Below are 57,500 nucleotides of genomic sequence, written 5' to 3'. Positions count from 1 at the left end.
GAAATAATTACACTACCTACTAACTAAAAAAATCTCAGATGAATTTTCTCATGTCTGAGAGAGAGAGAGAGAGAGAGAGAGAGAATGCCTGTCTATCAGTATATATGTACATTTGAAAAATAAATTAGTAAATAATCACAGTGTGTTTTAACTACTCTTTCCCTCATACACATGAAGGGGGTAATCTGGATGGTTGAACTGGGTGAAGGGGGGAAATGACAGAAAAAAAATTGGGAACCACTGATCTAGCAAGTTGAATACGTTCCTGTTAATTTTCATCCTAGGTAGTAGTCTCCAATCGGACTAGGGTTGCCTGGTTGGTTCTACCAAAAAAAAAAAAAAAAAAGCCAATTGTCGCCAAAAATATGCCAAATTATGTTACAATTACTTCCTGAATGCAGAAATAATCACTACTCTATTAGTCTATTAGTGACGAATTTCAGTCACAAGGGCTTAGCAGCACTGATTCTGATCATGAAATACACAAGAAAGTCGATGATATTGAACTTGGTAGCAGATGCGAGTCCATGCTTATTAATGAACCTCTACGAGAATTTGAAAAAATATTTCGTCTTGGCTGCCTGAAGTTTTTAATGGAACTTTGTGCTCAAATCCGAAAGAAATTTGCTTTTGAGGGAGACAGTATTCTGGCTATGCTGCGAGCTGTTGACCCCAAAGAAGTACCCTATGATGAGAGAAGCTTACACTCTATTGTGATATTGGCGGTCAAGTTTCGTACACTGATTAAAGAAGAAGACTTAGGCGACCACAGGATGAATGGAAATATTTGTTGCATTTCAGCCCCCCAACTGAAATGAGCAAATTGAAAATTTAAAACACTCATTAAAATAATTTTATTAAGTGGAATTTTTAATAGTAAGTTCTAAAAATTTGTCAGCCATCAGCGCTAGCCCTACCATTAACCCCCTCCCCATCTGAAATGAGGACAATATATGTGTATTATTGCGGCGTTATGCAAGTTCAACTGCTTTTATTATATATGACCCACGCCTCAAATCACCTGTAACCCGTTGTAGAAAGGTCACACATTATAAATGGCCTATCTGTAATGTGTGACATATATATGTATAGCCTATCTGAGATAGACTATGCAACGAATCAGGGCGTGGCCAGGTAACAATGGTATTCCCAAAGTATATAGACCAGGGGTTCTCAAAGTAGTCGATATCGAGACCGCAGGGGTCGATCGGAACACCCAAGGGGTCAATGAATAGCCAAGGGGTCGAAAGGGGGTCGATGAATAATCAGGGGGCCGGTGAATGTTTACTGTTGGAGTAGAAGAGACCAATTAAAAATAATTTCAAACTACAAAATTACACTGTATTAATGATTATGCTAATAAACATTTTTAGTTAATACCAATCATTGCTTTAATACCAATAATATAAAAATACTTGATAATAGGTTACAGTACATTATTGTAGTGGAATATATATACGAGTATATATATATATATATATATATATATATATATATATATATATATATTTTTATTTTTTTTTTTTTTTTTTTTTTTTTTTTTTTTCAGTATTTCACAAATGACACGTGAATATGATTTGCAGAAAAAAACCACTGGTAAATAAGAAACGTAGTCCGAACGTTTTCGTCTCTTTAAGACATCATCAAGGGAATACAGATTTTTTTTTTTTTTTTTTTTTTTTTTTTTTTAATTTTAGTCCCTGCGGAGCTAGCCGATTTCAGGACTGTCTTTAATTTCTTCTATGGCCGTAATATCTTATTTATTATTAATTTAATTTTATATTTATTTATTTACCGGAGTGCGGAATTTTGTTATATTTGACCCGGCTGGAGGGGGTCATAGTAGGCCTCCCACGGGGGAAGAGCAGATTAGGCTGGCAGCCAGGATTATTTGGGATTTTCCGGCGTCTGATGTGCTGTTTGCCCTCAATTGGTCTAGGGCGGTGGAGGGATCTCCGAAGAGATTTCTTAAAACTTTAAAATGGTCCCTGAACTGTCTGCAAACGAAAAGGCAGTGATTGAAAGAGACCTGTTCACTGCCACAGGTACAGAGAAGATTTAGAAATTTGGTTCGCCAATATTTACCCTTATTTCTGGATATCATGGCTAACATATAAGGGGGTACAGAGGGGAAGGTCGGGGGTTTTTCCTCCGTGACAGGTTTGTCGGCCATCCCCGAGCGATGGCAGTGGCGGTGAAGTCTGCCTTCCAGGTCTCCCAGATGGCTCTGTTGATCTTGTGCAGGGCGTCGCTGACCGTGAATTTGATGGAAATCATGTCCTCTTCAGGCGCCAGGGCGCCCTTCTTGGCTGCCCCATCCGCCTTTTTATTACCGTGCAACCCCACATGTGAGGGAACCCATTGATATCTTATCTGAATATCTTTGTTGGAGGCCTCAGCAGTGAGGTGCAGTATTTCTTGCAAAATGTCTGGTTGCGAGTCGCATTGACAGCTCTGAAGTGCCTTAAGGCTGGCTCTTGAATCTGAGAGCACGGTGATGCAAGCTGGCGGATGGGGAAGAGCGAGAACTATTTTAATGGCTTCCCGAATGGCGATTAATTCGGCCGAGAAGATGGAGGTGGGGGGAAGCTTCACGGAGATGGACTCTTGTGTGTTTTCCAAGAATATCCCTGCGCCTGTGCGGCCATCCTCAAGCACAGAGCCATCTGTGTAGACAAGGAAGTCCTCCTTGTACTCCGTCCTTATCATCTCCCTCACATGTGCTAGGAGAAGTCTTGGCATCTCAATCCCGGAATTTCTGAGACAACTGTTGGTGGTTTCAGTACCCAGGGGTGAAAGAGATCCACCTGACACTGGGTAACAAGTTGTCTCGCATCGGGAGGAAGCCCGGCTTTTATGCAGAGGTCCTTGACAGAGCCAGGCAGACCTTGAATGTGCGTCGTCTGTGAGGCCGGCAACCAATCCTCCCGGAGTTCCTCATCCGTAGAATTTGCAACTTTAGCACTAGTGAACAAGTATTTGCAGGCATTTTTCTTCAGTTGATACCAAAGAGGAAGAACACCTGCTTCATTATACACTTGTTCATGTGGAACTGATGCTGGCAAACCGAGACCCAGGCGGAGCGCTTGGCACTCCACTCTGGCTAATCTACACACTGCCCCCGGGGGAAGATCGTGCATGGCAGGAGATCCGAAGAGGAGCCGGGAGCGTACCAGACTCTTGACCATGGATATCAGTGTTTCCCTCCTTTGACCCCAGGGCTCTCGGCGGATGACTCGGACGAGGTTTAGGGCTCGTCTAGCGTTTATTATGACCTGATTTTTTTTTTTTTTCCGTCTCTCTGGAAGATGACCCCCAAATATCGAACTGCCTGGTATATGGAGTTCCGTCCACTGTGATGTAATTCCAGTAGTCTCCTCTGTTGTAAGACATCATCAAGGGAATACAGAAAATGAGATACAGACAGTATATATACAGAAGTAAAGACAAAATTAGGGAACACGGGAAAAAGTATCACGCAAGCCTGAGAAAATTGCCGACAGTCCTCGGGTCACAGATGGACCAAATGTCCGAGCAGGAAAACATGTAACGATTTTCTTTTAAATAAAGTTATCAAGCCTGTACATACCTAGGCTTAGGTTGATATTTTGGTCAAAAGTTTTCTTTATTTGGCTTGATTCAATTATGTTCCTTTCAATAAAGGAATTACAAGAAGTTATTATTACTAGTTATTTTACTGATTGACTGGAAGAATGCTAGTAAAATAACTTCTTGTAATTCCTTTACTGAAAGGAACATAATTGAATCAAGCCACATAAAGCAAACTTTTGACCAAAATATCAACCTAAGCCTAGGTATGTACAGGCTTGATAACTTTATTTCAAAGAAAATCGTTACATGTTTTCCTGCTCGGACATTTGGTCCATCTGTGACCCGAGGACTGTTGGCAATTTTCTCAGGCTTGCGTGATACTTTTTCCCGTGTTCCCTAATTTTGTTTTTACTTCTGTATATATACTGTCTGTATCTCATTTTCTGTATTCCCTTGATGATGTCTTAAATAGACGAAAACGTTCGGACTACGTTTCTTATTTACCAGTGGTTTTTTCTGCAAATCATATTCACGTGTCATTTGTGAAATACTGCAAAAAAAAAAATATATATATATATATATATATATATATATATATATATGTATGTATATGTATGTATGTATGTATGTATATATATAAAATCGACGCACCCAAGTTAAATCACATTTGACCTCTGTCACACTCCAAATGTCATCATAATTCTTAACTCTCCTTAAACTTTTCTTCGCATTCATTCTTATCCTCTACCCACGTTGATTTTTTCTCTGTCATATTTGAGATGGTGCCAATATGAATGGGTCGTATTTATATGGAAAACCAGATATAACTGATATTAATGACTAATGAGACTGAGTAATTTCTTAAAGACGCAATAGATGATGAAATCAATTCAAACTAATTAAATAAGATCAATTGAAGTTTCAATTTTACAGCCTTCGTTGTCCGTGCAAGTTTGGTATGTAGTGTTCATAAGCAAGATCCATATTTTAGGCGAAATTGCGTTCTTGGCATCTATAAACTTCAATCAGTTTGATTGGAAACACTTTGAGGAATTTCGTGGTTGTTATTCATGCAGTTTCAGTTTGGTTGGTTGTGGGTTTGTTTGTGATTTTGTACATGCTGAGGTTTTTCAACTTGATGTTTCACTCTTGTAAATCGTTTTCCCCACATGGAGATGATTTCACTTCATATATCTGTTTTTATATTGTGGTGCTACTATGGGCATTTGTATGCATAATTATACAAAAAACTGTATATGTACTTTCCACTGTTCTTGTTTCGTTGTGAAGCACATGCTTTTTCTTAATTTCACAGTTCCACTAATAACTATACAGGCTCTTGTTTCTTAAGGATATTTTCTATTCGTTTAGTGGTTGTTGCTCGCAGCACATTAGCGCAGGGGGACCCGCTCGGTTTCGAGTCCAATATTACCATTATTAGATTTTAAACGAATCCAACGACCCTATCAAGATGACACTGTAACTACACTATAAATGTTATTATTTGATAGTAGTGATATTGAGAACGCCAATAATGTTAATATGAATTTTGTGTTAAAAGAAAAAGAGGAAATATAGAAATGTTAGAGAAGAAATATTAATCTCTTCTTAGAGAATTAGAATCAATGTAAAAATCAATAAGCTTAACATATTCTTGCAACAAAAGTCATCAAAAGGATGGAATATTTATACAAATATTTAACCTAAGCTAACCTAACCGAACCGAACCTAATTCAGTTAAAACCTAACCTAAACTAAACCTAACTTAATCTAACGTATTTCCCAATGGTGACAATTGACGAATGAGCCACGAAGTCTATAAGTGGTCAGAATCAGCCATTGCTAGCGAGGGCCGAATGAGCCACGAAAATGAACACAATTTCTGATTGTTAGTGTGTTATGTATAGGGCCTATAGTACTTAAAGAAAAATTCGTCCCACCCCCATTTTTAATCATGTGTTCTATTTTTCTGTATAGTTCATGGATCGCTTCCTAATTCCCCACAAGTGGCAACGACTTAATGACGACGATCAAGAACCATGTACTTCTAATTCTACTGAAAGTCCAGAGTTGGAAGAGAATGTGGATGATGACAGTATCCAGAAAAACACAAGACGTCCTCCAGGGCCAAACGACATCAGCCTGCTGCCAGATAGTGGGCCTACCTGTCCTGATTTGAAGAAATATCCTTCACACATGCAAGGTAGTCTGACAAGATCATTCACTAAACGATGGCACCAACAATATTCTTGGCTTGAATATTCCGTGGTCAAAGATGCAGCTTACTGTTTTGCGTGTCGTCATTTTACAACTTCCCATCTTGGTCAAGCTGAACAATCATTCACCCACACTGGATTCAAGAATTGGAAGAAGGCAACCATGTCTCTGAAGGCTCATGATACTTCAGCTTGTCATAAATTTGCGATGCAAGCTTGGGGAGAATTAAAATTGCAGAAAGTTACAAGGGCAATAATTTATCAAGCCATTGATGCTGGGCATGCCAAGACAGTGGCGGAAAATCGGCGGTACATTAGAGCAGTTATTGATGTACTCTAAAAAGCATGTCAAAATGTTGCCCAGAGAGGGCACAGAGAAGGGGTTGAATCCGACAATCGAGGAAACTTTTTTGGAATTACTTAATGTGCTAGCCAAATGTGATCATACAGTTGCAAAAAAAAAGTTAACTGTCTGGGGAATGCAAAATATACTCACTACCATATACAGAATTAATTATTTGAAATAATGGCAGATATGATCAGAAATGAGATAAGAGATGAGGTGAAACAAGCAGAGCACTTTGCCATCATGGTGGATGAAACGAAGGATATAGCGAAGAAGGAGCAGATCTCAATTGTTGCGAGGTATCTCCATGATCAGGAGCTTCATAAAGAATTCTTGGATTCCACACCAGCTGAAGGCCTTGATGCAGAATCGTTACTCCAGAGGAAAGAAACTTTACCCAAATGTAAAATTGACCACAGTACCTGTGTCGGTCAGTGCTATGATGGAGCGGCAGTTATGTCGGTTTGCACCAATGTGGTCCAAGAAAGATTCAGAAGAGATGTTTCACAGGCTGTATACATCCACTGCTATGCTCATAGGCTAAACCTCGTTTTAGTTGACTGCGTAAACAATATAAGGTCAATCTTTGAGTTTTTCGTCACAATCCAATCACTGTACAATTTTTTCTCCTCGTCGGTGGTGTATCAGAAATTTCTAAAATTCCAAAAGGTGCTGAACCCAGAAAGACCACATATAGAACTCAAACGGTTATCGGACACCAGATGGGCATGCCAACACTCAGCCTGCCAAGCTGTTAAGAGGACCTTGCCTGCCATCGTTGCAACCCTAAAACATCTAATGGAAGGGGAAAATGTGGACAGGGCCAGTGGAGCAAGGTCACTCACTGCCCTTCTGGATCACCATTTTGTGACGAATCTGGTGTTCATGGAGAGTTTGCTGCATTTGACGAAAACCTTGTCAGATCAACTCCAGTCCCCCGATCTCCAGCTTGCCTCAGCAGTTGATTTGGTTGAAGCAGTGATGCCTAGTCTCACAGAGATGAGAAACGAAGAGAGCTGGGAGCAACTACGAAATCACGCTTAAAAATTGTGCCAGACTGTAGGGATTCGCAGACAACTTACGTGTCAGAGGCAAAGGACAGCCCCACGATACTTGGATGAGTTTGTCATAACATCCGGCATAGGACAAGATGATGATTTGTATGACTCCGATGTTACCAAGAGACTGATTTACTACTCCGTGATAGACAAGTTTCTCAGTGAGTTGCGAAGAAGGTTTTCCGGCGATGCATGTCAGGTACTTATTGGAGTATTTGCCCTCAACCCCAATCATCCAACCTTTATGAACAAGGAAAAACTATCAGGAATGGCTGCAAATTACGGGGTGGAGGACAAACATATATCCGTAGAGCTGCACCAACTAAGAAGGTTGGTTCCCAGAAAACAGGAGCAGGGAATGGAAGTGGACACACCTATTCAACTTGCCATCATGCTCCAACCGTACAAAGATGCATTCATAGATTTGTATAAGCTAGTGCATATTAGTGTTACTCTTCCAGTTAACTCAGCATCATGTGAAAGAAGCTTTTCGTGCCTAAAGCAACTGAAAACCTACTTGCGTAACAGTAGCGGTGACAAACGTACCAGTAATCTTGGAGTATTAAACATCAATTCCCAAAGAGCAAAGATGTTAGACAGAGATATGATTATCGGTGCATTTGCTGCCAACCATAGGAATAGGCGTATAATTTTAAAGTAGGTGGAACGATGTATTTCCTGAGATATATCATCGTGTTTTTCTCTTCTTTTTTTAACTTTATCTGTTTATGGTTGAAATCCATGAAATGTCAAAACATCAAGGACTTACTGGCTTTTTCATATGAAGGACACTGAATGAAGAAAGCGTGTATTTCTGTCTGTTTTTAAAACTGTTCTTAAGGAACAACTTGCAATTAAGTTTGGCAAGAGGATTACAGTTTTGTTATCGAAATATGTAGTTTCTAGGGAAGTCCTTATGTTTCAAAAGTGTTTGTTCAGCTATATATGAATTTCATTTTCATTCATATAAATGTTTTACAAACCGCAGAGCATGTAAAGGGGGTTTTGATTACAATCCTGCCCAAAGTATCGTGTAATTTTTTACAACCAAGTGGACTAGGAGCTCTGTGAAGTGATAATGATAGACCTCCAGTAATGGGTTTGGAAACTCGATATACCTCACTCGAACATATAGATAAGTAAGGTTAGAAAATCAACTTTTGTACCGGGATCAAAACAGCATGGTATGCCTCCCATGTACAGATGTTCGTGAATGATCATCATCTGAGTTTATTTTCTGAGACCACCCCTTCGTCAACATGTCAAGTCCCTCCTCAGCCCCCAACAAAAAATCCTAGCTGAGCTCCCGTAAGGGCGGTGCCCTGGCCTGGACCCCACCAAGGACCCTAGGCCGGCCCCTTTGACCCCATGCCGGACCTTGGACTACGTCTTTCGGATTGCCGCTAACGCGGAAATTACAGTACTAAAAGCCACCCCAAAAATTTGCAACCCCCCCCCCCCTTAGCCTCCCCAACTAAAAATTCCTAGCGCCGCCGCTGGTCCATCCACCTCACATTCTGACTGAGTGATGTTATAAGGCTTGAGGTATAGCTTATGTCTAGAATGCGAATATTTATTATTGATTGCGTACAAATATTAAAGTTTTTATTTTTTCATTTCATTACACTGATGATTAGGCCTATTGTATGAGGTAAGGTATGTGTTACAATGTGATTATTTGATTATTTCCAATGAAACACCGATATGTGAAAAATAATTTATTTGAATTTCTCAATATCAATAAAATTTAGAAATCATGCATAAAGTATACATTTCATTGATCTCAAAAAGTACGATAATTTGTACGATATTTCTATAACAGTACCATAATTTTGTCATGAAAACAACAATTTTGAGGTACCTGTACAATAACATTGTGTTCAGAATCTGGCAACCCTTCTCGCTTGTAAACATACGAGAAAACTTAGATGCAAGCTTTGCTATTGTTACCGTTTACCGCCAACCAAAAAATCATCAAGCAAAACAGTATAGTATAATAGTATTAAGAAATGCCCAGTATGCCGCCACCAGATTGGTTGATGTGGTCTGGTTTTGCATGGGTTCCAATCACTGCTGCCAAATTCGTAGACAGAATGAAGGCGACTTATCACGCGCTTCTTTAGTGTTTACATTTTCTCATGCAAGACATGCAATTACTTTAGACTAATTTACAAACTAGTGAACTTTTTAAGGGTATCGCATTGATGGGCTATTGGGATTTTATACATATTATTGGCTGGAATATTCAAAATAAAGGAAAACCGTGCTTTAAATAGAATTCCCTAGTCAAACCAGAAGACGTTGTTGTCACTGTTTTGTCATTCAAACTTCTGAGTGAAATTGCCACGGTGTACAATGGAAAAAGCTTTCATGCTTTTTCGTATTATCCTCGGCAATTGTAATTATTATTTCAAACTATGTGTCCTTTTCTTTATCTGCACTTCATGTATATTGATTCACTGCCAAATAAACTTACTTAATTCACTTGTAGAGGCTATTCTTATGGTGAAATATTTACTCAAAAATATAATCTCACAAGCTTGTTTTTGTAGTGGTTGATGGAGAGAAGGGGAGAGGTCAGTCTAATCTAATCCAACCCCATGAAGGTATAGGTGGTGATAGTTTAGGTTGGGTTGGTAGGGTCATTATATATCATTCAAGGGTGTCGCAAATAATTTATATTTTCATCCATAGGCTTTTGGTGCTATTTCTACCAAGATTAACTTGTGAGAGTGGCTCCTGGAAAAAAAAAACCACAAGAATTTAGCAGTAGAAATTAATATCAGATTCAAATGAATTGATCTACAAAATAATATCTGACATTCTTGATAGGAGGAAGTGTGGTGTACCTCTGCAGAAGTTTTACTAGGAAGAAGGTAGGTAATGAGCCTATACCAGGAGATGCATGGCTGTGGCCAAAACCACCACCTTTGCCATGTTTGCTGGGACTGTTGGGGCAGGTAATTAATAATTACTGCTTGGAATAGGGGAGAAGTATAGAATTTCAATTCACAACTAGATGAATGGGGCACATTCACTTCACATCTATACATCTCACACCAATTAGTGTCCGAGATATTGCCCCTTCTATAGGAAAATGCTGCTGTACATGCCTGGCCTTGAGAAACCGCCTGACCAGGTATCCACACTACATACCACCAGCCACCCCACATATTAACTTCTTAAGTATGGTAAAAATTCCGAAAATGGTAGACTGGTCATTATAATGGTGTGTGCCCCAACCCATTCATATTGTTTCATTAAGATGTAAACAAAAACAAAGTTGTTACCCTGAGATAACACTAATATCAAATGGTATCTACAAAGAGAATGAGCAACAAAATCTTACCAGTATTATTTGCTAGTATTATTGCACAAGTGTCACAACCGGTTACATTTCCTGAAAGGTGACTGGGTTTGTGTATATAATGCCTGTGTTTCAACATTGTGATCTCGCTACTTCCTCATTTTCTAGAGTTCCCTCATTGATAGCAGCTCCTGCCTAAGAACATAATTGTTAGTTCTTTTTAGTGGGCATTACTGATAGATTTGACTAAATATGACAAGAAAAAATATGGATAGTACATGTACAGTTTCTTAGATCACTTTTATTTGTTGTGTTTTGCTAAAATAATAACATAAGTATGCCGTGTATCTTAATGTGAACTGCGTCACTTATTTCAGTCAGATGAACTGAATAAACCTTCCTAGAGTATGTCATGTTTAGATTCAGGTCTTGTGAGCCCAAACATGGAATGTTATAGAGTTATATTAACATATGACTGTTGTTGTCAGCTGGACCCTTTATAACTCTTATGACCAGACAAAAAGGCTAGAGGATATTTAGAGTCATTCTAGTTGTGGTGGCATGATCATGCATTGGATGATTTTCATTGCATTTGTAATGAAAAAGTAGAATGCAATATATCAGAGGACCATATCTGTTAGTATTTCTACCTATCTTATGTTGGGTGATGGCATGTACAGATGGTCTGTTTAGGTACAAAGAGACTTGAGTATGAAATGATTTGTGTACAAAACACCCACAATTGTATAATTGCACATCTCTAAGAGTTAGGTGTCAATTTTTATTCTATATTTTATTTTTTCAGGAGGAAGGAAACTACAAAAAAGTGGAAAATCCATAGATTCCATGAATTTGTCATACAATAAAGACAGTCCGGTGTGTTATCCATGGCACAGCTATCACACGAGTCCTCTTAAATATCAGGTACTGTAATAGCCCAAACAGGAGAGAAGCATTTCCGATGTGACCTGAGTGATTCTGCTTCCTCATAAAAGGTCAATCTTAAATGCCCCATGATGACCCACACAGGAGAGAAACCTTTCTAGTGTAACTGGTGTGGCTTTCCAATGGGAACTTTGTAGTGTAGTCTCACAAAAGGGTATCACAAATGTCATATGATGACCCTCACAGGAGAAAAGCCATTCAAATGTAACTTATGTAATTCTGCTTTCTCACAAAAGGGCCAGTTCAAATATTATGTGATGATCCACAGAGAAGAGAAGCCTTTCCTATGAGACCTTAGCAATGCAACTTTGTCGTAAAACGGTCATCTCAAATGTCATGTGATGACCCACACAGGATAAAACCCCAATGTGACCTATGCAATTCAGCTTTCTCAAAAAAAATGTCACCTCAAATGTCACCTGATGATTTATACAGGACAGAAACCTTTCTAATGTGACCTGTGCGATGCAGCATTCACACATAAGGGTCAACTCAAATATCATTCAATAACCCATACAGGAGAGAAGCCTTTCCAGTGCGACCTGTGTAATTCTGCTTTCTCACATAAGGGTGTTTTCAAAAGTTACATGATGACCCACACCAGAGGAAAGCCTTTCCAGTGTGACCTTTGCAATTTTGTTTTCTCTCGAAAGAGTAATCTTAAACGTCACATGATGATCCACTCAGGAGAGAAGTGTTTCCATTGTGATCTTTGTGATTCTGCTTTCTCACAAAAGGATGAACTCAAATATCACATGATGACCCACACTGGAGAGAAGCCATTCCAGTGTGACCTGTGTGATTCTGCTTTCTCACGAAAATTTGGTATCAAAAGTCACATGATAACCCACACTGGAGAAAAGCCTTTCCAGTGTGACCTTTGCGATTCTGCTTTCTCTCAAAAGAGTCATCTTAAACGTCACATGGTGATCCACACAAGAGAGAAGTGTTTCCAATGTGATTTTTGTGATTCTGCTTTTTCACGAAAGAGCGAACTCAAATATCACATGATGAACCACACCGGAGAGAAGCTTTTCAAGTGTGACCTGTGTGATTCTGCTTTCTCAAGAAAGGGTGTTCTCAAATGTCACATGATGACCCACACAGGAGAGAAACCTTTCCAATGTAACCTGTGCGATTGTGCTTTCTCAAAAAAGAGTGCTCTCAAGGATCACATGATGACCCACACAGGAGAGAAGCCTTTCCAATGTGACCTGTGTGATTCTGCTTTCTCTCAAAAGAGTACTCTTAAATATCACATGATGATCCACACAGGAGAGAAGCCTTTCCAGTGTGAGTTGTGTGATACTAGTTTCTCAAGAAAGAGTAATCTCAAATGTCACATGATGATTCACACAGGAGAGAAGCCATTCCAGTGTGACCTGTGTGATTATGCTTTCTCACGAAAGGATCAACTGAAATGTCACATGATGACTCACAGTGGAGAGAAGCCATTCAAGTGTGACCTGTGCGATTCTATTTTCTCACGAAAGGGTGATCTCAAATATCACATGAAGACCCATAACTGAAACAATGAAAAAAAAGCCTTTTCAACAGCTTGACCTGTGTCCTGTGATGTGAACTAGTCTCATCCAATGGTGTTTTGAAATAGCACATGATGCCCCACATGGAGAGATGTCTTTTTACTGTGACCTGTGCAATGCAGCTTTCTAATGAAGGAGCAGTATCACACATTATATGATGCAGCATTCTCGAGTGAGGCTTTCAAAAGGCACACAATAACTTGTGCAAGCACAAAACTTTTCAAAGTGTGACATTGCATTGCACATTTCTCATTAAAGACTGGAGCTGTGTGGGGAGTTGTTAGGTTCATGCTTGGGCCTATGCCATTTAAGGCAGAATTGAATGTGACATATTCCTTGGAAAAATATATATATACCTAGCTCTTTTTACACTTACAATTTTTTTAATCACAGGTTGTCTGTATGAACAGTTATTGTATGAAATTGTTATTATGTATTTAAGAATGCTGTGGTAAAGTCCTACATATACTATTAGTGAAATAGATTAGTAAACAGACAGATAAAGAAATTATTGTAGCAGCATTAATAAGTATTATGAAAGATCACAGTAAATAAAGCAATACTTAAATGCATCCCTTACAGGCCATGCTTACCTTATAAATTGCTGTTTTAATTTGTGTATGTTAAATGAAACACAAGTGTAATGTTATCAACTTGTTTATGTATTACTGTTAGGTTATCAATTAAAACATGCACACTGAAGAAAGGGCCCATTCTTTTTTATTTTAGTACATACATATACCAAGGCTTTTTCCCCCCTACAAGGGAGGTAGCCAAAAAGGAAAAGGCATAAAATCATTCCCACCCATTCCATCCCTGAATACACTCCACACCCCTCCACCCTCCCTCTTATCTTAGCACCTCCTGGATGAAGGGTTATCCCTGCACCTTGTCCACTGCCCTGGGTCAGAAGCAGTGTTGCAAGACACAGCACATCCACAGCAAGGCCGCTTCATTAAATCGGCGATCCCCCCTCTCCGTCCCCCCATGCATAAAAGGACAAGATGGGGAGAAATCCCTTCGGGCTGCGTCAAATTTTGCTCACACATACTACCCACCCCCCATATCCCCGCCCATTCCACCTCATGCATCACAACATCATCCATATACAACCATTCTCCATTCACCCCTGTCTACTCCCCTCTCCCGTCCTTCCTCAACAGACATTCCCCTCTTCCCCAAAGCCCCCTTCACCCCATCCATCCACCTCATCCTAGGACGTCCCCTCATGTTCACTCCCTCCACATCTGCCTTCCATACCTCTTTTACTAGTCTTTCTTCACTCATTCTTTCCATGTGCCCAAACCATCCTAATACTCTTTCATCAACCCTATCTCCCAACTCCCTTTCCACCCCTGTTCTCCTCACCTCCTCATTTCTCACTCTAACCTAGTAACTCCCACCATACTTCTCAGACACCTCATCTCAAACACATTCATACTCCTTCTTTCTTCCTCTCTTATGTTCCATGTTTCTGCCCCATACAGTGCTGTTGGCACAATCACTCCTTCATACAGTCTCCTCTTAGCATCCATTCCCAAATGTCTATTCCTCATTACACTTTTTAATCCACTAAGGCATTTACTCGCTTCTCTCAATCTACATTCTACCTCCACCTTCACTCCACCTTTTCCTGCCACATTTGCACCCAAGTATCTAAAACTATCCACTTCCTCCATTTGCTCTCCCTTAATGCTCACTTCCAGTTTACTGCCACTTTCACCCCTTGTACATCTCATCTTACTTTTACCCACATTTATCTTCAACTTTCTTCTATCACACACTCTCCCAAACTCTGTCACCAACTTCTCAATCCCTCCTCCGATCCTGCCACAAGCGCAGTGTCGTCTGCAAACAACAGCTGTCTCACCTCCCACTTTTTTCCATTTTCTTTAACCATCTCCAATCCCTGACCCACTACCCTTGCATTTACCTCTCGCACTACCCCATCCATGTATAAGTTGAACAGCCAGGGTGACATAACACATCCTTGACGAAGTCCCACCTTTACCTCGAACCACTCACTCTCTCCATCTCTAATCCTGACACAAGCTCAACTACTCTCATGAAAACTCTTGACAGCTCCTAGAAGCTTTCCTCCTATCCCATATATCTGCAAAACCTCCCACAATGCCTTTCTGTCTACCCTGTCATAAGCCTTTTCCAGATCCATAAAAGCCCCCCAAAAAATCCTTCCCCTTTCCTATAGCTTTCTCGCATATCTGTCTTACCACAAAAATCTGATCTACACAACCTCTACCTGTCCTAAATCCACACTGTTCCTCACCAATTATTCTCTCTGTTTCTCTCCTAATCCTCTCAATCAAGATCCTCCCATGAGCCTTCCCAACTACGCTTAACAAGCTAATCCCTCTGAAACTACTACACTCACACTTGTCCCCTTTTCCCTTGTAAAGTGGAACTATACAGGCACTCCTCCAGTCCTCCAGCACTCTACCCTCTCTTGTGTCTTGGTGTTATAATGAGCAAGGAAATGAGAAGAGAGTTTGTTTTATTTTTCTTCCAAATATTTACATATCTTGACAAGCATGGATAGTTTAGTCCCTTAACTTCTCCAAGTGGAAAATTACTTGTTACAAAGAAAATATTTGCCATTGGCTTCAATAGAAATAAAACTAGTTGAGTAAGATGCTTTGTGGGGGCCATTGAGCACAATTAGTTGTCACAATGAAGAAGAGACTAAAGCACTGTTTCCTAACCCTAGGGTCGTGACCCCAAGTGGGGTTGCCAAGTATGGTTGGAAAAATCAGGGAAAAATTAATTTTCCTGCAAAAATTACATTTGTTCCGAAGAATACAAACTCTTCGGTACTCCTTACAATAGGAGACTCGGACTTAGGAGGGAAGGAAGTTGTTATCTAGCCTGGAAAACCCCCGTAAGGAAAATTTAGTGTGCTAAGACTACGTTGACCAGACCCCTATACATTCCCCTAAACTTTGAAGTGCACCCCTTTCTGTTCCCAGGAGTGGAGACAGACAGGTTATACTCACTTTTGTACCACTGAAGGGCTTGAATTGATTCCCTTGGAATGCTTGAGAGCCCTTGGGTGAGGTAAGGGAATGTAGGAGTATGAGAAGGACTTTGGAAAGTTATCCCTGCATTTGCCGAGCCAGAACCTGGATGAGTTGTCAGGGTCGGCTGTGTGTTCTTGGGGAGGGGTATATCATTTCAGGACTTCTTGGGCGGTCACTATGGGGCCCAAAAAGAAGTTCCCTAAAGATTCCCACATAACATATTTGAGGTAAAAGGAAGTGAACGTATTCTGGCTCTTCCATATACCTGGTTGACTGACCGATTCTTTCTGAAGACTAGGGAGGTCCCCACTGCCCTCAGGTCATGGGCTTTCGCTTTAGGGCAATCTGTGTGGTTCATGTCGTAGGCTCTGCGGATGACTTCCTTGATCCAGTAAGAAATTGAATTCTTAGTGATGGGCTTCACTTTACCTTTAGTAGAGACGAACAACCTATTTAATTCTGGTCTAAGATGTTCGGTTCTCTTGAGGTAGGTCCAGATGGCTCGTACCGGGCATACTCGTAGTACTGTTTAAGTATGTTTTCCCCCTACAAATTCGTCTAAAGACGGAACACTAAAGGACCAGAATCTAGGGTCGGATTTGGCAGGATCTTGGTTTTTGGCAATGAATGGAAGCATGAAAGTGAAGGAGACCTCTTTCCATCCTTTGGAATGGGCGACTCTATAAGAGATGGCGTGTAACTCCTCTACTCTCTTGGAAGATGCCAGGGCTAGCAGAAAAACTGTCTTCAAAGTGAGGTCCTTCAGATGTGTCTCTCGGAGGGGTTCGTAAGGGGGATCCCTCAGAGAGTTCAGGACTAATGCCACATCCCACGGAGAACTGATTTCCCTGGGGGGGCACGATCTTTTGAAGTGCCTGAAGAGCATGGAAATTTCTGGTGAAAGGGCTAGGTCCATTCCCTTCAGAGAATTACACCTGATTTAGAGCTGCCCTATAGCCTTGCACTGCCGAGAGGGAGATCTTGTTGGACTTCCTGAGGAAGTGGAAGAAGGAGGCGATCTCAGGAATGGTGGCTCAATCTGGGACTATTTTCCTGGAGTGGCACCATTCTGCAAAGGCATTCCATTTCCCTTGATAAAGGTTAGCTGAGGAAGAGCGAATAGGAGCAGACATGTCCTCCGCCACCTCTGGGAAAACCCTTCTTTAGGAGGATCCGGACCATAGTCTGAACGCGTGAAGATTGAGTGCTGAAGGGTTCTTGTGCCAAGCCCCGTTGATGTAGAAGGTCTGGTCTTCCCTGAAGGGCCAGAGGCTCTTCTACTGCTAGATCGAGGGCGTCTGGAAACCATGGGGCTTTGGGCCACCAAGGAGCGATCAAAGTCATCCGAAGGTTGGGTGCGTTTCTTGCGCTCTGGAGTACCTTGTGGAGCAAGGGAAACGGTGGGAAAGCGAAGGTGTCCAGGTTGTCCCAACTTTGCAGAAGAGCGTCTTCTCCTGCTGCCAGAGGATCCGGGAGAGGGCTGAAATATATTTGGAATTGGTGATTCCATCTCGTGGCGAAAAGGTCTACTAGAGGGGAGCCCCATTTGCTGAGGATGAAGTTCGCTACTTCTTGATGGAGGGACCATTCTGTGCTGACTATCTGATTCTTCCTGCTGAGGTGGTCCGCCCAGACATTCCTCTTCCCTAGGATGTAGCGGGCTTTGAGTGACACTTGGAGATTCTCGGCTAGATTGAGGATGTCCATAGTCAGAAGGCATAGGTCCTGGGAGACTGTGCCCCCTTGCTTGTTCAGGTAGGCAACTACCGAGGAATTGTACAACATTATGCCCACTACTTTCCCCGAGACTTGATCCTTGAAGTGACGGAGAGCCAGGAGTACTGCTATCAACTCTAGCCAGTTGATATGGGCTGCCCACTCGACTGTGGACCAGGAACCGCTGACGTGATCGTCGTTGAGGTGGGCTCCCCAGCCCTCCTTGGAGGCATCTGAGAACAGGAGGACTTCGGGGGGAGATGGGCCGAGGGGCATCCCCATGCCAGGTTGCACGGGTCCTTCCACCAGAGAAGGAAATCCTTGACTTCTTCGGTGAGGGAGATGTGTTGTAGGGGTTCTCCCTCTTACGGGGCCCACTGAGACTTGAGGAGCCACTGTAGCGGTCGCATTCTTTGTCTGCTCCTGGGGATTAATATCTCTACGGAGGTCATATGGCCCAGGAGGATTTCGGATTGTTTCGCCGTCAGGAACCCGGTCGATAGTGCCCGTGCAACTAGAGAAGTGAGATACTGGATCCTCTTTTCTACTGGGAAGGACTTCATTAGGGAGGAGTCCAGGACCATACCCAGGTACGTGACTCTCTGTTTTGGTAAGAAATCTGACTTCTCCGGGTTTACTACGGTGCCCAATTTCCGGACGAAGGTTAGGACCATTCTCAGGTGTCCTTGGCATAGCTGGGCGGAATGTGCAAGGATCAGCCAGTCGTCCAGGTAACGGAGTAGGCGAATTCCCCTGGAGTGAGACCACGCTGAAACGAGTTTGAACACTCTGGTGAAGACTTGGGGTGGTGTGGAAAGTCCGAAGCATAGGCAGGTGAACTGGAAGGTGTTGCCCCTGTGGACGATTCTGAGGAACTTCCTGGAGGAGGGATGCACTGGTATTTGGAAATAGGCATCTTGGAGGTCCAGCGACACCATGAAGTCCCCTTCCCTGATAGACGCCCTTACGGACTCTGGGGTGTCCATTCGGAACTTCGTCAGGGAAAGGAACTTGTTGAGTGGAGACAAATCGATGACTGGTCTCCATCCCCTTGTTGTCTTTTCTACTAGAAATAGCCTTGAGTAGAACCCTGGGTCCGGAGTCGAGACTTCCTCTAAAGCTCCTTTCTGGAGCAGAACGGAGATTTCCTCCACTAGGGCCCTCCCGCGAGCCGAGTCCGGGTGATAGCTGCTGACTTGGATGGGATAGGGGGAGATGTTTGGGGTAGCGTGAAAGGGAAGACGATAGCCTGTCTTGATGACTTGTAGGGTCCAGTCTTCCGCACCGGCTTCTTCCCATGCTCTCCAGTAGAGGGAGAGGCAACCCCCTATCTTGTGCGGACGGGCTGGCGAATTCCTAGAATTTCCTGGCGGGGGGGGGTCCGGAGCCTCTATAATGTTTGCGTCTAGGTTTTCTAGTCGGAAAGGGGCGGGGCTTTTCTGTCTGCATTTTCGACTTGGAGTGGAGGGGTGGCCTTTCTTCCTTCTTAGAGTGAGGTAGTGGTGGGCAGCTACCGGTGAAATTACCGGTTTTAACGGCAACAAACTTAATGATAGCTTACCGACAAAAATTCTGCTACCGGTAAAGCTTCGTTAACCGATAACTCGATAAACTATACCATAACACTCAGAGAGCGGTAACTTCGGTAAGCACGTCTCGGCTTGGTGGTACTGAGTGAACGAAAATGTATACACCACACCCACCCTCCAATGGTGGGTGTGGTGTATACATTTTCTGCAACGAAGAAGATTCCAAGGCCGTTTCCTCATCAGTCGACGCTTCCACTGCACTACCAGTACATAAGAACATATGGATGGATCGAGGAGACTGCAAGAGACCATAAGGCCTGCAATAGGCAATTCCATGCCCTTTACCACCTGTCCTCTTTATCTATAAAGTTGTCCAATCTTCTCTTAAAACAACCAATTATTTCAGCGTTCATTACATGGTTATAAAGTCTATTCCATTTGTTGATCACTGTTGTAAATAAATTCTTGTCTATTTCCTTCTTAAACCTAGATTTGTCCAATTTTGCTCCATTACTAGCCCTGCCCTGCTGTCTAAATGATAATCTTGACCTGTTTGAATATATTAGATCACGTTGCCCTCTTCATTTTTCCAGTGTAAGTTAAGGTGCATAAAAATCTCTACGTAATAGATTATTACACAGTTCTTTAATCAGCAGTATTAAATATATTGATATAGGCTAGGAACGATATCCAACAAATCCTACATTAGCAATCAAACCCATATCTTCACATCTTAACCGATGTTCGCAGCTTCAGTATGCCTGTGAGCAAGACTTCTATTTCACATATGCCCAATCCTGGATGAAAAAAAAGAAAACAGCAATACCGCTATCCTCTCACCACCACTTTCTACACAGCACAGGACTGTTAAGTAAACCACAGGTTGTGAACGGTCAGATCGTAAGGAGGTGGATTTCTGGATTATGAAACAAAAACAGATTAGTTACCCCTTTGATAGAGCTTATGAATAGCATTCTTTGCTCGGTTGTGACAAATATTTTCGTCAAGTAGGGGTAAACAATGTAAAAACATTTCTAAAAGTGCCTTCGTACATTTGCAAGAATATTTGAAATAGTTTAAACATTTGTGAGACGCTGAGGTGTCACGAAAATTGTAAGCAAAGAAGGAAATAACACAGGTAATGAAAAAATTATTGTAGGCGCCTACATGAGTAATTGATGGCTGGAAGTTGCAGGCCATTATGGTTGTAGCTGTCTAAGTGTTGGATACTTTAGATAGAATGCTGTAGGTTAGTAATGAGATCAAATTAGGTATTGTTCTGTTGATAGAAACTCAGCGTTTCAAAAATATAGGGGGCTGTCTGCAGGGATACTCAAAATTCAAAGAAAACATTTCAAATAACAATAGCCCTTTAAGAACTATGAAGTAGTAGACAGTATATACTGATGTTTTAGAACAATTCCAAGTTGTAAATAAACATTTTGACTGAAGTGTAGAATTAGGTATGTGTAAAGATGTTTGCCTGTTGTTGTTTTTTTCAAATCACCACTGATGTTACTATAGATTTGTGGTACTTATATCTGGGGTTGAAAATACTCAGATTGATAAAAGCTAGTTGATGATGCTGGTAAGAATTGCAGCCATGAGATTTAACATAATGTAACCTAACCTAATTCTTGGTAACTGTAAAGATGCTTGTCCTAGTGTTTTAAAAATAGTTGCCGACATTACTATGAATTTATTGTATTTAAATATGGGCTAGCAGATGATATAGGGAAGGGTTGCAGACTGGCAAACATCTTTGTGAATACTTAAAATTATGTAGAATCATTACTATACGTTATTGTAAAAAATATATATGTATAGAAGAGAATGAAAATTATCTTGTATAAAATTATCTCATCTCAAATACAAGAAGCAAATAAAACAAATTCCATTGAAAAATCTATTCTCCATGAGGGAGAGACTGGGTAGGTTAGATATGGTCAGAATAGGAGAATACTGTGCTTGATTTATCATTTATTTGAACAATGTTGTTGTCATTTCTCTCATTAATCACTGGCCTTGCATGCTTCTCTAAATCACAATACTTATTTCCCAATGCAGTCTCCAGAAGGGGGTGGGGGTTTAGTACAGACAAGTGATTCCAATTGAAATGGAACATCCGATGAGGTCAAATCAATAGGGAAACTGTTGGGAAAAAATTGCCTGTTGGGTGTTTTCCGAATGTTAGTATTTATACCCCTGAATGCAATTTAACTTTGGATAATACAGTATGTTTTTTTCCACCTAATTTACCTCAAATTCATTGAAGACATTGACTGGAAAAAGTACAATGGCAAGCCACAAAACTGATTCCAAATATCAAAAATTAATCATCCGAAAATTGACTAAAACATTTGAATCTGTTTTCCCTAAAAAAGCATAGACTCAGAGGTCACCTGATACAGGTCTTTAAAATTCTAAAGGGAATTGACATCAAAAGTGACAAATTTTTCAAATTGAATGAGAATCAGACAAGAAACAATGGTCTCAAACTGTCCGCAAATAGATTCAATTTGGATGTAGGTAGAAACAGGTAATGCAATGAAGTTCAGTTTGAAGCTTTAAGAATCATTTGGATAAACACCTAAGCAAGATGTAAAGATTATAATTTATTTTATATTATTATTATTTTTTTTTTTATCATTTGTCTGTTTGATTCTCATTTATTATTATATGTCAATTTATCATTATTTACTATTTAACTGTTTATTATTTAACTATACCTATGCATTTATATATGTATTTTATTTGTTATTTACATTATTATAGTTTTTATTTATTAATTAATTATTATGATTTTTTTCGCATCCAACCTAGATATGGACCAAAAGGTCTCCTGTTGGCATGCTCCCCCTTTGTAATCCTTTGTAACTCCCTTCTTTCGCACACCTTCCCAAACTCCATTACTAACTAGCTTAATCCCTCCGCTGATCCTGCCACAAGCACAGTGTTGTCAGGAAACAACAACTGGCTTATCTCCTACATATCTCCATTTTCTTTAACCATCTCCAATCCCTGGCCCATTACCTTTGCATTTACCTCTTACACCACCACATCCATGTATAAATTAAACAGCCAAGACAACATAAAGCATCCCTGGCAAAGTCTCACTTTTACCTCAAACCATTTCTGATTCTAACACAGGCTCGACTACTTTTGTAAAAACTCTTGACTGCTCTCAATAGCTTCCCTCCTATCCCATGTATCTGCAATACCTTCCACAATGCCTTCCTGTCTACCCTATTGTAAGCCTTTTCTAAATCTATAAATATCCAAAAAACATCCTTTCCTTTTCCCTGGCAGTCTACCTTCTTTTAGACAAATATTAAACAACCTCACCAGCCAGTCCACCATTACTGTCATTTTCTTAGCACTTCCCACTGCATTTACTTTTTCTTCCTTAGCCTCCTTCACATTTAGCAACTTCCTGAAATACTCTGCCCATCTTCCTCATATCACCATTTCGTCCATTATCATCTCTCGATCTGCACCTTTTACCTTTTCTTCTCTGTTTGATTTGCCTCCTCTTCCTTTCTTAATTTCTTTCCAAAACACCTTTTTTTATTATTTAAAGAAAAAAATCTGTTATGCTTTTCCTTCTATTTCATCCCAGTCTCCTTGTTCCACACATCAACATTGCATACCTTGCAACTCCCTCCTTGAACCATCCCCATTCCTCCTCCACTCCTAGTTCTACTCTATCCTTGACTCCCTTTAATTGCCTAAATGAAATTCTTCAATCTTATACCCCTTTGATAGTTTTGGAGGAATACCTCAAGGGTTCATCAAGTTCTGGGCTATATTTTTCCAAGTCTTTTTCTTTGTACCCTTATTATAAGTTCCTCATCTAATGATACTAGTTCATTAATACTGCAGGTTTGATCAACCCTGTTATTGGTTGGCTAATATTCCTAGGTAGTGCATCTGCTGCAGTGTTCTTCCTACCTGGAATGTATTCAAACATAACCTCATAACATTGAAGTGTAGTAAACCTCCTGGCTAATCTGCTGCCAAGATTCTTATGTTTGAATAAGTTCTGAATAGCTGTATGATCAGTCCACACTCAAATTGGATATCCCAGTATCATATCTCTAAAACTCTGTTGTGAATGTCACTGCTAATGTTTCCTTTTCTGTAATACATTGTTACAAACTCAATGTGAGAGCTATTGGTTGCAAAAATGAGAACTGGAAAACTAGTAAGTTTATCTTTCAATTTCTCTAAAGTTTGTTGTTGTTCAGGTCCCCAAATGAACTTCGAATCTTTCCTTAACAAAGACTATAATAGATTAGATGTGTCTGCATATTCCTTAGTAAACTTCCTATGATACCCTTTCAATCCCTTTCAATCTTTCTCTGCATTGTTTGGTATTGGGTAGTTCTTTACTGCCTCTATCTTTGAGTTCACTGCACTGAGCCCATTATTATGTAACTTATGTCCCAAATAAATAATACTGTCTTGCAAAAACTTCATTTTTCCAATTTCACTTTCAACCCTGATTCAACTTATTTTTTACTGTCTCTACCTTCGAGTTCACTATACTAAGTCCATGTCTATTTATCTTATGTCCCAAATAAATGACACCTGCAAAGTTTCACTTTCAACCCTGATTCACCCAGTCTTGAAAATACCTTATATAATATCTTAAAGTGCTCAGTTGCTGTTTGGGAAACTATTAAAATATAATCTAGAAATACACTGGCTGTGTTTCCTAACAACCCATATTGTACTGTATTAATTTCATATAAGTTATGGATTTACATAACTAAATGGCATTTGCTTGAATGCATAATGCCCTGTTGTAGAAAATGTGCTGTGTAATCTTGAGAATCTTCGTGCATCTCGATCTGCCAGAAAGCTGATTTGATATCAGTAGTGCTAGAATACTGATTCTCAGTTCCCAAACTACAAAATATATCTGCTATTACCAGTAATAGTAGTCAATCAGGTATTGTCTGTTTATTCAATTCCCCTTAGTCAATAACTGGACACATGGTACCATCTGAATTTGGCACCAGAATCAATGGGAAGTTCCATTCACATTGACTGGGTTCTATGACATCCAGTGATCAAGTTATCTACAATAGCTAGCTTGGAATGTGGTAATCTGTAGGCAGGTATATAGATAGGTTGAAAACCAGTTTTAATTTGATCTGATGCTTTAAAACAGCTGTTTTGCCCAAGCTGTCCCTAGGCAAAGGAATTGCTTTATTGTGCTCCACTAGCAATGGAATTAACCATGATTCTAACTCAGAACAAGTAGGCCCTAGTTGACTTATATTTCTCCCCCAAATCTGTTTCTTCCTGAATTGAACAGATGGATGAAAGTGGTGATTCCACCTCTTCAGGACACTTGTTTAAAATCTGAATGGGTTTTTGATAGACTTGAAAACATCCTATTTGTGAATGTTGTATTAAGACTGTCTTTATTCAAAGTACTAATCACTAATATTACTGCCTTGTTCTTGTGTGTCTTATGAATCCCAAAGTCCAATTTCAAACCTTTTATTCTAATTGATTCTGGGATGGTTAAAATTTTGAAGACCACAGTGACTCCTTTCAACTGCACATTGACTCTGTTAATTGCTCTGGAGTGCAATAGTGTCGACTTTATTATGCCACCTTTCACAATGAACAAAGCTTTTGGAGTTGATGAATTCTGATTAATTTCTGGGATTTCTTGAACATCTGAGTTGTGTTCATTATGTGTGTCTTCTTCCTCATGTGTTCTCCGTTTTTTAATAAACCACTCTGCCCCACTACTATCCAATCTAGCATTGTTATCTTCCCCCATCTATCTCAATAGGTTCTCTAATCACAGATACTGGCTCTAAGTCTTGTTGAATTAAAATGAGGTTAACTGTGATTTCATGAAGATTTTTTTTACACTATCAGTGTATCGTTGATGAATCTATTTACCCTTATTGCATTTTCTTCACCCAAAAATTTGGGACATGTGACTGCGAAGTAATAACCTCATGACGGAGAACTTAAATATATATATATGTATGTGTGTGTGTATTCACTTGGTCTTTGGATCACGTGTTGGACTCGTGATCGACAGCTATTTCCCTCCTGGAAGAGAACTCAGAGCTCGTAGGTCCGATCTATGGGTAATGCTATGACCTTGCACACACACACACCCCTAACTCCCCGCCCACGAGAGTCAGATTAACGACCCGAGGCACAGCGATACTGAAATATTTTCGGCCTTGGGCAGGATTCGAACTGGGTACTGGGAGCACTTCTACTTCCCAAATCAGCGCTCTACCAACTGTGCCACCGAGTCGGTGTGTGTGTGTGGGCGGGGACGATTGCGATATATACTTTTTCCAATCTGTCAATGTCTTTAATGAAAGTCGGTGACCATAAGGATAAGGTGCAGGGATGACCCGTCATCCAGGAGGTGCTAAGATGAGAGGGAGGGTGGAGGGGTGCGGAGTGTTTTCAGGGATGGAATGGGTGGGAATGATTTTATGCCTTTTCCTTTTTGGCTACCTCCCTTGTAAGGGGGAAAAAGCCTTGATATATATATATATATGTGTGTGTTGTGTGTGTCGTTTCCTTGTTGTCACCGACTTTCATTAAGACTGACAGATTGGAAAAAGTAGAGCAGCGAGCCACAAAACTGATTCCAAATATAGAAAATAAACCATACGAAAATCAATTAAAACGTATGAATCTATTTTCCCTAGGAATCGTAGGCTCAGGTGACTTGATACAGGTCTAAGATTTTAAAGGGAATTGACAACATTAAAAGTGACAAAAAATTTCACACGGTTGGTTATCATTTCTCAATTTGTTAATTATTATTATTTATCTGTCCATTTATTATTATGTACTATTTACCGATTGTTCATATTTTAACTTTGCATACTTATTTTTATTTATTATTATTTTTATCAATATATTTTTTTCGCATCCGACCGAGTTATGGAACAAAAGGTCTCCTATCGGCATGCTTCCCCTTTGTCCTTTGAATTAGAAATGGAGAGAGCGAGTGGTTTGATGTAGAGGTGGGACTTCGCCAGGGATGTGTTATGTCGCCATGGCTGTTCAATGTGTAAATGGATGGGGTGATGCGAGGGAATGGGCCGGAGATTGGAAAAGGTTAACGAAAATGAAGAAATTTGGAGGGTTAGAGGAGGGGTTAAAGAAGTTGGTGACGGAGTTTGAGAAGGTGTGCTAAATAGGGCACCAACGTGACGTTTTCCGAACCAACGGTTATCCGAGTTCGTACGGAAATTGAAGAGGACGCGACGCACCAGGACACAATCCTCTCACTCAGGACACAGGGTCACAATTCCGTACATTAAAGGTGCATCAGAGGTAACGGCCAGGGTACTCCGGGACAAGAACATACAGGTGGCACTTAAACCACGCAACACTGCATCACAACCTCACCAGGGTCAAGAACATGGAAGCATCCACTGAGCAGGCGGGTGTAGTGTATCGCATTGGCTTTTGGGATTGTTATGCATATTACATAGGAGAAACACAAAAGAAACTCGCCACTAGAATTGAAGAACACAAACGGGTAGTTAAACGGAAAGATGCAGCCTCAGCACTTTATAAACACATGAACGAACTACAGCACAACATTGACTGGGAAGGAGCGACAGTGGTACACAGAGACAGCTCGAAGAAAAGGAGATTATTTTTAGAAGCGTGGACGACAAAAGAAGTTAGCGTATATAGGTGCATAGACTAAAATCCAATATACCTGGGCACTAGGAACACGATAGACTCTACAAAAAGTGAGGGAGTACAGGGTGAACAAAGGCCACAGTGTGTATGAAGGTCATTTAATTTATATATTTTTTCGTTCAAGTGTGTAGTCCACTTTTTCACTTGTACAAGTTGCACTTTATTTTATTGTATTCTTTGTAAATGAAAATGTATATGATCCATCATGTACAATTGGGTATGTAAGGCTTTGGCCAGTTATCCGATTCTCGTAGCGACTGGAGGAGGAGGGGGACCCAGACAGCTTCGGTAACGCGGAATACCTCTCCCATTTCCAACTAGGGCCAATATATTAAGCTCTTTGACCACTGTGTCTCATCGCACCTCTGAAGACGGTGCTACTGCGCTTCTACCTTATAGGTTGCTTTAATTGGCCAAAATCTTTATTGGTTCCAAGGCGACGTAACAAACGTGTTCAGTGTTTACGTTCTCTCATGCCAGACATGCAATTACTATAGACATAAAGTTACAAATTATTGAATCTAGAAAAAAATTGTGTTATTCTGATTTCCTGGTAGAATAGGCAATTGTAATTCATTTGTAATGGCTGTTCTCACGGCGAATGCGTTACTCGAAATGATGTTCTCAAAAGTTTGTTTTTGTTTCTGGTATTGGTTGATTGAGCGGCAGGGTTGAGCCTAACCTAACCTCCCCCTCCCAATTAGGTATCAGTGGTGTCACACGAAAAAATAAGTTCAGCAATATAAGTTTATATCAGATTTTGATGAGTCCCACTACGAAACTATAATATCTGACACCATATGTGCTTGACTTTGACTGTTGGGGTAGGTAATTAATAGATATTCCTTGGAATAGGAGCCAAGTATGAAATTTCCTTTGAACCCACAACTTGGCAAAAGGGTGTGGGGTGGGCAAAAAGGATACTTTGACCCTTTCCACCATCCTTTATAGGAGGAAATGGTATGTTGGTTTGTAATATTGTCTGCAATTACATTGATACACGGGATATACAGTGGCAACAGTGTGTTTGTTTACATTGTTGTGAACATTATGGGTGAGTCGAAGCAAACAACACTATAATGGCCAGTTGACCATTTTTGGTGTTTCCGCTATATGAAATTGATAAAATGTGTGTTTTGACATGACCAACTACGTAATCCGTGACCAATGTTAACAGTGGTGGTTGTTCGCGAGTAGTTTGGGTACGTAGATGGGCACCTATTCGAGGGCTGGGACAATGTAATTCGTGTGGATGTAATGTGCATACATCCCATTTTCATTAGTGATTTTAATACCCAATTTTACTGTGCTTTTTTAGGTCAGGAGAGAAGCCATTCCAGTGTGACCTGTGCAATAAAGCTTTTTCACGTAAGGGTGATCTCAAATGTCACATGATGAACCACACGGGAGAGAAGACATTTCAGTGTGGCCTGTGTGACTCTGCTTTCTCAGGAAATGTTGGTCTCAAACGTCACATGATGACCCACACGGGAGAGAAGCCATTTCAGTGTGACCTGTGTGATTCTGCTTTCCTACGAAAGGGTCATCTCAATCGTCACATGATGACCCACACAGGGGAGAAACCATTTCATTGTGGCCTGTGTGATTCTGCTTTCACACGAAAGGGTAATCTCAAACTTCACATGATGACCCACACGGGAGAGAAGCCATTTCAGTGTGACCTGTGTGATTCTGCTTTCCGACAAAAGGCTGATCTCAAATGTCACATGATGAACCACACTGGTGAGAAGCCATTTCAGTGTGACCTGTGTGATTCTGCTTTCTCAGGAAATGAGGTTCTCAAACGTCACATGATGACCCACACGGGAGAGAAGCCATTTCAGTGTGACATGTGTGATTCTCCTTTCCGTCGAAAGGCTGATCTCAAATGTCACATGATGACCCACACAGGAGAGAAGCCATTTCAGTGTGACCTGTGTAATTCTGCTTTCCCACGAAAGACTCATCTCAAACTTCACTTGATGACCCACACAGGAGAGAAGCCATTTCATTGTTACCTGTGTGATTCTGCTTTCCCACGAAAGGCTAATCTCAAACTTCACATGATGACCCACACAGGAGAGAAGCCATTTCTGTGTGGCCTGTGTGATTCTGCTTTCCGACAAAAGGCTGATCTCAAATGTCACATGATGAATCACACAGGAGAGAAGCCATTTCAGTGTGACCTGTGTAATTCTGCTTTCCGCCGAAAGGATGATCTCAAATGTCACACGATGACCCACACAGGAGAGAGGCCATTTCAGTGTGGCGTGTGTGATTCTGCTTTCCGACGAAAGGCTGATCTCAAAAATCACATGATGACCCACACAGGAGATAAACCATTTCAGTGTGACCTGTGTGATTCTGCTTTCCAACGAAAGGCTGATCTCAAATGTCACATGATGAACCACACAGGAGAAAAGCCATTTCAGTGTGGCATGTGTAATTCTGCTTTCCGCCGAAAGGATGATCTCAAATGTCACGTGATGACCCACACAGGAGAGAGGCCATTTCAGTGTGACCCGTGTGGTTCTGCTTTCCCACGAAAGGGTGCTCTGAAACGTCACATAATGACCCACAAATGAGAGAAGGCAGTTTAGTGAGACCTGACTAATTCTGCTTTCCCACGAAAGCGTGATCTCAAACATCAAGTGTCCTATTTTAGCGCACATGACGGAAAGACCACACCAGGAGTTATCATTGTGTTTTATCTTAGGACTCTTATAATATGCAGCGAAGAGTATTGACAAGATGAAATTAAATACATAACCGCTGGATTCAGGAACCTAAGGTACCCAGAGGGCATGTTATGGGCATCACTACGGAAAGCCATTAAAATCAGACAGAGGAAAGAAAATTAAAAGAGGACAGATTTACGATACCTTGTGGTTCCTAACTCTGGCCTCTCATGCTTTCCAGAACGTTGAGACAGACAGGACTTCTCTCACAGGGAAGAAGATAGGACACTTGATCACAAACAAAACCAAGGCGAACCGTGACAATAGCATCGTATACGAAATTCCCTGCAATGGCTGCGACACTGCATACTACTGAGACACGTACAGAGGACAACAGACTCTGAGAACACAAATTGGACATTAAACACCACTGAGAAACAAACGCTCTAGTTAACCACATAGACACAGAGGGGCACCTACCAAACTGGGAGGGATCCACCATTCTAGCCAAAGGACTACACAAGAAACAACGGAAAATATTTGAATCACTTTACATTGCCAACCACAAAAACACAAACAAGAGAGCTGGTGGACAAAATCTACCGCGACAATTGTCCTCCAAGAATGGCTTCTCAGACTCTAAGTAGACACCATTTTCCCACTTCTGCCTACCCTTCCTGCTTTCTTCTTATACCATGCTACCATACTTTATTTCACATGCCACCAATTCACGTATCCTCCATTATTTCTACTTTGTCCCTTCACCACTTAATATTTTCATCATAATCCTTACTATTCTCTTCTTTTTATCATGATTATGTTGTTATATTCCTAATATTGATATTTTTTATTTTCAACATTGTTATTATTATCCTTACTATTTTTGTTATTGTTATCATTGTTACAATTACTATTAATATTTTCATTGTCATTATTAGCGTTGTCATCATATTTACCACTTACTAAGCATTATCATTATTATAAAATTTGCCACAATGAATATGTAATGTTCACACTTGTCACCAACTATGGTAACACGGGGAGGTAGTGAGGTCCACCCCATTTATAAAATGCCCACAGCCTGTTTGTACACCATTCTTTTGAAAAAGCATATCTGCGAAACTAGTCAAAAATAAACCCCTGACTAAGACTCCTGTGTTTCCTACTCCGCTTACATGAGTATATATATATATATATATATATATATATATATACATATGTGTGTGTGTGTTACCACTATCGCCGCCCTTGTAAAATCCTCCATATGGATATGGCGGCTACACTTCTGTTCGGGAGAATGAGATGAATGAATGAATGAATGAACCCCCGAAAGGACATATACAAGATCCTACAGGGGCTTCGCAGTGACATGATCTTACACACATGAACCAACGAACTTTCTCCTCCACCGTTACACTAGATTCTTTGTTTTAAGTTTTTACGGCATGATAATCTCGAGTCAATATTTTCGTTGCTTACACAAGGCTTCTACTCTCTTTTCTACCTATCTCTTGCAAGAAGGTAGGGACAGGTTATTATATGTATGTTATATTTTGCATGAGACTAAGACGGGAATTCCACCCGTGCAGGGAGTTTGTATGCATGTACAATATAAAATCATTTGATAGAATAAAAAAAATGTGAAAGTTTGTATGCATGTACTATATAAAATGTTTTTAAAATAAAAATATTGTATGAAAAGATTCTTAACCCTAATACAACAGTCGGCAGACCATTATTGTGTGGTTTTGTTCCTCATTTTCGTCTCCTCCAATCGTTGATAGCTAGTGATAACAAAGTTGACATGAAAAGATTCTTAACCCCTAATACATATACCAAGGCTTTTTCCCCCATACAAGGGAGGTAGCCAAAAAGAAAAAGGCATAAAATCATTCCCACCCATTCCATCCCTAAATACACTCCACTTCCCTCCATCCTCCCTCCCATCTTAGCACCTCCTGGATGGCGGGTCATCCCTGCACCTTGTCCACCGTCCTGGGTCAGAGACAGTGTCTCAAGGCACACCACATCCACAGCAAGACCGCTTCATTAAATCGGCGACCCCCCATGCATAAAAGGAGGAAGACGGGGAAAATTCCCTTCGGGCTGCGCCAAATTTTGCTCACACATACTATCTCAACACCCATTCCACCTCATGTATCACAACATCATCCATATACCATTCTTCGTTCACCCCTGTCTTCTGTCCTATCCCGTCCTTCCTCAACAGACTTTCCCCTCTTCCCCAAAGCCCCCTTCACCCCATCCATCCATCTCATCCTAGGACGTCCCCTCATGTTCACTCCTTCCACATCTGCCTTCCATACCTCTTTTACTAGTCTTTCTTCACTCATTCTTTCCATGTGTCCAAACCATCCCTATCGCCCAACTCCCTTTCCACTCCTGTTCTCCTCACCTCCTCATTTCTCACTCTAGCTTAGTAACCCCCATCATACTTCTCAGACACCTCATCTCAAACACATTCAAACTCCTTGTCTCTTCCTCTCTTACGTTCCATGTTTCTGTCCCATACAGCGCTGTTGGCACAATCACTCCTTCATACAGTCTCCTCTTAGCATCCATTCCCAAATGTCTATTCCTCATTACACTCTTTAACCCACCAAGGCATTTACTCGCTTCTCTCAGTCTATAATCTACCTCCACTCCACCCTTTCCTGCCACATTTGCACTCAAGTATCTAAAACTATCCACTTCCTCCAGTCGCTCTCCCTTAATGCTGACTTCTAGTCTGCTGCCACTTTCACCCCTTGTACATCTCATCACCTTACTTTTACCCACATTTATCTTCAACTTTCTTCTATCACACAATCTCCCAAACTCTGTCACCAACTTCCTCAATCCCTCCTCCGATCCTGCCACAAGCGCAGTGTCGTCAGCAAACAACAGCTGGCTCACCTCCCACTTTTCTCCATTTTCTTTAATCATCTCCAATCCCTGACCTACCACCCTTGCATTTACCTCTCGCACCACCCCATCCATGTACAAGTTGAACAGCCAGGGCGACATAACGCATCCCTGACGAAGTCTCACCTTTACCTCGAACCACTCACTCTCTCTATTTCTAATCCTGACATTGCTCTACTACTCTCGTAAAAACTCCTGATAGCTCCTAGAAGCTTTCCTCCTATCCCGTATGTCCGCAAAACCTCCCACAGTGCCTTCCTATCTACCCTGTCGTAAGCCTTTTCCAGAATCATAAAAGCCCAAAAAACATCCTTCCCCTTTCCTATAGCTTTCTCACTTGTCTGTCTTACCACAAAAATCTGATCTACACAACCTCTACCCGTCCTAAATCCACACTGTTCCTCACCAATTACTCCCTTTGTTCCTCTCCTAATTCTCTCGATCAAGATCCTCCCATAAGCCTTCCCAACTACACTTAACATGCTAATTCCTCTGAAACTATTACATTCACACGTGTCCCCTTTTCCCTTGTAAAGTGCTGTACAGGCACTCCTGTGGGATTCTGCTTTCTCAAAAAAAAAAAAAAGGTCACATTATGACCCACATAAGAGAGACACCTTTCCAGTGTGACCTGTGTGATGCAACTTTCTTAAGAAAGGATCATCAAAAACGTCACGTGATGATCCACACAGGAGAGTGTGCTATGCAGGTTTCTCAAGTTAGTTTTGTTCCCAAACGTCACGTGAAGACCCATATAGGAGAAAAGCCTTTTCAATGTGACTGTGCGATGCAGCTTACTGACAAGAATCGTCTCAAAGAGAAAACGTCTTTCATTGTGATCTCAGCGGACCCTCCAACCAAAACAAATGAGAAACAAAATCAAATGGCAATATATAGGTAAAATGTATCAATCATAATCACAAATTACAAGGATACAAAAATGTAATAGGGTGAATTAGTTCAACTAATTGAGAAGTTGAAACATTTCAATCTTAACATTATAACATCTGTGATGACTTCGATCATGAGCATACGAAGACACCTTGGAAGACAAGGGAGGGGGGAGGTTCCTGAGTAAATAGAAGACACTTAAACTCGATAAGGCACTGTAACCAATTGGCGCTAAACTCCCACAATAGTTGCCGGGGAGAAGGGGGAGGGAAAATACCAAGAAGTGGTTACTAGAGGCATTAACACTTCCAGCGATTCCATAGAGAAGTAAAATTTAGTAGTTGAAGGGCTGAAAATAGACGAAAGAAAATGGGAAGAACTAGGCAGTATGTCAGAATGCCAAAGCTGTGACAGTTATTGTTTAAACGTGAGCTTTTTTCTTTATCTTTGATAGTCAGTATATATCTATTAAAGCATTAAAATTATACGATATCGGTGCTCACTTTTTATTTATTTGACTACGGCAGTAATTGAGTCGTTTACTGCGGTAAAAGGAAGTATCCCGAGTTTCATGACAACTTGTAGAATGTCTGCCTGTGGTTCTAAGAAAGTGCCTTCCCGCTAAAGTTTCTTCACTAGGTTGGCATACACACTTCTATCACTACGTCTTGCTTCTTCAGTTTCCGTAGCTTTCGTACGCTTATTAGTAAATGAAGTACAGTTATACCCAGTCTTTCGGAGTATATGTGGTAATCTTCTACAAGGTGGCAGGAGAAAAATTGGCGGGAAGTTTGTTTATTGCTATAGCTACCCGCCAGCCCAAAAGTCGTCAGAAAAACTTTCCCTGTGTGACGGATACGCAAGCAAGTAGTACATGCGTATACAATGTTAGCCAGAAAAGCCTGGTGTGTCGACACCCAGGGTTGCCAGATGTAAACTGCCGAAAGTCGCGAGCTGCAGGACTAAAAGTCGCAAATTTCTGGCTAAAGTAGCCCAATATATAAGTATACATACATACATACATACATACACACACACACACACACATATATATATATATATATATATATATATATATATATGTGTGTGTGTGTGTGTGTGTGTGTATATATATATATATATATATATATATATACATATATATATATATATATATAAATTGCAGGAGCTCGCACTTGATGTTGATGGCATTTCTACTTTCAAGAGTTCACTCAAATGAAATAGAAGAATGACATGCTACATATACAGAGAGACGAATTTCAAATTTACTAAGTTTATCTTCCATCTTTGATAGAACAGGCTTGATGCTCATCTGCTTGTCACTTTGTGTTACGACTCACTTTTTTTTTTTTTTTTTTTCGTTCTGTGAGCTCTCATGTCCGTTCTACAAACAACGTGCCATATCTCCATCCTCTTTCACTTCCGCTAACCATTTTTCAAACAGGGGATCCTTTAACCAGGCAGACTGAAACGTTTTTTTTTTTCAAACAGGGGATCCTTTAACCAGGCAGACTGAAACGTTTTCGAGTAGTTTGACCACCTCTTCATTTCTAGATCTGTGGAGCTCACAACACTATGATCCTCAATCGACCGTCACATAGGCTGACTAAGCGAATACGTACATTTCGTACTGAGCCTCTGCGGGCCGAGATGCGAGCGGGACGATCTAGCACGTTAATTTTCATATTAGAATACGTACATTTCGTACTGTGCGTCTGCGGGCCGAGAATCGAGAGGGGCGATCTAGCACGTTGAATACGTTCCTGTTAATTGTCATCCTACGTGGCGGTCTCATATCGGACTAGGGTTGCCTGGTTGTTTTTACCAAGAAAAAAATGCCAACTGTCGCCAAAAAGATGCCAAATTATGCCAAAATTACTTCCTGAATGCAGAAATAATCACTACTCTATTAGTCTTCATGAATGCAGAAATAATAACTTCCAGTCTTATTAGTAGCCCAAAATGACGCAAGTCGCAAAACTCAAATTTAAGTCGCGCCGAGCTTTCAAAAGTAGCCCAATTTGCTACTTGTAGCCCAATCTGGCAACCGTGTCGACACCTACGGCAATTTTTGCTAGTCAGGTGAGTGTAAAAATAAGCCACAATTCCTGCGGTTTATGTATAGAATATAAATAGAATTGCATATTATTGGTTATGCATAATATTTTTATTTATTATCTTTAAACGTCAATATACTCTTATTAAAACATTAAAAGCAATATGAAAAAAAATTGATTTTCATTTGACTACCTCAGTTAGACTCACTGTAAACATAAACGAAAACATAACCGCAGGCTTTGCCATTGTTTTCGTTTGCCGCCAGCCAAAATATCATCAAGCAAAACACTCCCTATGTGACAGGTACGCAAGAGTTTGATAGCAAAGCAAGTACCACAAGCTAGTATATTATTCAGAAATGCCTAGTGTGCCGCCACCTAAAAGATTGGTAGATATGGTCTAGTTTTTCATGGGTTCCAATCGCCGCTACCAAATTCGTAGACAGAATGAAGGCGAATTACCACATGCTTCTTTAGTGTTTACATTCTCTCACACCAGACGTGCAATTACTAAAGACAAATTTACAAACTAGTAGACTTTCTAAGGGTATCGCGTTGATGGGCTCCCTGGGTTTTATGCATTATATGATCATTAGCTGGAATACTCAAGAGTGCATAAGTTTAATATTTAACTACTTGAAAAGTACGCATTTGCCACGGAAATGATGTACACCATCGTTCATATCACAACATTTCTCACCAGAAACAGATTAGTCACATATCAAAATCATTGGTTGGGTGAAACTATAAATTGTTTGAAATGAGATATTGCTCTGTTGAAAGAAAACCAGCGTTTCAAAAATTGTATGGGGGGCTGTCTGCAGGGACGTTAAATTTTGTTTTGGGTTGGGATACTCAAAATTCAAAGAAAGCATGTCAAATAATAATAGCCCTAAAAGCGGTCCTACTAAATGCTGTCCAATTCCAAATTAAGCCATCTTCTTTTATCATAATGCCTTTAAATGGTGTATTCTTCAATTTACAGCAAGTATACCTAATTTCAGTGAGTTTGGTTGAAGACTGATAAAGTTATCTGCATCGATACCAAAGACCAGCTTACTGTCCAACTCAACTAATTACCTACAAAACCCAAACAAGGATGATTTTTGTTCAAATGCACAATTCTAGATATATGGTTGCATTATTTGACTTTTTTTTTTTTATAATGTGTGACTTGCATGAAATTTGATCAAAGAGAAGTCACGTTTCTAGCCTCTGCAAAATTACTCACCACACTACGCATACCGTCCGACTCACTAGATACCGACAAACCCAAGGACGGTTTTTACTCAAATGCACAATTTTATTTAAAAAGTTAGCATATAGTTGCATCATTTCAACTATTTCCTTTAAAATGTGTGATTTCCATGTATTATGATCAAAGAGAAGTTACGTTTTTATCCTCTGCAAAATTACCAACCACAGCTACGATTCGTCCAGCCCGCCATCTATGATTGCTGGTGGTAGGGATAAATTATTTCAACTATTTTCCTTAAAATGTGTTATTTTCATGTAATTTGACCAAAGAGACGTTATGTTTTAGCCTCTACAAAATGACCAACCACAGCTACGAATACCGTAACAAATTAGCATATGGTTGCATTATTTGACCTATTTTCTTTAGGATGTGTAATTCCCATGTAATTTGATCAAAGAGAAGTTACATTTTTATCCTCTGCAAAATTACCGACCACAGCTACGATTCGTCTAGCCCGACATCTATGATCACTGGTGGTATGGATCAAACTAAACTCTATTAAGTTTCTTACTGTTATTTTATTAGTGTAATAGATTGCATATAGTTGAATTATTTCAACTATTTTCTTTAAAATGTGTGATTTTCATGTAATTTAACCAAAGACGTTATGTTTTAGCCTCTGCAATATGACCAACCACAGCTACGAATATCATAACAAATTAGCATATGGTTGCATTATATGAAGTATTTCCTTTAAAATGTGTGATTTTCATGTAATTTGATGAAAGATAAGTTACGTTTTTATCCTCTGCAAAATTACCGACCACAGCTATGATTCGTCCAGCCTGCCATCTATGATCATTGAGTGTAGGACAGTTGCTCACTGGATAAGTGACAAATAGGACATTTCCTCACCAAAATAGTTGAAATAGTGCAACAACATGCTATTTTTTATATAAAATAGTGCATTTGAGCAAAAACCGTACTTGTTCGGGTTTTGTCGGTATTTAGTAGGTCGGACAGTATGCGTAGTGTGGTGGGTAATTTTGCAGAGGCTAGAAATGTGACTTCTCTTTGATCAAATTACATTAAGTCACACATTTTAAATAAAATATGTCAAATAATGCAACCATATATACAGAATTGTACATTTGAGCAAAAACCGTCCTTGTTTGGGTTTTGTCGGTAATTAGTGAGACCCCCACCCGACAGTTGAGTTGGACGGTAAGCTGGTCTTTGGTATCGGTGCAGATAACTTCATCAGTCTTCAACCAAACTCGCTGAAATTAGGTATACTTGCAGTGAATTGAAGAATACACCATTTAAAGGCATTATGATGAAAAAGATGTCTTAATTTAGAATTGGACGGCATTTAGTAGGACCCCCCTTTAAGTACTAGGAAGTAGTTATCAGTATATACTGATGTTTTAGAACAATTCCAAGTTGTAAATAAACATTTTGACTTAAGTGTAGAATTAGGTATTTGTAAAGATGTTTGCTTGTCTTTTTTTCAAATCACCACTGATGTTACTATAGATTTGTGGTACTTATATCTGGGGTTGAAAATACTCAGAATGATAAAAGCTAGTTGATGATGCAGGTAGAAATTGCAGCCTTGAGGTTTAACATAATGTAACCTCCTTGGGGATCGGTGCCATCTGCGTAGAGCTGATGGCCAGGGGTGGTTGCTGCTGATTGGCCCCCAACTCTTGGGGTTGGGGGGTGGTCCCACGACGTAGACGTTGCAGCCTCCGGAAACATATTCATAATCATATCACTCACCGCTCCATTAACACACTGAAAGACAACACACTGCTGCATGCCAGACCCCCTGATATCCACCCTTCTGAATCCTCTCTCCCACGAAAGGACAGAGTCCACTTGGCCAGACTGCGATGCGGTCACCACCCAGCACTTCTAAGCTACCAGAAGAGGCTGGACGACCGTGTTGTGAACAGCTGCCCAGGATGTAACACTTCACCCCATACCATACAACACATAATGGAAGACTGCATTATACACAATCATGCACGCAAACAACACAACATACACTCTCTAAAGGATTTGTGGGAAAACCCAGTTTCGGCTGTGGCCTTCCTTGGGGAGACGGGACTGCTCGGACAGACAGTCTAGGGAACGACAACAACAACAACAACAACATAATGTAACCTAACCTAATTCTTGGTAACTGTAAAGATGCTTGTCTTAGTGTTTTAAAAATCGTTGCCGACATTACTATGAATTTATTGTATATAAACATGGGCTAGCAGATGATATAGGGAAGGGTTGCAGACTGGCAAGCATCTTTGTGAATACTTAAAATTATGTAGAATCATTACTATACATTCTTGTAAAAAATATATATGTATAGAGGAGAATGAAAATTATCTTGTATAAAATTATCTGGTCTCAAATATATACATACATATACGAAAGGCTTTTTCCTCCTACATGGGAGGTAGCCAAAAAGAAAAAGGCATAAAATCTATACCACCCATTCCATTTCCTATATATTCCACTCCCCTCCACCCTCCTCCCTCCCTCTTATCTTGGCACCTCCTGGATGACGGGTCAGCCCTGCATCTTGTCCACTGCCCTGGGTCAGAAGTAGTGTCGCAAGACACAGCACATCCACAGCAAGACCGCTTTATAAATTCGGCGACCCCCCCTCTCCGTCCCCTCGTGCAGAAAAGGAGAAGACAGGGAGAAATCCCTTTGGGCTGTGTCAAATTTTTTCTCATACATACTTCCTCACCCACCATCCCCCACCCACTCCCCCTCACACATCACAGCATCATGTATACACAACCCCTCTCCATTCACCCCTATCTTCTGTCCTCTCCTGTCTTTACCCCATAGACATTCCTCTCTTTTGTGCCCCTTTCACCCCGTTCATCCATCTCATCCTGGGATGCCCCCTCATATTCACTCCTTCCACCTCTGCCTTCCACACTTCTTTTACTAATCTTTCTTCACTCATTCTTTCCATGTGTCCAAACCATCCTAATACTCTTTCATCAACCCTATCTCCCAGTTCCCTTTCCACCCATGTTCTCCTCCTCACCTCATTTCTCACTCTATCCAGCCTTGTAACCCTTATCATATTTCTTAGACATTTCATCTCAAACACATTCAAACACCTTCTCTCTTCCTCTCTGTTCCATGTTTCTGCCCCGTACAATGCTGTTGGCACAATCACTCCTTCATATAACCTCCTCTTAGCATCCATTCCCACCTGTCTATTTCTCATGACACTTTTCAATCCACCAAGGCATTTGCTCGCTTCTCTCAATCTACATTCTACCTCCACCCCCACTCCCTTTACTGCCACATTCGCACCCAAGTATCTAAAACTATCCACTTTCTGCAGTCTTTCACCCTTAATGCTCACTTCCAGCCTACTGTCACTCTCTCCCCTTGTACATCTCATCACCTTACTTTTATCCACATTGATCTTCAGCTTCCTTCTTTCACACACCTTCTCAAACTCTGTCACTAACTTCCTCAATCCCTCCTCCGATCCTGCTACAAGCGCAGTGTTGTCAGCAAACAACAACTGGGTCACCTCCCACTTTTCTCCATTTTCTCTAATCATCTCCAACCCCTGACCCACTACCCTTGCATTCACCTCTCGCACCACCCCATACATGTGAAGATTGAACAGCCAGGGCGACATAACACATCCCTGACGAAGTCCCACCTTTACCTCAAACCATTCACTCTCTCCATTTCTAATCCTAACACAAGCTCTACTACTGTCTTGACTGCTCTGAACAGCTTTCCTCCTATCCCATATATCTGCAGTACCTTCCACAGTGCCTTCCTGTCTACCCTGTCATAAGCCTTTTCCAGATCCATAAAATTTTGCCCAAAATACATCCATACCTTTTCCTATAGCTTTCTCACATATCTGTCTTACCACAAAAATCTGATCTACACAACCCCTACCTGTCCTAAACCCACACTGCTCCTCACCAATTACTCTGTTCCTCTCCTAATCCTCTCAATCAAGACCCTCCCATAAGCCTTCCCAACTACACTCAACAAGCTGATCCCTCTGAAACTACTACACTTACACTTGTCCACCTTTCCCTTGTAAAGCGGAACTATACAGGCACTCCTCCAGTCCTCCGGCACTTTACCCCCTCTTAAACAAACATTAAATAACCTCACCAGCCAGTCCACCATAACTGTACCTCCTTCAGACATTCTGCATGGCATCCATCCAGACCAGGTGCCTACCTGCTCTCATCAACTTAACAGCTGCTTTCACTTCATCCTTCCCTATTTCTCCTTCATTTTCCTCACTCATCACTCTCATTTTCGTAGTGCTTCCCACTGCAACTACCTTTCCCTCCCTATCCTCCTTCATATTTAGCAACTCCCTAAAATACTTTGCCCACCTTCCTCTCACTGCCTTCTCTTCCATTATCATCTCTCCATCTGCACCTTTTACCTTTTCTTCTCTATTTGATTTGCCTCCTCTTTCTCTTTTAATTTCCTTCCAAAACATCTTTTTATTGCTTTCAAAATTTTCTGTCATACTCTTACCCCATTTCACATCTGCTCTCTTCTTTGCTTCCTTTATTTTATGCTTAACTTCCCTTCTCTTTACTTTGTACCTCTCATACGATTCCCTCATCCTAATTTGCAGCCAATCTATGAAGGCCTGCTTCTTCTCTTCTACATATTTCTTTGCTTCCTCATCCCACCACTCACTACCCTTCCTTCTATTTCCTCCCGCCTCCTTGTTCCACACACCATCTTTGCACACCTTATGACTCCCTCCATGAACCATCCCCATTCCTCCTCCACTCCTAGTTCTACTCTATCCTTTACTCCCTCCCACTCCTCTTTCAGCTTCTTATACTCCTTTTTTTTTCCCCTCATTTAAGCAGTTCACTCTAAGTACCTACCTACCTTCTGCCCTTTTCCTCTTTCTCCACCTATTCTCCACTCTCAATTTACTTCCACCAGAAAATGATCTGATATTCCCCCACTCTCTCCCCTTAGAACATGTACATCCTTAACTCTTCCTACCATACTCCTGGTCACCACTACATAGTCCATTAACGCTCTATCCACCACCCTCTCCCATGTGTACTTATGCTTGACTTACTTCCTAAACACTGTACTTGCAATCATCAACTCTCTTTCGAGACACACCTCCATCATTTCTCCACTACGATTTTTACCTGGAACTCCATACTTCCCAATCACTCTGTCTATTGGTTCCTTTCCTACCATAGCATTAAGGTCTCCCAATACAACTACATTGACATTTCTCCCTAATCTCTCTATGCACTCATTTATATCTACCCAAAAAGCCTCCCTTTCCTCTATGCTCTTCTCACTACCAGCTCCATACGCACTTACAAAAACCCACATCTCCCTTCCCAGCTTCACCTTCATCCACATCAACCTTGATGAAACCTCCTTCCACTCCACTACCCGCTTACTTATCTCTTCACTTAATAGTATAGCCACCCCTTCTATCCCTCGTCCCCTCTTCACTCCTGTGTACCTCCCAGCTACACTCCCAAACTCACTGTTGCCCTTTCCTTTTATTTTAGTTTCACTCAAAGCCAGCACATCCATCTTTCTTCTCACAAACATACTGCCTATCTCATCCCTTTTACTCTCATCTGTACCACATCCATGCACATTAAAAGACCCAAACCTTAGGGTACTGGTTGGAAAACTCCCAGACCCTCTTATGCCTTATCATCTTTTTTTAGGAATGTCCCCTTTTGGGGCTACAGGTAGTAGGACTCCTAATCCCATCCCTGTCCCATTTTTTGTCGCCTTTTACGACAAATGGAAAGACTTGGTGGTAGCATTCTCTTCCCCCACCACAGGGTCGGCAAAAAAAAGGAAATGAATATTCAGAGAAATGGTACAGGACAGTAACAAGGGGTTGGGGGACAGCATAACAGAGGGATAGTCGTAGTATAAAAGTGTCATAATTTCTCTATGAACAGAATTTTCCTCTATCACAGACAAAATGATGTATGGCTCTGGTCCATAGGGGCGCCCCATATAGACCCTAAAGTATCAACCGCATGCTACTTTGCCACAATAACATCAGCCAATACCCACGAGGGAGAGATTGGGTAGGTTAGATATGGTCAGAATAGGAGAATATTGTGCTTGATTTATCATTTATTAGAACAATGTTGTCATATCTCTCATTAATCACTGGCTTTCCATGCTTCTCTAAATCGCAATACTTATTTCCTAATGCAGTCCCCAGATGGAGGTGGGGGTTTAGTACAGACAAATGATTTCCAATTGAAATGGAACACCCGATGAGGTTAAATCAACAAGAAAACTGTTGGGAAAAAATTGCCTATTGGGTGTTTTCCGAAACTTAGGATTATACCCCTGAATGCAATGTAACTTTTTTTTTTTTTTTTTTTTTTTTTTTTTTTCCCTCCACCTAATTTACCTCAAGTTCATTGAGGGAAGATCTTGTAGACCAGTAAGATAACATTATCTGAAGTCTGGTATGACATGAGTCCAAATGTTCATTGTGATTTTATTCATGCTTAGAACCTAATTCGATTGTGGATCCTATTTACCATGTGTATTTTATCCAAACTGCACTAAGTAATTGTCTTGGCTGACATCCCATAAATGTCAATAAAACTGATATCTATCATCAGGACATGATGATCAGGAGAGGTATGTAGCAATATCTTTGGGTAGCATGAACTATTGAATGGCCAGAAGTTGCAGTGTCAATCAAAAAAATTTGCCAGGAGAACCTTCTATTCATAACAAGGTCTGTGTTTCTGTCACAGGATAAAGTTTATGGATTCCCTAGGCACCAAGAACTCAAGTTTAAATGCCAGTAGAGGAAAACTATTGACAGCAGTGACGTCATATATGCTTGTCAGGCACTGGCAAGATCAGAGGTCTCCAAAGTGGTTGATATCGACCCATGGCAGTCAAAGCGAGTATGCAAAGGGTCAGTAAATGCTTGGGGGGGGGGTCGATATATACCTAACCTAATGTTTTGGAGGGTGTCCTTTCCAACCACCATCTCTTGCTCCACACACATTTTCTAATAATTTCTCTCCCCTTTGATTCCTTCCTGGTATACAACATCTTCCAACTGGTATCCAGACAGAATGCCACAAGACATAGGTAATCCATATATAAAACACAAACAATTACATATTTTGCATGTCTATTTTATTTTTCTTATACAAAAAGGAAAACCGTACATATACTGGTAATGTTAAAATAGATTGAGTTGGTGACATTAAGATTCATGATGCTACAGGTTGATTGGATTTCATTGAATGTTGAAACTGGTACTTGCTAAGGATTCCAGTTTTGAAAGTTGTTTTACTCTCATCTCTTATGTTTTTGTGGAGGCTGGCCAGTTGCATCCTGTGCAATTATTGGCCACCTTATTGTCTTCCTTTTTAGGGAATTCATTAGGGTCCATACAGAGGAGTGATTATTTCCCACCAGAAAAAAAATAATGGTAATGAAATAATAATAAAATAAAAAATAAAATAAATAATAGTTGTTCCACTTTTCATACTTTGTATAATGACTTCATATTACTTAAATCATACTCTGATTTGAGGCTTCATTTGTAATCACACAATTCTAATGGCTTTAAAAACTTGATTTATTCTTGTCATCATGCTATATATCCATTTGATTATTTTATGGCTAATATAAACATAAAATACATACATATACCAATGGCTGTTTCCCCCTTACAAGGGAAGTAGCCAAAAACCAAAGGTATAAAATCCACTCCCACCCATTCCATCCCCACATACTCCACTCCCATTCACCCCCCTCCCTCTTATCTTGGCTCTTCATGGATGATGGGTCATTCCTGCATCTTGCCCACTGCCCGTGGTCAGAAGCAGTGCAGCAATACACAGCAACACTGCTTCATTTTATTGGTGACCCCCCTCTCCACTCCCTCATGTAGAAAAAGAGAAGACGGGGAGAAGTCCCTTTGGGCTGCATAATAAAATTCACACATACTCCCTCACCCCCCCATCCTCCACCCACTCCCATGCATCAGAGCATCATCCATACAGAACCATTCTCTATTCATCCCTTTCTTCTGTCATCTCCCTTCCTCAACAAATATTCCTCTCTTTCCCACTGTCCCTTTTACCCTATCCATCCATCTCCTCCTTGGTTACCCCCTCATGTTCACTCCTTCCATCTCTGCCTTCCACACCTCTTATACTAATCTTTCTTCACTCGTTCTTTCCATGTGTCCAAGCCATCCCAATAATCTTTCATCAACCCTATCTCCCAACTCCCTTTCCACCCTTGCTCTCCTCCTCACTTCCTTGTTTCTCACCCTATCCAGCCTAGTAACCCCTATTATACTTCTCAGGCATCTCATCTCAAATACATATAAACTCTTCTCTTCCTCTCTTATGTTCCATGTGTCTGTCTCATACAGTGCTGTCAGCACAATCACTCCTTCATACAATCTCCTTTTAGTATCCATTCCAAAATATCTGTTCCTCATTACATTTTAATCCACCAAGGTATTTACTTGCTTTTCTCAAACTACATTCTACCTCCACCTCCACTCATCCCTTTCCCACCACATTTGCACCCAAGTATCTAAAACTATCCACTTCCTCCAGTCTCTCTCCCTTAATACTTACAATTTGCTTCCATATTCTCCACTTGAACATCTCATCACCTTACTTTTACCCACATTTATCTTCAATTCCCTTCTTTCGCACACCTTCCCAAACTCCATTACTATCTTAATCCCTCCGCTGATCCTGCCACAGGCACAGTGTTGTCAGCAAACAACAACTGGCTTATCTCCTAAATTTCTCCATTTTCTTTAACCATCTCCAATCCCTGGCCCATTACCTTTGCATTTACCTCTTACACTGCCACATCCATGTATAAATTAAACAGCCAAGGCAACATAAAACATCCCTGGCGAAGTCCGCTTTTACCTCAAACCATTACTGATTCTAACACAGACTCTACTACTCTCGTAAAAATTCTTGACTGCTCTCAACAGCTTCCCTCTTATCCCATGTATCTGCAATACCTTCCACAATGCCTTCCTGTCTACCCTGTTGTAAGCCTTTTCCAAATCTATAGATATCCAAAAAAACATCCTTACCTTTTCCCCGGCACTCTACCTTCTTTTAGACAAATATTAAGCAACCTCACCAGCCAGTCCACCATTACTGTCTTTTTCTTAGCTCTTCCCACTGCATTTACTTTTTCTTCCCTATCCTCCTTCACATTTAGCAACTTCCTAAAATACTCTGCCCATCTTCCTCTTATCACCATTTCTTCCATTATCATCTCTCCATCTGCACCTTTTACCTTTTCTTCTCTGTTTGATCTGCCTCCTCTTCCTCTCTTAATTTCTTTCCAAAACACCTTTGTATTATTAAAAAAAAAAAATCTGTTATGCTCGTTCTTCTATTTCATCCCATCCTCCTTGTTCCACACACCAACTTTGCATACCTTGTAACTCCCTCCTTGAACCATCCCCATTCCTCCTCCACTCCTAGTTCTACTCTATCCTTGACTCCCTTAATTGCCTAAATGAAATTCTTCAATCTTATACCCCTTTGATAGTTTTGGAAGAATACCTCAAGGGTTCATCAAGTTCTGGGCTACATTTTTCTAAATCTTTTTCTTTGTACCCTTATCATCAACCCTATCTCCCAACTCCCTTTCCACCCTTGCTCTCCTCCTCACTTCCTTGTTTCTCACTCTATCCAGCCTAGTAACCCCTATTATACTTCTCAGGCATCTCATCTCTAATGATACTAGTTCATTAATACTGCAGGTTTGATCAACCCTATTATTGGTTGGCTAATACTCCTAGGTAGTGCATCTGCTGCAGTGTTCTTCCCACCTGGAATGTATGCAAACTTAACCTCATAACATTGAAGTGTAGTAAATCACCTGACTACTCTGCTGCCAAGATTCTTATGTTTGAATAAGTTCTGAATAGCTGTATGATCAGACCACACTCAAATTGGATATCCCAGTATCATATCTCTAAAACTCTGTTGTGAATGGCACTGGTAATGTTTCCTTTTCTGTAATGCATTGTTACAAATTCTCACTTCAAAAGCTATCGGTTGCAATTTTCCATAGAATGAACTCTTTATCATAATTAGGAAAAATGAGAACTGGAGAACTAGTAAGTTTATCTTTCAATTTGTCAAAAGTTTGTTGTTGTTCAGGTCCCCAAATGAACATCGAATCTTTCCTTAACAAAGACTAATAGATTAGATGTGTCTGCATATTCCCTAATAAATTTGCTATAATACCCTGTCAATCCCAAGAAACTTCTTTCTCTACATTGTTTGGTACTGGGTAGTTCTTTACTGCCTCTACCTTTGAGTTCACTGTACTGAGTCCATGTTTATTTAACTTGTGTCCCCAATAAATAGCACTTTTGCAAAAACCTACTTTTTTCCAATTTCACTTTCAACCCTGATTCAACTGATTTTTTTTACTGTCTCTACCCTCGACTTCACTGTACTAAGTCCATGTCTATTAATCTTATGTCCCAAATAGATGACACCTGCAAAGTTTCACTTTCAACCCTGATTCAACCAGTCTTGAAAATACCTGATTTAATATCTTAAAGTGCTCAGTTGCTGTTTGGGAAACTTAAAATATCATCTAGAAATACACTGGCTGTGTTTCCTAACAACCCATATTGTACTGTATTAATTTCATGTAAGTTATGGACTTACATAACTAAATGGCATTTGCTTGAACGCATTATACCCTGTTGTTGTAGAAAATAGGCTGTGTAATCTTGAGAATCTTCGTGCATCTCTATTTGCCAGAAAGCTGATTTGATATCAGTAGTGCTAGAATACTGATTCTCAGTTCCCAAACCACAAAATATATATGCTATTACCAGTAATGGTAGTCAATCAGGTATTGTCTGTTTATTCAATTCCCCATAGTCAATAACTGGACACATGATACCATCTGAAATTGGCACCAGAATCAATAGGAAGTTCCATTCACATTGACTGGTTGTATGACATCCAGTGATCAAGTTATCTACAATAGCTAGCTTAGAATGTGGTAATCGGTAGGCAGGTATATAGATGGGTTGAAAACCAGTTTTAATTTGATCTGATGCTTTAAAACAGCTGTTTTGCCCAGGGTGTCCCCAGGCAAAGGAATTGCTTTATTGTGCTCCACTAGCGATGTAATTAACCATGATTCTAACTCAGGACAAGTAGGACCTAGTTGACCTGTATATTTCTCCCCCAAATCTGTTTCTTCCTGAATTGAACAGATGGGTGAAAGTAGTGATTCCACCTCTTCAGGACACTTGTTTAAAATCTAAATGGGTTTTTGATAGACTTGAAAACATCCTATTTGTGAATGTCTCAAGACTGTCTTTATTCAAAGTACTAATCTTGTGTGTTTTATGAATCCCAAAGTCCAATTTCAAACCTTTTATTCTAATTGATTCTGGGATGGTTAAAATTTTGAAGACTACAGTGACTCCTTTCAACTGCACATTGACTATGTTAATTGCTGTGGAGTGCAACAGTGTCGACTTTATTATGCCACCTTCCACAATTAACAAAGCTTCATTCGGAGTCGATGCATTCTGATTAATTTCTGGGATTTCTTGAACATCTAAGTTGTGTTCGCTATGTGTGTCTTCTTCCTTTTGTGTTCTCCGTTCTTGAACAGACCACTCTGCCCCACTACTATCCAATCTAGCATTGTTATCTTCCCCCATCTATCTCAATAGGTTCTCTAATCACAGATACTGGCTCTAAGTCTGGTTGATTTAAAAATGGGAATAACTGTGATTTCACTAAGATCCCTAACTCAGCCATACAGTACGATCATACTCTCTTTTCTCATTGTTGCAAACCCTATCAATAAATCTCCTGGGAAAACAGAGTCTCCTACAACTGTCACAGGAATGTGCAAGTGCTCATTTTTATACAAAATAAGATATCAGTCTTACCTGGTGTCTTTAACTGACTTCCTGTTACTCCTTACAATGAGTAATGGATTGATTCCAATATTTTCACTCCTGGTTTCAACCTTTTAAGCACTTTAATAATCATAACATTTACTATAGATCCCATGTCAATAAATATTTGAATAGGTCTATTGGATACTTTACCCACAAAGATGCGCCCTAGTACTGAAGTCCTTCCAATTGTTATAGTAAATTTAAACATTTCTCTTGAGTTGTTCTTTTTTCATCACTTTCCAGTATACTATAATGTTTGTCGCTCTAGGGCTAACTGTAGTGTTGTTTTACAAAGGCGGAGCATGCCGACAGGAGACCTTTTGATCCATATCTAGGTCGGATGCGAAAAAAAATCATATTAATAATAAAATAATAAATAAAAACTATGATAATGTAAATAACAAATATAATACATAAATAAATGCATAGGTATAGTTAAATAATAAACAAACAGGTAAATAGTAATAAATAAAAATCAGACAGACAAATGATAACAAAACAAAAACAAATAATATAAGATAAATTATAATCATTACAGCATCTTACTTAGGTATTTATCTAAATGATACTTAAAGCTTTGAACTGAACTACATTGCACTACCTGTGCAGGAAGTTTATTCCATTCATTAACTTCACGGTTGGCAAAGTTGTTTCTACCTACTTCTAAATTGAATCTATTTCCGGACAGTTTGAGACCATTGTTTCTTGTCTGATTCTCATTCAATGTAAAAATTTGGTCACTTTTGATGTTGTCAATTCCCTTTAGAATTTTAAAGACCTGTATCAAGTCACCTCTGAGTCTACACTTTTTTAGGGAAAACAGATTCATATGTTTTAGTCAATTTTCATATGATTTATTTTTGATATTTGGAATCAGTTTTGTGGCTCGCCGTTGTACTCTTTCCAATCTGTCAATGTCTTTAATGAGATTCGGTGACCATACGGAAACAGCATATTCCAAATGTGGACGAACTAACGATTTATATAGCTTGTTAATGAGTGATGGACTTTTGAAATCAAAAGATCGCACAATCAGTCCTAGAATCTTATTTGCTTTCTCAGAGGCTGAAATACACTGCTTGGATGATTTGAGGTCGTTACTGATAATTACGCTGAGATCGTTTTCACTATCCACTTTTGTTAACGAATTTCCAAATAACTTGTAATCGTACTTACTGTTATTTTTACCTATGTGCATTACCTTGCATTTACTTGTGTTAAATTTCATTAGCCACTTTTCAGACCATTGCTGTAATTTATCTAAATCTTCTTGAATATCTAATTGGTTTGAGTGATCATTTGCCACTCCACACAGTTTTGTATCATCAGCAAATTTGGAAACAGTAGATTTTAGTCCATGGTCTATATCATTTATATATACTATGAATAGAAGTGGCCCAAGAACGGAACCCTGAGGAACTCCACTTGCAACACTTTTCCATCCAGAAGTTTGTCCATTTAAAACAACTCTCTGTTTTCGACCATTCAACCAATTACTAGTCCAACCTAATAGGCTACCACTTATTCCATGCAAAGCTAATTTGGTAAGTAGTCTTTCGTGTGGGACGGTATCAAAAGCTTTTGCAAAGTCTAGATATACTAAATCTATATTGTTTCTTTTGTCATAATTCGAGATAACTGTGTTGTAGAATTCGAGTAAGTTAGTCACGCAAGAACGTTTCCATCTGAAACCATGCTGGCTATCATTTATCAAACAGTTACTTTCTAAACGATGTTCGATAGCATCTCTGATGATAGTTTCCATTATTTTTCCTACGATTGAAGTCAAACTTATAGGCCTATAGTTATTTGGTTTCTTTTTGTCACCTTTTTTGAATATGGGAGTAACGTTAGCTAGCTTCCATTCTCTTGGGACATCTCCGGATATGATGGATTTCTTGAAAATAATTTTGTGTCTGGGAGTTATCATGTTCTAGGTACTACTGCGCTTCTACCTTATAGGTTGCTCTAATTGGCCAAATTCTTTATTGGTTACAATGAAGGTGACGTATCAAACGTGTTCAAAATTATTGAATCTGGAGAAAATTTTGTTGCTATTCTGATTTACTACTAAAATAGTCAATGTGCGTCACATTTGATTGTAATTCATACGTTACTCGAAACGATAATCTCAAAAGTTTGTTTTTGTTTCTAGTACTTGTTGATTGAGCAGCAGGGTTGAGCCTAACCTAACCTCCCGCTCCCAATTAGGTATCAGTGGTGTCACACGAAAAAAAAGTTTAGCAGTATAAATCAGTATCAGATTTTGATGAGTCCCACTGCAAAACTATAATATCTGACACCATGTGTGCTTGACTTTGACTGTTAGGGTAGGTAATTAATAGTTAGTCCTTGGAATAGGAGGCAAGTATGGAATTTCCTTTGAACCCACAACTTGGCGAAAGGGTGTGGGGTGGGTGAAAAGTATGCTTTGACCCTTTCCACCATCCTTTATAGGAGGAAATGGTATGTTGGTTTGTAATATTGTCAGCAATTACAATGCTACATGGGGTATACAGTGGCAACCGTGTGTTTGTTTACATTGTTGTGAACATTATGGGTGGGTCGAAGCAAACAACACTATAATGGCCAGTTGACAATTTTTGGCATTTCCGCTATATGATATTGATATAATGTGTGTTTTGACATGACCAACTAAGTAATCCTGACCAATGTTAACAGTGGTGGTGGTTGTTGGCGAGTAGTTTGGGTACGTAGGTGGGCACCTGTTCGAGGGCTGGGACAATGTAATTGGTGTGTATGTAATGTGCACACATCCCATTTTCATGAGTGATTTTAATAATCAATTTTACTGTGTTTTTATTTTTTTTTTAGGTCAGGAGAGAAGTCATTTCAGTGTGACCTGTGTGATTACCCTTTCTCACAAAAGGGTGATCTGAAACAACACATGGCCCACACAGGAGAGAAGCCATTCCAGTGTGACCTGTGCAACAAAGCTTTTTCACGTAAGGGTAATCTCAAATGTCACATGATGAACCACACAGGAGAGAAGCCATTCCAGTGTGACCTTTGCAATAAAGTTTTTTCACGTAAGAGTAATCTCAAATGTCACATGATGAACCACGCAGGAAAGAAGACATTTCAGTGTGGCCTGTGTGATTCTGCTTTCCCACGAAAGGGTCATCTCAATCGTCACGTGATGACCCACACGGGAGAGAAGCCATTTCAGTGTGACCTGTGTGATTCTGCTTTCCCAGGAAATGTTGGTCTCAAACGTCACATGATGACCCACACGGGAGAGAAGCCTTTTCGGTGTGACCTGTGTGATTCTGCTTTCTCAGGAAATGTTGATCTCAAACGTCACATGATGACCCACGCGGGAAAGAAGCCATTTCGGTGTGACCTGTGTGATTCTACTTTCTCGCTAAATTGTGATCTCAAACGTCACATGAAGACCCACACAGGAGAGAAGCCATATCAGTGTGTCCTGTGTGATTCTGCTTTCCCATTAAATGGTCATCTCAAACGTCACATGAAGACCCACACGGGAGAGAAGCCATTTCAGTGTGGCATGTGTGATTCTGCTTTCCCACGAAAGGGTGATCTCAGACTTCACATCATGACCCACACAGGAGAGAAGCCATTTCAGTGTGACCTTTGTGATTATGCTTTCCCAAGAAAGGCTAATCTCAAACTTCACATGATGACCCACACAGGAGAGAAGCCATTTCAGTGTGACCTGTGTGATTCTGCTTTCCGACGAAAGGTTGATCTCAAATATCACATGATGAACCACACAGGAGAGAAGCCATTTCAGTGTGACCTGTGTGATTCTGCTTTTCGACGAAAGTCTGATCTCAAATATCACATGATGAATCACACAGGAGAGAAGCCATTTCAGTGTGAACTGTGTGATTCTGCTTTCTCACGAATGCGTGATCTCAAACTTCACATGATGACCCACACAGGAGAGAAGCCATTCCAGTGTGACCTGTGCAATACAGTTTTTTCACGTAAGGGTGATCTCAAAAGTCACATGGTGACCCACACAGGAGAGAAGCCATTTCAATGTGATCTGTGTGATTTTGCTTTCTCACGAAAGGGTGATCTCAGACATCACATGGTGACCCACACAGGAGAGAAGCCATTTCAATGTGATCTGTGTGATTCTGCTTTCCGACGAAAGGCTGATCTCAAATGTCATATGATGGCCCACACAGGAGAGCTGTTCCAATGTGACCTGTGTGATTATGCTTCCTCACGAAAGGGTAAACTCAAACTTCACATGATGACCCACACAGGAGAGAAGCCATTCCAGTGTGGCATGTGTGATTATGCTTCCCCACGAAAGGATAATCTCAAACTTCATATGATCTCCCACACAGGAGAGACGCCGTTTCAGTGTGACCTGTGTGATTCTGCTTTCCCACGAAAGGGTGATCTAAAACGTCACATGATGACCCATAAAGGAGAGAAGCCACTTCAGTGAGACCTGTCTGATTCTGCTTTCCCACGAAAGGGTGATCTCAAACACCAAGTGTCCTATTTTAGCGCACATGACGAAAAGACCAAATCAGGAGTTATGATTAGGTTTTATCTTAGGGCTCTTATAATATGCAGTGGAGAGTATTTACAAGATGAAATTAAATACATATCCGCTGCATTTAGGAACCTAAGGTACCCAGAGGGCATGTTAGAGACATCACTACGGAAAGCCATTAAAATCAGACAGAGGAAAGAAAGTGAAGAGAGGACAGGTTTACGATACTTTGCGGTTCCTAACACTGGCTTCTCTCTCATGCTTTCCAAAACGTTGAGACAGACAGGACTTCTCTTCTCTCACAGGGTAGAAAATAGGACAGTTGATCTCAAACAAAACCAAGACGAACCGTGACAATAGCATCGTATACAAAATCCCCTGCAATGGCTGCGACACTGCATACTACGGAGAGACGTACAGAGGACAACAGACTCGGGGAACACAAATCGGACATTAGACACCACCGAGAAACAAACGCTCTAGTTAACCACATAGACACAGAGGGACACCTACCAAACTGAGAGGGATCCACCATCCTAGCCAAAGGACCACACAAGAAACAACGGGAAATAATTGAATCACTTTACATTGCCAACCACAAAAACACAAACATGAGAACTGGTGGACAATATCTACCGCAACACTTGCCCTCCAAGAATGGCTTCCCAGACTCTAAGTAGACACCTTTTTCCCACTTCTGCCTACCCTTTCCAGCTTTCTTCTTATACCATGCTACCATACTTTATTTCACATGCCACCAATTCACGTATCCTCCATTATTTCTACTTTGTTCCTTCACCACTTAATATTTTCATCATAATCCTTACTATTCTCTTCTTTTTATCATGATTATTTTATATTCCTAATATTATTAATCATTTTTTATTTTCAACATTATTATTATTATTATCCTTACTATTTTTGTTATTGTTATCATTGTTACAATGACTATTAATATTTTCATTGTTATTATTAGTGTTGTCATCATATTTACCAATTGCTAAGCATTATCATTATTATTACATTTGCCACAATGAATATGTAATGTTCACACTTGTCACCAACTATGGTAACACGGGGAAGTGGTGAAGTCCACCCAGTATAAAATGCCCACAGCCTGTTTGTACACAATTCCTCTGAAAAAGCATACCTGCGAATCTAGTCAGGAATAAACTGTAGACTGAGACTCCTGTGTTTCCTACTCCGCTTACATGAATACACAGACACACACACACACACATATATATATATATATATGTAAGAGTTACCACTATCGCCGCCCTTGTAAAATCCTCCATATGGATATGGCGACTCACTTCTGTTCGGGAGAATGAAATGAATGAATGAATGAACCCCCGAAAGGACATATACAAGATCCTACGGGAGCTTAGCAGTGATCGACGTGATCTTACATACGTGAACCAACGAACTTTCTCCTCCACCGTTACACCAGATTCTTTGTTTCCAGTCTTTACGGTATAATAATCTCGAATTTGCATAATTCTCACTTATATTACAAAGGAATGTCATCTCCGCAATACACGCGAACTCTCGGACTCGTATTTAATCAATATTTTTGTTGCTTACACAAGGCTTCTACTCTCTTTTCTACCTACCTCTTGCAAGAAGGTAACATGTTATTACATGTATGTTATGTTTTAATGAGACTAAGACGGGAATTCCACCCGTGCAGGCAGTCCAGCTGTGTATGTTTGTACTATACAAGATAATTTGATCAAATAAAAAAATGTGAACGTTTGTATGCATGTACTATATAAAATAATGTTTTTAAAATAAAAAAATATTGTATAAAAAGATTCTTAACCCTAATACAACAGTCGGCAGACCATTACGGCATAGTTACTATAGCGTGTGGTTTTGTTCCTCCCTCATTTTCATCTCCAATCGTTGATAGTGATAAAGTTGATATGAAAAGATTCTTAACCCCTAATACATATACATAATATATAAAGATCTCTTATACGCTATTTTGTAACCATTTTTTGTGACATTACTATGTTAATATTAACGAAGCCATGGAACATTTTGAAAAAAAAGTCCAATTAAATAAGCCCACATTCTACGTTTGGATAGACGTTCTTCATAGGGTATATTACGAGGACGGTGTTTGAAGTGAACCTGATGTAGTAGATTGACCAAGAGTCCTAGGACAGGGCAGCCAGGGAAAGTGAAATGACAGCCGTTTGTTTGCAGTTACGTTGATATATATGAAGCAAGAATACTATGACAGAAAGAGAAGAAGATAAAATACCAACAGCACCTGGTGTTCTCAGGTCACACATTCAAGTAATAACCAGACCCAACGCTGGTTAACTTCGCTCATCGACCTGTGCGTCCCCAGTGTTCCAATATTTGAAAGCTGAGAGCAGGAAATTGTTCAATCCCCAGTCATACTTAGTCCCATTTTTCACAAGCGCCTGTATCAAAAGCTCAAAGACTGACTAATAGTGACCAGTCCAAGATCGCCCTTTTAGTGGCTGCTCTCTCTTCCCAACTCCTTACCTTTCAGTATTATATGGACCAATTACCTATCTCTGTAGCAGTAGGCACTGGGACAGAATGTATAGTAAGTAATAAAGCATATTCTGCTCTCAAGAATTTGTACAAGGTACCATTCCTACCTTGTAGTGCTTTGCAAGCTGTACAAGGTTCTCCCTTGTCTATTCTTGGATTTATTTGCATTGTCTCTAAGTCATAGCAGCTTCTATTCAGTCGTCTACACATGCAAGTGACACAGCTCATTTGGCCTCTCAATATGAGACATATGTAGGTAACACTGATTTTCCCGAGGTAAGAGACCGTCTCATTGAACAGTTAGCGACACATCGTCAAGCTCTGGCCTTAGCCAGGGAACGACTGGGAATTACGGATTGTGTTGTCTATAACATTGACCATATACCAAGGATGCGCCCAGGGTACGTATCTTCTTACAGGTTGCCTCATTCTCGTAGACTTGTAGCTCAGTCACTAATTGACGAGTTGTTGAGTGAAGGTGTCATCCAAGAGTCTCGTTCCAACTGGAACTCCCCGCTCCTTGTTGTGCCTATGAGGAGTGGATCATTTCGTCCTGTTGTGGATTATAGGCGTGTCAACGATGTCACAGTTCCAGGTCATTACCCTTTGCCTGTGTTGTGTGATCTTCAGTCCATAAGAACAGGTAACACAATGTTCAGCACCTTGGACCTAAAGGCTGGCTTTTGGCAGATTCCTTTGGAAGAAAAGCCTCGTAAGATAACGGCCTTCTCAACTCCGTCAGGTTGTTATGACCAAATCTATTCTCAACAATCGATTGTTGAGTTTACGTCAAAAACCTTTTGAGGATTTTGAAAGGATTATTTTGCAAAAGCATATAGATATTATGAAAATTGAAGTGAAGGAATATTTTTATACCACAAAAGAAAAGAAATGTGTTATTCAAAATTCTATTCCAAACCAGTGGAAAGTGAAATTATTAGATTACATATATGCTAAATTAAGGTTCGTTTGCCATAAAATAGATGTTAAACTTACAAAGAAGTTGAAACATTTGATTAATAATAGCGGTTGGAATAAGGATGCCAACCCTAATTTTGTACTTAATTTATCGGACAAACCTTTGAGTGACGACGCGAAATGTGCTCTAGGATATGGTTTGAAATTCGTCGCCAATAATTAATCAGCAGGTGAACTATGTAGATATTGCTAAGAGTTTTTGCAATTTGGAGAAATATAGTGATGTTTCAAATCAAGATATTAATATTTGTAAGGGTTTTGTGTACCATGCTTTATCCACGTCTTGCCCTGCAAGTGTGCCTAAACGTTTCTTCACTACTTTTAATAATTTAAAGAAGGATAAAGATTTACACATCACAAAGGCGGATAAAAGTAATTGCTTAGTCATCATGAACAAAAAGGAGTACTTAGAAAAAATGGAAATATTACTAAGTGATGAAGAGACCTATGCTAAATTGAGCAAGAACCCTCTAGAAAATGTTAATAGTGAATTTAATAAGAAGGTTAAAACAATTTTAAAAGGTAACGACGAACTGATAAAAAAAAATGTGTTACTGTATCTCCGTCACTTCCATACATGTATGGTTTAATTAAAACTTAAAGTTAATAATCCAGTTAGGCCCATAACTTGTTCTATTGGGTCTTGCACATACAAGTTGTCCAAATGGTTAGCGTCTCTTCTCAGTCCTCTTGTTGGGACAATTTCCCAGTCTCATATCAAAGATAATGTTGACTTAACCGAAAAGCTGTTTGGACATAATCTCACATTTGA

At 40.2% G+C, this 57,500-nt stretch overlaps 3 protein-coding genes across 4 annotated transcripts; all 3 read left to right on the top strand.

Moving 5' to 3' along the window:
- The first annotated feature begins 9,061 nt into the window (after nucleotides 1-9,061).
- On the top strand, nucleotides 9,062-13,893 carry LOC143041349 (uncharacterized). Of its 2 annotated transcripts, none has more exons than XM_076213175.1 (2): nucleotides 9,062-9,158; nucleotides 11,285-13,893. In XM_076213175.1, exon 2 carries the CDS (start codon nucleotides 12,012-12,014, stop codon nucleotides 12,951-12,953), a length of 942 nt encoding a protein of 313 aa, XP_076069290.1. In that variant the 5' UTR covers nucleotides 9,062-9,158; nucleotides 11,285-12,011; the 3' UTR covers nucleotides 12,954-13,893. The 2 variants fall into 2 exon arrangements, with proteins under 2 accessions (XP_076069290.1, XP_076069287.1); XM_076213172.1 differs by having other exon boundaries at nucleotides 9,067-10,048.
- A 6,210-nt stretch (nucleotides 13,894-20,103) lies between these two features.
- LOC143041121 (uncharacterized) lies at nucleotides 20,104-30,752 on the top strand. The gene is made up of 2 exons (XM_076212861.1): nucleotides 20,104-20,386; nucleotides 28,280-30,752. Exon 2 carries the CDS (start codon nucleotides 28,353-28,355, stop codon nucleotides 29,544-29,546), a length of 1,194 nt encoding a protein of 397 aa, XP_076068976.1. The 5' UTR covers nucleotides 20,104-20,386; nucleotides 28,280-28,352; the 3' UTR covers nucleotides 29,547-30,752.
- Nucleotides 30,753-33,159: 2,407 nt separating this feature from the next.
- On the top strand, nucleotides 33,160-54,438 carry LOC143041299 (uncharacterized). Its single transcript, XM_076213124.1, has 3 exons — nucleotides 33,160-33,340; nucleotides 35,711-35,816; nucleotides 51,550-54,438. Exons 1-3 carry the CDS (start codon nucleotides 33,160-33,162, stop codon nucleotides 53,162-53,164), a joined length of 1,902 nt encoding a protein of 633 aa, XP_076069239.1. The 3' UTR covers nucleotides 53,165-54,438.
- Nucleotides 54,439-57,500: the final 3,062 nt, after the last annotated feature.

The sequence above is a fragment of the Oratosquilla oratoria genome, chromosome 30, assembly GCF_046742065.1.
Source record: "Oratosquilla oratoria isolate Oo_2021 chromosome 30, ASM4674206v1, whole genome shotgun sequence".
Taxonomy (NCBI): Eukaryota; Metazoa; Arthropoda; class Malacostraca; order Stomatopoda; family Squillidae; genus Oratosquilla; species Oratosquilla oratoria.
Note: the sequence above shows the minus strand (reverse complement) of the source record. Positions and strands in the feature narration are given on the sequence as shown.

Excerpts from the sequence above, each read along its gene's own strand:
- LOC143041349 (XM_076213175.1), top strand. The coding sequence starts at position 12,012 with ATGATGACCCACACCAGAGGAAAGCCTTTCCAGTGTGACCTTTGCAAT.
- LOC143041121 (XM_076212861.1), top strand. The coding sequence starts at position 28,353 with ATGATGAACCACACGGGAGAGAAGACATTTCAGTGTGGCCTGTGTGAC.
- LOC143041299 (XM_076213124.1), top strand. The coding sequence starts at position 33,160 with ATGACCCACATAAGAGAGACACCTTTCCAGTGTGACCTGTGTGATGCA. Across the intron at positions 33,341-35,710 it reads AGGAGAAAAGCCTTTTCAAT|TTAGACTCACTGTAAACATA; the intron begins GTGACTGTGCGA and ends TGACTACCTCAG. Across the intron at positions 35,817-51,549 it reads AAACACTCCCTATGTGACAG|GTCAGGAGAGAAGTCATTTC; the intron begins GTACGCAAGAGT and ends TTTTTTTTTTAG.